We start from the raw sequence: 72,089 nt of genomic DNA on the forward strand, positions 1-72,089 counted from the left end.
TACACACTACACTATACACTACTATACACTACACTATACACTACTTTACAATACACTATTATACACTACACTATACACTACACTACTATACACTACTATACACTACACTATACACTAGTATACACTACTATACACTACAATATACACTACTATACACTACTACACACTACACTATACACTACACTATACACTACACTGCTATACACTACACTACACACTATACACTACACTACTATACACTACACTACTACACTACACTGTACACTACTACACACTAGTGCTGCACTAGTCCCCAAACTGCAAAGACAAAGGCTCCCCAATGTAGACTGACGCACCCACAGACCCACACATGGACCCACAGACTCGCACAGAAACCCACAGACTCATCGACTCCCACTGGGCGTGCGCTGTTAGCGAGCACCGGTGAGGGTCGCGATGGAACAACACCAGGGGCTGGTGTGGACAGAACCACGGCTGGCCGCTCGTCTCTCAAATTCTGATGTTAGCACCCCCACCCACCTCACCACCTCCTTAATTATGGCTGAGTCCACCTAAGTGACGCTCAGGACTGCTTCAGGTAAGGGGCCGACCTTAAATGACGTCACGCGATTTTAGAGGATTTTTGACCCCCCCCCCCATCACACGACGTCACAAAGCTCTGCCCCACACCCCCCCAAAAAATAAAACATGCTTCAAATCGCTTTAAACTATTGTCATTGTAGGGCGTTGTTAATGTGGCGCTGCACTCTGATGTAGGTAAAAAACATTACAAAGTCTAATTAAGTAGAACGTGTTTATATTTATTTAAAGTTGCGCAATTTGATGTGACGTCACTTTTCTAAACCCCCCCCCCTTGTCACACATCATCACAAACGTTTGACCCCGCCCCCCCCCCTCTAGGTGCGTGACGTCATTCACGGACGGCCCCTAATTGTCGCTGGTATTGGCCGTGAGCGAGAATGGCGCAGCGCCGCTAACCGCTACGCCGTGATGGTGCCCTTACCTGCATGAACGGAGACGCGGTCAGACGATGGGTGAGCAGCTGGTAAGGGCAGGACGAATGATCTCGGACGTACCTCCTGACGTGGAAGGCGAGGGAGGTCGGAGCGCGCGTGTGAAGAGAGACGACAAGGGGCGGGAGGAGAGGGGGGCGATCGGACGGAGCGGAAGCAGGAGGACGAGGGCAGGGGAGACAGCAGAGCCGTGGAGGAGTCTGGGCGCGCTTGATGGTGAAAGTTGATGTGGACGCACGATGCAGAAGAGGAGAAAATGTTCATGCTCGGCGCCACACACAGCCAGACGTAGCTCACCTCATCCATCTTGCTGACGATGTGAAGGACGACTAGACTCTGATTGTCTTGTAGCTCTGTGGAAAGGAGAGGTGTCAGGTACCACTAGTCAGTATACCTGCTGTAATCATAGCAGGTACCACCACAGCAATATGCACTGCTGTTATCATAGCATAAAAAAATATAACGATACTATCATAGAAGGTTAACTAAACGAGCATACATTTTTAACTAATTTAGGATAAACATTAAACTTAATGAGTATGGATAAATATACTGCATTAGCATACAGATTAAAATTAATTAGCATACCAAAATTAGCATATGACAACCGTTGACCAATCGCTGCGCACCATCGCCGGAGACGCTCCCAGGTTTGCCTCTCGACCAATCGGATCGGTGCCCCCCCCCCGTCCCCACTTTGGCACGCGGCGACCAATCAGATCGCGGGAGGACGCTACCATTTTTAATGCGCAGCACGCTGAACGTTGCGCGCCCATGTGCGTGTGAGTGTTTAGTTTTGTTTAATTATTTTAATCTTCAAAGTTCGCGAGTGTCAAGGTAAGCTACGTTGACTTTATTTTTTAAAGTATTTTCTCAAGAGAACCGTTGTTGCTGCTGCTGCTGCTGCTGTTGTGAAAGGCCCGGTACACCCTGAGGCCTTGCCTAGACTAGGACAGCCTTGATGTCACGTGGGTCCACACTCTTTGTTTCTTTCGGTAAAGTCACGGAGGTAGAAAATAAAATGTATTCATTATTTAATTTAATTAAGGTTTATTTTATACCTACGTTAAATTTAATTTAAATTTTTTATTAAGTTGATTGAAACTTATTTTATACCTACGTATTTTTTTATGAATGAACATTTTTTATAATTTTAATTAAATTTATTTTATGTTATACCTACGTTAAATTTAATTTAATTTTGTAATAAATTAAATTTTATTTAAATTTATTTTATTTCATACCTACGTAAAATTAAATTGAAATTTTTAATAAATTTAATTTATTTAAGTTAATTTTATTTTATAACTACGTTAAATTAAATTTTTAATAAATTAAATGTATTTTATTTAAATTACATTTATTTTATTTAATACCTACGTTTAATTTAATTTTTTAAATGAATTACATCATTTTATTTAAATTAATTTTATTTGATACCTACGTTAAATTAAATTTTTAATAAATTAAATTATTTTATTTAATACTTTTTAAATAAATTAATTACATTTATTTTATTTAAATTACATTTATTTTATACCTACGTTAAATTAAATTAAATGTTTTAATCAAATTTATTTTACATGTACAGTCATTTTAACTGCTCTGACCGCTACAAGCTAAGTGCGGCCTGGAAGCGTATTATTAAGTAATACATTTTACAATTACAATTCCTTATAGAGGAACCCCCTACTAATGAACTGACTACGTATCTAGATAATTAAAAGACCGCACGCAGATATCGCAAAAGCGGACCCCGTGGTCAATGATATAATTTGATGTACGTACACCAGTTGCTGTACGTACATCATTAAAATTACACCGATTGCAATACGTCACAAAAGACGACACAATTTTTATTTTACCCCCGGGTCTGATCGCGTTAACTGTGCAGGTGGTGGGGGTCGAGAGGTGACTTGCACGTGTGTGCAGCTTGTTGAATATTGACGTGCGATGACTTGTGGAGAGGAAGAATGATGATGGCGATGCAAGTCTTGAAGTCTGACGCCGTCCACCGAGTCGTGTAGCCTACCGCGTGCAACTTTGGGGATTGCGTAATGTCATTTTAGTTTCCTCTGTGGAACTTTTTATTTTGTTGATTCTAGCGATGTAACTAACGTAGGGCGGGCTTGGGAGCGGCGTTGACGATGTGTTTTGGCGTTGCACCAACCGAGCACCTTTGCATTCAGAAGTTGGAGGTGCTTTGATTGTTACAGCGAGAGGTGGAATCATCACCGCCATGGGTTTAAGTGGGCACGGAGCCCGTCAAGGGAATGGGTAGGTAGAGGAATGGAGTTGGAGAGTATACACAACTTGCATTTCTAGTCATTTCAACAATTTATGGGCATGCGCATCATTGATGAGCAAAACAAAATCGCAATTTAATCGTGAATCTATTGTCATAAATGAGTCTGAAATATCAAGTCATGCTCAAAACCGCATTCCTATTATAAAAAAATAATTGAACCCCCATTCATGATGACAATTCCAATATGGTCATTATGATGCTCAGAATTACACTTATATTCTCAGAATCATGAACATTTATTAAAACAGCAGTGTGCTCAAAATGCAAATTTACCAATTTCAACATGTACACAATCAATTCCAAGATTCTAATCAAAGTAAGTCCTATGTATCTTGGTGTTTTCATGCTTATCCATTATTGCGCACCCCCCAAAAAAATATACAAAAGTGTATTTTTATGTTTGCATGGTGTACAGTCTGGAAATTACCCACATGGCAAATTTCAAGCTTGGTGCGTGTCGGGAAGTACGCTAAACGTTTTGAACAGACACACACATTCACAACTTTGCCTTTGATATATATGGAGATTAGTAATAAATTGTTAATTTAACTACTTTCATGTTTACGGATTGGAACTACGAATAGCACTGGCTCACCACGGGGCTTATCGCGTGGTATCTGGGCACTTTATTTGAAACGTAAACCCCACAGTGTGTGAGTACAATTCCTCGCAAGTTGCGTCCACAGACACAGACAGACAATGACGTTTCTAGGTAAGAGTAAGAAATGAATCTACGTGTCGAGGAGAGACGAGAGAGCCAAGAGGTCACCTCGGGAGATGGGGCGGCGCGTCAACCTTAGTCACGTGACTGAAGGAGTGAGGGCGTGCCGTGCGTGTGTGTGTACCGTGTGTGTGTACTGTGCGCGTGTGTGTGTACTGTGCGTGTGTACTGTGCGTGTGTGTGTACCGCGTGTGTGTGTGTGTACCGTGCGTGTGTGTGTGTGTACCGTGCGTGTGTGTGTGTATTGTGTGTGTGTACCATGTGTGTGTACACTGTGTGTGTGTGTGTACACTGTGTGTGTGTAACGTGTGTGACGGTAGTCTAGCGGTTAGTGCGCTGCTCTACAAACATAACGACCCGAGTTTGATTCCCGCTCACAGCCAACACCCAGTGACGATTCTTTAGGATATGTTTTTCAAACGAACGGTTGTTTGGGTTGCGTTGTGTTCATTAAAGTTACTTGCAATTCAAATACAGGTGTGTTGTTGGTGGTTGTGATGCCAGACGATAACATTGTGAGGAGCAATGCCTGAATCCTTACCCTTGGGGTTCCTCTAGAAATGGCAAAATGTCACTGAGAGTGGCCACATGGAGGAGAGGCTGCTACTCTGTACAGAGCTGGACCGGTACCGCCTGGATCTCTGTGGCATTCAGGAGATCCAGTGGACCGGCTCTGACTCCAATCATCATGAGGGGTGCAGAGTCATCCACTCGGGGCAGGAGACTGCCAAACAACAAGGAGTGGCTCTTATTCTGAAAAAAAGAATGAAGGCGGCATGGGAAGGTGGCGGCGAGGTGTGGGAAGCTGTAAGCCCCAGGCTACTTTGGGCTCGCCTCCCCATCAACAGGAGGCAGAGAATGGTGGTGGTGGCTGCTTACGCCCCCACCGAAGACGATCATCAGTGGAGGGATGCAGGCAAGCCCGTGGATTCAGATTCCTTCTATGACCTCCTGTCACAGGTGTTAGCTAAAAGTGGCCCCTCGGGATAGAGTCATCCTGTTGGGTGACTTCAATGCCCGAGTTGGTAATGATGCTGGCACCTGGTCTGGAGCGATTGGAAGGCATGGGCCAGATCAACTCAATAACAACGGTAGGAGGCTGTTAGACTTCTGTGGAGCCTGTGGGCTTGTCATGGCCAACACGCTGTTCTGGCATCTGTGCATCCAGACAACATCTTGGATTCACGCCGGGTCCAAGCAAGAACATCCGCTGGACTATATAGCAGTGGACCAGCGAATGCAGGCCCATGTCCTTGACACCAGAACCTACAGTGCTGCTGACCTCACTGGCCGTTAGCTTTTCATATGTAAGATCTGTGGGCTGGGTAAATCTGTGAGCAGGAGTGAGAGATAATTAAGCTCCCAAGCATTCACTACGTTATAAACAACATATTTTCACTCATAAGTCGCTTGCCTAATTGCCTCCGCAACTCGGTGTTTCGTATCGAATCTCATCTCAAACAATCGAAGGCCGCCCCCTAGTGGCAGCTGCCCCTGTGTGGCACAAGGTGGCCCTCCACCGGCCTGCACGTGGCATGAGTCTGTCGGTAGGGGGCGATCATTGATGCGTCATCTACATTGTGGAGTTTCCGGATAATGTCTGGAATTAACCACAATTTTGACCGTGACACCAACATGCAATGACCTGTGCGTTGTGAGTGACACAATACTCTGTTTGACATCTGCCGTTAAGTAGAACAGCGCATATTGTGGTGAATGTTACTGGGGTAGGCAGGTGTGCCTTTTGGATTTGAACTTTGAACCTCTGCAACAAATAGAGAATACGCTACCATATTCCTGGTTCTTTCGGTAAATCACGTAGATAGAAAACAAAATAAAGATTAAAAAAAATGAATACAAATAACAAATAAAAATAAATTTTAAAAAATAAGTTGATGATAAGATGCCATGGGTCGACTGACTCAGATGACTGGCCAATGCACCGCCTTTGCCCCCCACTACACACACAGTGTGTGTACGTACGTGAACATTATTGTGTGTACAGTGTGTGTACGTACACACACTGTACACACAATAATGTCCACGTTGTTGTTGCTGAGTTCACGCACCCAAGGGAGGGGGCAATGAAAAATGAAGCTAAATCAACTTAAATTCCATCCCCGCTCTGTGACGTCACCACTCAGCATGACCTCATCGGCATGAAGTGCCAGGGGGAGGTGTACCTCGTTAGTGACGTCATGTCACCAAGGTATTCACACACCCCCAACCTGCTTCCGTGTAACAGGAGGCTGCCGATCCGCGCTTGCACAGAAATCCGAGGTGAGAAATTCTCATGGTGGTGGTGGTCGTGGTGGTTGTTGTTTACCAAGGTAGAGCCTCTCTCTCTCGTAGGGATGTCAGTTGAGTAGCAGCGAGCATGGGAATCGATGTCCAGGTTGGAACTGTTGTATATATAGGTGTTATGAAAATTGATGAAGATAATGAAAATTAAATGAAATTTGCGTAATTTATCTGAAATTATGTTAATTTGTGTAATTATGCGCATAAATTATGCTGATTCAAGAGATAATCGTATTAATTTATGCGAGTGGGCGTGGTTATGATAATGCAGGTCGTTATGGATTATAAGGTCGAGCCTCGGTGACGTGGATTGTGTTTTGAATTGGAATAACGCAATTAATCGTATGCAGTGACGCAGGCGTTGTGAGCGTGAATGAGAGAGAGTCGATTCGACTCTGCTCTTTAATTCCATATTATCGATAAGGATACGATTACTCTCGATTGAACATCATGAATTATGTGTGTTATGGATTATGTGTGTTGATAGTGTGCTTATGATAGGTCCCCAGGATTCAGATCTCATACGCAGAGCAATATTATGCAGAATTTCAGGAAGAATCACACAAACCTTCTGCTTTGATCAATTTCATTTTCTAGCTAACTTTAATTTTTGGATAATATGAAAACTCAATCTCGGGATGTTGGAATTTCAACACAGCGTTAACATGATACCATCACGATTGCGTTGTTTCACCTCGATAGCGGCACCTGTGGTTAATTCCCGACGCGTAACGCAATCGATCGGTTGTTGAGAGAGAGATTAAAAACAAGCGAACTATTCTATCAAAACCTTAAACTTATAATATGCAAACTCGTATTCTTGAATGATTACACAACACGGCACTCGGTCTTTGATTCGTATCCAATCCTTAACACATTCTGATATGCGAAATTATTATGCTTGATATCGTCAGCACAGTACCACGGCGATGTTCGTTCATTGATTCATCAACGATTATGCAATTAAAGCGTTCGACTGAAATAATTCTGACTGCCTCATCAACGTAACTCAATGGGTGGCGATGTTTTTCGTTATCAGCTAATAGTTGACGCAGTTATCATGAGTCTTGTATGTTTAATGGGAGGGTTGTTGATTTCTTGCGTTGAGCAAACGCCTAGGTTGATTTCCTTGTCAAAAAAATGTTTGTTCGTTGTGTAGCGGTGGGGGAGTGAGGAAGGAGTGTGGGGGAGGGGCATACGAATGACTGCCAGTTTCTGTCCACCGCTGGCTGGATGAGTCAGCACGACGCTCGCCGTCGTCGCGCCGATGGGTGTTGAGTGCGGGGCCGCTGCCCTCTCAGCGCTGGTGACGCGAAGTTGCGAGCTGTGGCACGCTGGTGGCACGCTGTTCGCGCGCTGGTGCTGATGCTGGTGCTGATGGCACGCTGGTGGCGCGCGCTCCCTCTCCTTGAAGATGCGCGAACGCGCCCGTGCTGGTTCGCTGACAGAAGTTTCCTCCACTGCTGGATGAGCTGCTGCACGCTCTTGCTTGGCATTGCTGGCCGCGCTCTTTCCGCTGCTGTAGTATCTGACGCTGCGCTCGCGGGCGACAGGTCAAGTTTTCTTCCGCTGAGTGAGCCGAGTCGCACGTGCTCTCTTTGTTGAAGTTGTTGGCGGCTCTCTGACAGCAGGTTTCCTCCACTGCTGTATGACTCAAGTCGCACGCGCTTGGTCGCTGGTTTGCTGAAGTTGTTGGCGGCTGTCCAAGCTTTTCCGCTGCTGGTTGAGCCACGTTGCACGCTCTCTCCCTGTGGAGATGCTCGAGCGCTCTCAGCGCTGATTCGCTGATAGCAGTTTCTCTCCACTGCTGTATGACTCAATTTCGTTGATACATGGCGACTCATGCGATCCTCGCTACTCAGCAAGGCTCGGAGCCAGCCGCTCCATGCGACTGCTCGTCCTGTGGACGTCTTGACTCGCTGATCTGTCTTGACTCTTGACTGTTGACTGACTTTTGAAAATGCGGCTGACCGTTATATTCAAAGACAATTCTCTCCGCGCTGTGGAAAAGGTGGGGGGGGGGGGGGCGTGGTCTGTTTGTGTGTGAGTTTGTGTGTGTACAGATGGCTCCTGCGATAACGATCTGTTTGCCCTGGCGTGAAATTCCTCTCTCGCGCTCTGCGGGAGAGACAAAGGTGGTTGGGAGCACCTATCTTTTTTTACTTTCGACTTTATATTTCTCAAATACCATTTGGTCCCATGTTCGCCAAGACTCGTGTTTGTAACTACGTCCTCCCGACACCTCTCTCGGGTTACCGAGGTTCGCATTGTTATGATGGAATTATTAAAAAGAGAAATAATTTTCATCCTGAGTTTAAGAGGTCCGTTTCTTGATTGTTGGAATTCATATCCCTTGGTTCTGTAAGGTCCTATAATGGAATATCGTTTAAGGTTAACACGTTATTATTAATGTTATATTGCAATTTCTTTAAAACTTTGTTTGCCTGGTTGCCGTGTGTGGGGTGGAGTGTGTCTCTTCATCAAACCCGGCTGGCTAGCTCCAGATGGCCCCTTGTGATAAGGTGTAATTCTTGCTTCTCCGTGCTGCGAGAGAGACAAAGGTGGTCGGGGTTGCTTGGGATATTGTTTAAACTCTTTCGCAAGTTTGCCCGTTGTCTCATTCCTTCTCGAAAACCTTTGATGTGACTCTGTATTTTGTCTCCAAGCTTTGTTTTAACAGTAAAAGTATTAAAGGTGAAAATCATTTGATAGCGAATTAATTATTGGATAATAATTCACTTCATGTATTCACTGATGTATCTGGTGGCCTGGTCTTAATTGGAGTGAGCGCGAGGACCGCTAACTTTAGCTTATTCTTGTTATTGCATTTTGAATTTTAACCGTTGTTTTAAAAAAAAAATGGTTTAACCCGTGGGCGTCCTCATTTCTGGCTTGCGGAGGAGGGCTTCCCTCTGCGTGACCTCCCTTAGGGCACATTAAACTCTTGTTCATCTGGAGATCTTCGCAGATAGCTGCTAACATCCTCGCCTCGAGAGTTTTATTATTTCTTTATTTATTAATGGCCTGCTTATGACCGACATCTGGTTTTTCGTGTGTCTGGCTTGCGGGTTTTAGTGATTATTTTTTTCGTTTGTTAAAAAAAATATGATATATATAATGGCAAATATTATTGTTAATATCAATTTTGGAAAAGGTTCATATACAACAACAGCGCTGGAGTGAAAAAAAGCCACGCGCAGATCACGACCTTTAAGCTGTGTGAGAAGAAACAAAGCGCCTTGACAAAGGAATTAGCATATAATTTAGCATTGAAATGGCTCATTGAAATAGCTAAGTTAAAGTATGCACATCCGCAGAGGCACCCCTTGACAAAGGAATTAGCATATAATTTAGCATTGAAATAGCTGAGTAATGTTCTGTTTGAGAGGAGACCTGATGGCTCATTGGGGCATTCTGTCTACAGGAAACCCACCCACACAGATTCCTACTTGAAACCTGATTCCCACCACCACCCAGCCCAAAATAATTCTCTCATCAAAACTTTATACCATAGTGCTCATTGCATTTCGGACCAACACCACCTGACCAGTGAATTAAAACATGTACACCTGGCCCTCAAAAGGAATGGTTACTCTGACCGTACCATCCGCCAAGCTTTTTCTCCCTCCATACAGAAACAACCACTTGATACTCCGGTCAAAACCATCACACTACCATATATAGCAGGCGTTACTAAAAAGATTTCCAAAATTCTAAAACAAACACAAGATCCAGGTCCGGTTCAATACAGTACACAAAATTCGTGATCTGATCCCATCCGTGAAGGATGTCATTCCTGACTTACAGCACCCCGGGGTTTACAAATTGAGTTGTACCTGCGGTGATTGCTATATCAGGGAGACAAAGCGACATGTATCTGACCGAATTCGCGAGCACAAATCAGATTTGAAACACGGCAAAACGAATTCTTCTGCCGTGGCTGATCACTGTTACAACGCTGTGGGTGATCACGATATAATTTTCTCCCGATACCAAGGTTCTTTGCAAACCCACGGGTTTTTATCAGAGATTTGTTCACGAGGCAATTCAGATCTACAAACACAGACACAATTTCAACCGAGAAGACGGTTTCAAATTAAGCAACCATTGGAAAGATGTTCTAAATCGAACTAAACATTAAACTCATTTCAATGGTACAGTTTATTTTTCAAGTAGTGGTACCCCAAACTTTCGCAGCTCTTATAAATTCCCTTTTCACACCATCAATAGGTAAACTCCCCCTCCCACCCTCCCCGCGCCAAACGGCAAGTCCACCGGCACGTGCACCACCTCTTTTCTAAAATCGGCCAATCAAATGCTAATTTTTATGCTAATTTCTTTGTCAGGACACCTTGTTTGCTCGCACACAGTTTAAAGGTCCGCGGTCTGAGCTTGGTTGTGTTCCGCTAAATTCTCCTGTTTGATTTGTACTAGGTGCCTCGGTGAATGTATATGCTCAGAATTTAACATAGCTAGTTCTGTGACCAGTTACAAGCTAATCACTCAGCTATTTCAATGCTAAATTCTATGCTAATTCCTTTGTCAAGGGGTGCCTCTGCGGATGTGTATACTTTAACTTAGCTATTTCAATGAGCCATTTCAATGCTAAATTATATGCTAATTCCTTTGTCAAGGCGCTTTGTTTCTTCTCACACAGCTTAAAGGTCGTGATCTGAGCGTGGCTTTTTTCACTCCAGCGCTGTCCTCCAGACAGTCTCGTCCCTTCACCTGATGAAGGCCGCTTGTGTTGTGGCCGAAGCGTCGTGATTTTTGTTATTTTTTTTTACCTACGTGACTTTACCCAATAGAACCAAAGAGTATGGATCCTAGCAGTCACGAAAGCTTTAAATCTAGAACTGTGATTCCATTTGCAAGTAAACTCACATTTCAACAACGAGGGTTGAAAGCATTAAGCATTAGCTCTGTCTGCATGTCTGCTCTGTTGTAAAGATGATCCAGTATGAACACAATTGTAGTACAACAGATCTGTTGCTGTTAGGGACCTAACAATGTTTAAAACTGGCCAAAATTTATTACACGGCCCACTCATGGTCTAGAGCAGAACTCGGTACCACCTAAGGTAGCAACACTTCAGTCGTACCCATTTATTTGGATGGAAAATGAAAGTAAATTACTTCATAGTCTCACTCATTGAAGTTGTTTATCACTGGCCACGTAGAGAAATTGAAACTGCTCAATTTAGGCCACCTCACGTGGTACCGACAAAGGAGACATCTCATGGGCTATGAAAAAATAAAAATAGGTTGTATCCTTTCTGGCAATAAAACAGATCTTACGATTCATTGAAGAAGGTTTCTGTTTGGTGTTTGAACATCTAAACACCCGTTTTATTGCCAAAAAAGGATCAAATCTATTCTTATTTTGTCATACTTTGATACCGGCAAAACGGTATTATTTTGAAGCGTCTCATGGACTATTGGATGGGGAGAAAAAAAACGGCGCTAAAAGTCAGCGCCGACCTCTTCTGTCGTGCCCAGTGACGTCATCACGGGCGAAGTTCACCGCGCGAAGTCAAACTCCGCCTCGTGAGCGCCGCTCAAAACGCAAAATCATCGCTCAGTGAACATTTCCGAGGACAAACAAACGCATGCCGGGAACCATGTGCGTTTGTGTTTCTTACTCTCTAGTTCTATTCGGTAAAGTCACCACGTAGGTAAAAAATAAAACAACAAAAATCACGACGTTTCGGCCACAACACAAACGGCCTTCATCAGGTGAAGGGACCAGGCTGTCTCGAGGACAGCGCTGGAGTGAAACACAGCCACGCTCAGACCGTGACCTTTAAGCTGTGTGCGAGGAAACAAGTTGCCTTGACAAAGCAATTAGCATAAAAAATTAGCTATTGAATGGCCGACTTAGCATAGAGGTGGTGTACATGCGGGTGCACATGCCGGTTGGCGCGGGGGGGAGGGGGAGTTTACCTATTGATGGTGTGAAAAGGGAATTTAAGAGCTGCGAAAGTTTGGAGTACTACTACTTGAAAAATATACTGTACCATTGAAAATTAATTTAATGTTTGGTTCGATTTAGAACATCTTTCCAATGGTTGCTTAATTTGAAACCATCTTCTCGGTTGAAATTGTGTCTGTGTTTGTAGATCTGAATTGCCTCGTGAACAAATCTCTGATAAAAACCCGTGGGTTTGCAAAGAACCTTGGTATCGGAGAAAATTATTTCGTGATCACCCACAGCGTTGTAACAATGATCAGCTATGGCAGAAGAATTCCTTTTGCCGTGTTTCAAATCTACCATTTGAAAGATGTTCTAAATCGAACCAAACATTAAACAAATTTTCAATGGTACCATATATTTTTCAAGTAGTGGTACCCCAAACTTTCGCAGCTCTTAAATTCCCTTTTCACACAATCAATAGGTAAACTCCCCCGCCAACCGACATGTGCACCCGCACGTACACCACCTCTATGCTAAGTCGGCCAATCAAATGCTAATTTTTTATGCTAATTCCTTTGTCAAGGCACCTTGCTTCCTCGCACACAGCTTAAAGGTCGCGGTCTGAGCGTGGCTGTGTTTCACTCCAGCACTGTCCTCGAGACAGCCTGGTCCCTTCACCTGATGAAGGCCACTTGTGTTGTGGCCGAAACGTCGTGATTTTTGTTTTATTTTTTACCTACGTGACTTTACCGAATAGAACCAAAGAGTATGGATCCTTGCAGTCACGAAAGCTTCAAATCTAGAACAGAATGGATGTCTCGCAAGTCTCTCGGCGGAGTCTGGCCACGTCCCTGCTGGATTCTTGTCCATTTATCATTTGACGCGTGCCAACTAAATGTAAGAAGCCACCTGACAACCAAATATAACCACGATAGAGGTTTAATTTTCGATTTAAAGCTTTCGTGACTGCAAGGATTCATCTTCTTTGGTTCTTTCGGTAAAGTCACCACCGCATAGAATGAGAATAAAATAATAAATTGATCAAATAAAATAACACAATAAAATTCTCACGACGTTTCAGCCACAACACAAGCGGCCTTCATCAGGTGAAGGGACGAGACTATCTCGAGGACCTGATGAAGGCCGCTTATGTTGTGGCCGAAACGTCGTGATTTTTGTTGTTTTATTTTTTACCTACGTGACTTTACCGAATAGAACCAAAAAGTATGGATCCTTGCAGTCACGAAAGCTTCAAATCTAGAATTTGTGTTTCTTGTTTCCTCTGCGCAATGTGGGGGAGGGCTTCATCCAACTTTTGGATTGACAAAAGCGCTGTATGCATACTGCACAGGCTACGCTAACGTCACATTTAGGCCCATGGACCGAACAAACGCGTCTCTCTTTCTCCATCCGTCTCCACTCTCTCTCTTCCTCTCTTCACTGCTGGTCTGTAGGTTTGGGCCGAGCGAGTTCCTGCCGGGGATTTGGCTTTTCAGGAGCTGATTCCCCCCGTGACTTTGTCGGCACGAGGCGACCGCGCGGAGTGTCAAGGGCTCCACCGGGCCCCAGGGCGCTGCCCCAGCACCACCGTAGTACCCAAACCACCGGTGCTCGGCATGGCCTATATGAAGGTCTTGCTGGACCGCATGTTGCGCACGGGGTACAACATCGTCCAGGAGAACGGACAGAGGAAGTTCGGACCGCCGCCCGACTGGCAGGGGCCCCCTCCCGCCCGTGGCTGCGAGGTGTTTCTGGTGAGGATCCCGCGCGACCTCTACGAGGATGAGCTGGTGCCCGTGCTGGAGACGGTGGGGAAGCTCTACCAGCTCCGCCTCATGATGGAGCATAGCGGAGAGACCCGCGGCTATGCGTTCGCTACCTACGCGACGCTCGCCCAAGCCACTGATGCCGTCAAGAAACTCGACAAATTCGAGATCCGTCCAGGACGCCGCATTGCAGTCTGCTTCAGCGTGGACAATCGCCGCCTCTTCATTGGGGGGCTGCCAGAGGACAAGAAGCGAGCGGAGGTGATGATGGCGATGAGCGGTGCCACAGAGGGCGTGGCGGATGTCAAGATGAGCGTCTGTCGCTGGGACAAAACCCTCAACCGAGGCTACGTGTTCATCGAGTACAGGAGCCATCGCGCGGCTGCCATGGCCAGGAAGAAGCTCCTTCGAATCAACTTCCGGCCATGGGGCCGGACCATCAAGGTGGACTGGGCCATCCCGGAGTGGGAAACGGTGGCTGCGGCCGCGGCAACGGAAGACGCGGAGGAGGAGGCGGCGGTGCCAGACCTGCCGGAGCCGGAGTGCACGGCCACCGGCAAAGCCGCACACAGCCTGTTTGAGGGCTGGGGGGCACGTACGTGGCTGTGGTGGGTACCTCTCCACCTGCGGCCTATGCCCATTGCTCTCGAGGCGCTGCCGGAGGCGGCCATGCTGTCGTGGGAGGTGCGGCTGCGGATGCTGTGCCGGACCGCCGGCGTCAGCTACGCAATCTTCGAGCTGCACGCTCACTCGGAGCCCGGGATACCCGTGGGCCTCCTCTATAAGGTGTCGATTCCCGGGATGGGAAAAGGCACCGGCATCTTCCCCGCATTTCTGAGCTCCAGCGAGGAGGGAGCACGGGAGGTGGCGTGTCAGCACGCCTACAACATCCTCACCAAGGCGAATCCTCTGAGAATGTGCCCAGCCCCTGCCGCGACACCGCCTCCCAGCCGCCTCTTCCAGGATCCTTGAAGAAAAAACTAATTCAGGTGTTCAGGTGTATATTGTTCACATCGCATTCTGTTTTGTCAATAATCTCTGTAACGTGCGCCTGCTCTGCAAGGCATGCATTAACCCCTTTCTGTCTCAATTTGATTCCCAGCATGCAATTCTCCAAGCCTCAGATTTTATAACATATTTCGCACAACTGTAATCCTGGTAAATATATTATTTTCTTTAAAAACACAAGCATTATATTTAGTCTATTGCATGGCTAAAGTATTCTAAGTAAAAATATAAATTGTATTAAACCAATATTAGATCATTGCTATGATAAATATATTTATACCCTACAATATACAAATCTACATTGTGCTAATGTTTCAATGCTACTTTTATTAACTTACAAATATATATAGTCTAGGACACATTTTCAAAGAAATATTTTCATGTACCCAGACAATATTTGCACGTGCCCACATAAAAAAAAACTTGCAGACTGCATACGTAGCTACGACAACAGAATCCTTGAAATAAAACAAATTCAGGTGTTTGACATGTCAACGCCATTTCGTTTTGAAAATGTAGGGGATAAAAATATATTTTGTTTACATCGCATTCTGATGTCAAAACATTTGATTCTTTATAAAATTGAAAAACCCTTGAACAACTTTGCTGCACACGGAGATGTCCGTGCACCGCCTCGTTTCCACAGCCTCTATCCCGGTGCCATTTGTATTTCATGCACATGCCGCTGATAAGAGTTTGATGTTTTATTGATTTTCAATTTACATGTGTTTTTTCCTGTAATGTTTTTTTGTTACTTTTTTAGTGGCAATAAAGTCCTGAAAAGTCTCTTCCTCTCTCTCTCTCCACTCTCTCGGCCGAGTCTCTGCCTATTTTGGTTCTGAGTGTCGCATGCTTGGGATCCTTCTTTCCCTCCTCTGTGGATTTAATTTGATTTGCTGATTTACACACCAACATATTTCAGACTTCCCTGTTTTGTTAGGGCATTTTCCTGATCATTACCAACGTTCCCATGGCCATGCACTTTAGAGTAACTTATTGCCCGATGATGCTGGATGTAATTACCAGCGAAACGTCACAGTACTACTCAAACTGTAAATGTTGTGGATTCACTCTTCAACACACCAGTGTGGGGCTAAAGTAGTGAACTATTTGTCTTTTGTCAACGTGACACTTTTTTTGCTGATTGGCCGTGTCGGGTGGTGGAGGGTTACGACACATTTATAAATAACGCGATCTAACCCAAAAACCTTTATTATGAATAATATTGGTCGCGAAAGCCTACGTGTTAAACATTTCTACCCTACAATATACAAATTTACATTGTGCTAATGTTTCAATTCTACTTTTATTAACTCACAAACTTTCAAATATACTGTCTAGGACACATTTTCAAAGAAATATTTTCATGTACCCAGACAATATTTGCACGTGCCCACATAAAAAAAAAACTTGCAGACTGCATACGTAGCTACGACAATGCAAAGCAGCACACACAGCCATGCATTCAATAGCTTTTTACGTTTCGCGGGTTTCTCTCTAAGTTTATTCGGTTTCTATTTCAGCTTATTGGGGTTTTCTGTCTCCTAGTGAATGGGCAGTGATGAGTCTATGGGCAGTGCTGAGTCTACGGGCATTGCTTATCAGTTCTACGGAATCTCAGCCTCGCTAAACAGGTGATCGCCTATCCGCGCTACGTTTTCTGAAAGCGTCAAGCTAAGGCCTCTGACGCGATCACAGGCACGCGCGCAAGTCACCCGTCCGTGGTAGTGACACGGAACGTCGGACATAAGCGACCTCCTCTTCCACCAGCGCACTAGGAAACAGTTTCGTGTGTAACCTCATCAAGACCCCTCCCCCAGACACCTACGGAGCTTTGCGCCGGTAAGTGCCGTAGTGAGGCCTGGTCCCCGGGAGTGTCGCCGGTCTCGGCTAGATTGCTCACCCGGCCCAGGGTGGCGATGTTGGCCGCCTGGGGCTCGCTGGGGAGACAAAGGCGGCCGCGCGCTCAGGCGCTTGGTCACCCCATCGTGCTCCACACGGCGGCAGCTGCTGCTGCTGGAGACTGAACAGCGGCTCGCCCCCCAAGGGTCTCGTTCCAGGGCTCGTACGGTGGGGGGGGGGGAGGGCATCTCTATAGTTTGTCGTTGATGGTGGTGGTGGTGGTGATGGTGTTGGTGGTGGTGATGTTGGTGGTGTTGGTGGTGATGTTGGTGGTGGTGGTGATGGTGGTGATGGTGGTGGTGATGTTGGTGGTGGTGTTGTTGGTGGTGGTGGTGATGGTGGTGATGGTGATGGTGGTGATTTTGGTGGTGGTGATGTTGGTGGTGGTGGTGATGTTGGTGGTGGTGTTGTTGGTGGTGGTGGTGATGGTGGTGATGGTGATGGTGGTGATGGTGGTGGTGATATTGGTGGTGGTGATGGTGGTGGTGGTGGTGATGGTGGTGATGTTGATGGTGGTGGTGGTGATGGTGGTGGTGATGGTGGTGGTGATGATGGTGGTGGTGATGGTGGTGGTGATGTTGGTGGTGGTGGGGATGTTGGTGGTGATGTTGGTGGTGGTGATGGTGGTGGTGATGTTGGTGGTGGTGGTGTTGGTGGTGGTGATGTTGTTGGTGGTGGTGGTGATGTTGGTGGTGATGTTGGTGGTGGTGATGTTGGTGGTGATGGTGGTGGTGGGGATGTTGGTGGTGATGTTGGTGGTGGTGATGGTGGTGGTGATGTTGGTGGTGGTGGTGATGTTGGTGGTGGTGATGGTGGTGGTGGTGATGGTGGTGGTGATGTTGGTGGTGGTGATGGTGGTGGTGATGTTGGTGGTGGTGATGGTGATGTTAGTGGTGGTGATGTTGGTGATGTTGGTGATGTTGGTGATGTTGGTGGTGGTGGTGGTGATGTTGGTGATGGTGGTGGTGTTGGTGGTGATGTTGGTGTTGGTGATGGTGGTGATGGTGGTGGTGATGGTGGTGGTGAGGTGGGTGGTGGTGGTGGTGGTGGTGGTGGTGGTGGTGGTGTGGTGGTGATGATGGTGGTGGTGGTGATGGTGGTGGTGGTTGGTGATGGTGGTGGGTGGTGGTGGTGGTGGTGGTGATGGTGGTGGTGGTGGTGGTGGTGGTGGTGGTGGTGGGGTGGTGGTGGTGGTGGTGATGGTGGTGGTGGTGATGATGGTGGTGGTGGTGATGGTGGTGGTGGTGGTGGTGGGTGGTGATGGTGGTGGTGGTGGTGGTGGTGGTGGTGGTGGTGGTGGTGGTGGTGGTGGTGGTGGTGGTGGTGGTGGTGGTGTGGTGGTGGTGGTGGTGGTGGTGTGGGTGGTGGTGATGGTGGTGATGGGTGGGTGGTGGGGGGTGTGTGGGGATGGTGGTGGATGATGGTGGTGGTGGTGGGGTGGTGGTGTTGGTGGTGGTGGTGGTGATGGGTGGTGGTGTGGTGGGGTGATGTTGGTGGTGGTGGTGGTGGTGGTGGTGGTGGTGGTGGTGGTGGTGGTGGTGGTTGGTGGTGGGGTGATGTTGTGGTGGTGATGTGGGGATAGGTATTGTTATGGTGTATTAGGATTGTTTTTGTGGTAATGTTGGTGGTGGTAATGTTGGTGGTGGTGATGTTGGTGGTGGTGGTGACGGTGGTGGTGGTGATGGTGGATGATGTTGGTGGGTGGTGATGATGTTGGTGGTGATGTGATGGTGGTGATGTTGGTGGTGGTGATGGTTGGTGGTGGTGGTGATGTTGGTGGTGGTGATGTTGGTGGTGGTGATGTTGGTGGTGATGTTGGTGGTGTGGTGATGTTGGTGGTGATGTTGGGTGTTGTGATGTTGGTGGTGATGTGGTGGTGGTGATGGTGATGTTGGTGGTGTGGTGATGTTGGTGATGTTGTGGTGGTGATGTGGTGGTGGTGATGTTGGTTGTGGTGATGTTGTGCTGATGGTGATGTTGGTGGTGGTGGTGATGGTGATGTTGGTGGTGATGGTGGTGATGTTGGTGGTGGTGGGGATGTTGGTGGTGGTGATGTTGGTGGTGGTGGTGGTGTGGTGGTGGTGATGTGGTGGTGGTGGTGATGTTGGTGGTGGTGGTGAGTTGGTGGTGGTGATGTTGGTGGTGGTGGTGATGATGTTGGTGGTGATGTTGGTGGTGGTAATGTTGTGGTGGTAATGTTGGTGGTGGTGATGTTGGTGGTGGTGGTGGTGATGTTGGTGGTGGTGGTGATGGTGATGATTGATGATGGTGGTGGTGATGATGATTGTGTGTGGTGATGTTGATGGTGGTAGGTGATGTTGGTGGTGGTGGTGTTGGTGGTGGTGGTGATGTTGGTGGTGGTGGTGATGGTGGTGATGGTGATGTTGGTGGTGATGTGGTGGTGGTGATGGTGATGTGGGATGTGGTGGTGGTGATGTGATGGTGATGTGGTGGTGGGTGATGTTGCGTGATGTTGGTGGTGGTGGTGATGTTGGTGGTGGTGATGTTGGTGGTGGTGATGTTGGTGGTGGTGATGTTGGTGGTGGTGATGTTGGTGCTGATGGTGATGTTGGTGGTGGTGGTGATGGTGATGTTGGTGGTGATGGTGGTGGTGTGATGATGGTGGTGGTGATGGTGGTGGTGGTGATGGTGGTGATGTTGGTGGTGGTGGTGATGTTGGTGGTGGTGGTGATGTTGGTGGTGGCGATGGTGGTGGTGATGTTGGTGGTGGTGATGTTGGTGGTGGTGATGGTGATGTTGGTGGTGGTGGTGATGTGGGGGTGTGTGGTGGTGGTGGTGATGTTGGTGGTGGTGGTGATGGTGATGTTGGTGGTGATGTTGGTGTGGTGGTGATGTTGGTGGTGATGATGTTGATGGTGGTGATGTGGTGGTGGTGATGTTGGTGGTGGTGATGGTGATGTTGGTGGTGGTGGTGATGTGGTGGTGGTGATGTTGGTGGTGTGATGTTGGTGGTGGTGGTGATGGTGATGTTGGTGGTGATGTGGTGGTGGTGGTGATGTTGGTGGTGGTGATGTTGGCGGTGGTGGAGATGTTGGTGGTGGTGATGTTGGTGGTGATGTTGGAGGTGATGATGGCGGTGGTGTGATGATGTTGGTGGTGGTCGTGAAGTTGATGTTGGTGGTGGTGTTGGGGATGTGGGTGGACAGAACAGGGCAAGTTCCTATGTAATTGGCCACTGATGTTATCCATTGTGGGAGTTAAACTCAGGTGGATGGGTCATGGCTCAGTGTTCTAACCACTGCACCGCTGCTTCATCCACGTTACAGACTTGAGTCTCAGCAGCTGCTGAAGAGGCCCACTGAGCTTAGTGCAGCTCTGTTGCAAAGATGACCGCAGCCCAAGGCTGCCGCCAGTTGCAGGACATTGCAAGGTGTAGAGATGCGCCTACTGACAAGAGCAAAAACAACTTACTTCCACGAAATAGTTTAAACGTTACAGTTTGATTTAAAGCTTTCGTGACTGCAGTAATTCATATTCTCAGCTCTTTCAGGTAAAGTCACATTGAAGAGAAACAATAAAATAATAAAAAAAATATAAAACATATAGGAATAGGTTTTACCCTTTTAACTGACACAAAAACTGACACCTTTATTCAAGGCATCATGTTTGCAATAACCACAACACAAGCAGTCAAAATGCAAACAAAAAAGACAACTCTGATAATAATATGCTGTGCCGGACCGCTGGCGTCAGCTACCCAATCTTCGAGCTGCACGCTCACTCGGAGCCCGGGATGCCCGTGGGCCTCCTCTATAAGGTGTCGGTTCCCGGGGTGGGAGAAGGCGCCATCATCTTCCCCAAATTTCTGAGCTCAAGCGTGGAGGGAGCATGGGAGGTGGCGTGCCAGCTCGCCTACAACAACCTCACCAAGGCGAATCCTCCTGGCGGTGGTGGTGATTGGCGGTGGTGGTGATGGTGGTGGTGGTGATGGCGGTGGTGCCGGGCTGCACTGCGGTCACCGGACAACGTCGAGCGGCGGCAGCATCAACGGCGTCATCGTCCCACGGCCGCTGCTGTCCCGTGAGCGACAGGGCGCTGCCGTGGCCGCTGGCGGTGGCGGCACCACAAAGGGCGAGGAGGAGGAGGTGGTGGTGATGGAGGAGGAGGGCGATGAAAAGGAGGAGGTGGATGAGAAGGAGGAGGTGGATGAGAAGATGGATGAGAAGGAGGCGGTGGATGAAAAGGAGGAGGTGGATGAGAAGGAGGAGGTTGATGAGAAGGTGGATGATAATGTGGATGAGGAGGCGGTGGATGAGAAGGATGAGGGGAAGGTGGTTGAGTAGAAGGACGAGGTGGAGGGTGACTTTGTGTGGTGGTTTATAACCACCACCCCCTGCTCCGATGCCATTCCCACACAGGAGGGGGGCAGCCGAGGCTCCCCCTCACACTTGGAACCAGGTACATACACAAATACATACACACATAAACATACACAATATACATACACACATATAAACACATACACAAATACATACATAAACACATACACAATATACATACACACATATAAACACATACACAAATACATACACACATAAACACATACACAATATACATACACACACATAAACACATACACAAATACATACACACATAAACACATACACAATATACATACACACATATAAACACACACAAATACATACACATATAAACATACACACATATACATACACATATATACATACACATATACATACGCACATATATACATACACACACATATACATACACACATATATACATACACATATATGCATACACACATATACATACACACACAAATACATACACACATAAACACATACACAATATACATACACACATAAACACACACATATACATACATACACATACACATATATACATACGCACATATATACATACACACATATATACATACACAACTACAACCGCCATTCGCCACTAAGTGGCGGTGACATCACCACGATGCTTTTGCCAGGCTATGTGCACCCTGAGGCCACGTGAAGTGTCGAACGCCCGCTGGCAGGAGGTCACGGGGCAGACCCAGGTGCCACGGGTCGACTGACTGAGATGACTGGCTGATGCACCACCTGTGCCCCCTACTGTGCCAACCTGCTGTGATTTAGCCACCCGGCGCTCCGCTCGTTGTTCTGAGCGTCGCTCCTCCGTCCTCCGTTGTTGTTGGAGGGAGACTGCCTCCAACTGCCCAGTAGCATCCTTCACGAGCCTCCTCCACAGAGGCCGATCTTGACACCGCTGGTACCAGTCATCGGCAAGTCCACTCAGCTCCACGTCCTCCTGTACCACATCACTCCGTCTCTTCTCTAGCCCGTGCCGCGCCCGCTTAGCCCCCTCAATCCGGCAAACAAAAGCTGTTTCGGCATGCGGTGGCTGGGCATGCAGGCTACATGACCCAGCCATCGCAGCCTTGCCTGCCGGAGGAGCTCACCGATGGGACCCTGCCCAGATCTTTCAAGGATTTGTGAGCTCCTCACACAATCCAGTCTGGTTAAACCCAGGATGGATCGTAGACAGGCCAGCCTAAATGTTTCTAACCGGCGAAGATGTTCCATTAGAGGGGTCCACGTTTCGCAAGCGTAGAGAAGGGAGGGAATGACAGTGGCCGAGAAGACCTGAAGCTTAGTGCAGAGCGACAGACCAGGTAACTTCCACACAGCGTTACGCAACAGATGAAAAGATATTTCCGCTCGACTGATTCGGAGTCAGACCTCTGCTGATAAACTGGAGCCAGTCATAAGCACACTGCCCAGGTATGGGAAACTCTCCACTCTCTCCACAACTGCCCCATCACCGATTGGGAGTTGTGGGGGTGGAGTGTTCGATGGTACAAAATACCCAGGCAGGTGCTTAGTTTTGGTGGGGCTGATGGTAAGGCCCCACCTCTTAGTGGCACGCTCCAGTCTCAGCAGCAGCGTCTCCAACTCCTCCTCTGACTGAGCAGCTATTACCAAATCATCAGCATACATAACGTGGTTGAGCAATAGGGAGCCATCCCTTGACCGCACCCGGGCATCGATTAGCCTCCAATTATATCTGTACCATATGGAGATTCGCCCGGTACAGCTATTGAAGGCTTCACGAACTACGTGGTCAAAATAGATGTTAAATAATGTGGGAGCCAGAGGACATCCCTGTCGCACCCCAAGGTGTACAGGGAATGGCTGTGACTCCCGGCCACGTAGTTTTACCCGGGCCCGCTCACCATCATGAAGGTCCTTAATGATCGTGAGCAGAGGGTCAGGTACTCCAAAAGCACGAAGAACGACCCAGAGCGCAGGCCTACTGATGGTATCATAGGCCTTGACCAGGTCAATAAAGCAGAGATGTGGGTCTTGTTGGAATTCCCTACACCTCTGCCATAGCAGACGGACAGAAAATATGGCATCCGTGCAGGACCGCCCTTTCCTGAAACCGCATTGGGGCTCCGCAAACCTCTCCTCAGCGTGCCTGGCAAGGCGATGCTGAATAATCCTTGCCAGGACCTTTCCCGGCACACTGAGGAGTGAGATGCCCCTGTAGTTGTTACAGTCTGTGCGGTCCCCCTTCTTAAAAAGAGACAGACACACACAGACACACAAACACGCAGAGACACATAGACACACACGCACACACCAATAGACACACACAGACCCACGCAGAGACACAGACACATACCGATACAGACACACACCGAAACAGACACAGACAGACACATAGACACACGCAGAGACACGGACACACAGACACACGCAGAGACACGCACACACCGATACAGACACACACAGACACAAACACGTAAACACACACAGACACACACATAGACACACGCAGAGACAGGCGTGTGTTTGTCGGGATGAGTAAAACAAAGCGTTGTTGTTGTTGTTGTGTTTGGTGTTGTTGGGGGAGTTTATGGTGTTTTGACTTTGGGAGCTCATTGATGAGAGATGTAAAAATCATTAATAAATACATCAGTCAGTGGGTTCATAATGGCCGTGTCAGAGACACTGACACCCTGGGTTCAAGCCCTGGGTCTGGGTGTCTCTCTCATTGGGTTCATAATGGCCGTGTCAGAGACACTGAGACCCTGGGTTCAAGCCCTGGGTCTGGGTGTCTCTCTCTCAGTGGGTTCATAATGGCCGTGTCAGAGACACTGAGACCCTGGGTTCAAGCCCTGGGTCTGGGTGTCTCTCTCAGTGGGTTCATAATGACTGTGTCAGAGACACTGAGACCCTGGGTTCAAGCCCTGGGTCTGGGTGTCTCTCTCTCAGTGGGTTCATAATGGCCGTGTCAGAGACACTGACACCCTGGGTTCAAGCCCTGGGTCTGGGTGTCTCTCTCTCTCAGTGGGTTCATAATGGCCATGTCAGAGACACTGAGACCCTGGGTTCAAGCCCTGGGTCTGGGTGTCTCTCTCTCAGTGGGTTCATAATGGCCGTGTCGGAGACACTGAGAGTCTGGGTTCTAGCCCTGGGTCTGGGTGTCTCTCTCTCAGTGGGTTCATAATGGCCGTGTCAGAGACACTGAGACCCTGGGTTCAAGCCCTGGGTCTGGGTGTCTCTCTCTCAGTGGGTTCATAACGGCCGTGTCAGAGACACTGAGACCCTGGGTTCAAGCCCTGGGTCTGGGTGTCTCTCTCTCAGTGGGTTCATAATGGCTGTGTCAGAGACACTGAGACCCTGGGTTAAAGCCCTGGGTCTGGGTGTCTCTCTCTCTCAGTGGGTTCATAATGGCCGTGTCAGAGACACTGAGACCCTGGGTTCAAGCCCTGGGTCTGGGTGTCTCTCTCTCTCAGTGGGTTCATAATGGCCATGTCAGAGGCACTGACACCCTGGGTTCAAGCCCTGGGTCTGGGTGTTTCTCTCTCTCAGTGGGTTCATAACGGCCGTGTCAGAGACACTGACACCCTGGGTTCAAGCCCTGGGTCTGGGTGTCTCTCTCTCTCAGTGGGTTCATAATGGCCGTGTCAGAGACACTGACACCCTGGGTTCAAGCCCTGGGTCTGGGTGTCTCTCTCTCAGTGGGTTCATAATGGCCGTGTCAGAGACACTGACACCCTGGGTTCAAGCCCTGGGTCTGGGTGTCTCTCTCAGTGGGTTGATAATGGCCGTGTCAGAGACACTGAGACCCTGGGTTCAAGCCCTGGGTCTGGGTCTCTCTCTCTCAGTGGGTTCATAATGGCCGTGTCAGAGACACTGAGACCGTGGGTTCAAGCCCTGGGTCTGGGTGTTGTGGGTTCCATGCCGACCCTAATGCCCGCTGCTGCTGCTGCTGTATAGACTTTGTCTCTGTCCCTTTTGTCGCGTGGATTTTTTTTCCGGGCCCTCTGGTTTTCCCCTCCACATTTGAGAAACGTGAGTTGTCGAGTATTTGTCAACTGCTCTAAAGGTCCACGTGATGATGACGACGACGATGATAATAAACCGAATTGCTAGAGCTATCATTTGTAACGGTCAGGTCAGGGCCTTCTGAAAGAGCTACGCCGCATCTCAACGAGGGCCTTACCCGGTAAAAAATAAAACGTTTCGTTTTTAGTTCAAGTCCCGTGCACAACATCACGCATCCACCTGTAAAGAGGAGGAGGAGGAGTTCCAGCCCAGGTAAGTGAACTCGCCACCTTTATTATCGTCACCACCAGCACCACCACCACCGCGATGTCTCCAGCAAACAACGAAACAGCTGCCAGGCCCCCTTCAGTCTGGAGGCAGGCAGGCAAGGAGAGAGGGGACGAGGCCACGACAGACCACGTGACCCACAACCAACGCTGGGGCACGTGGCGACGTCAAACAGAACCGTGACGCACAAAGCGCCCCCACCCCCCACCCCCCTGGGTGGGGGCGAGTCGAACGGACGACGATTCTCTGTCGACTCTCTCGGATCGTTCTGGAAGATTCATCGTGGACGCGCCCCAACAACGCACGCACAGCCTCACCACCACCACCCACCACCAACCACCGGGCCATCGATAAAGTTGTGCGAGTCTGGTGAGTCTTTGGGTCTCTGTGTGGTGAGTCTGTGGGTCTCTGTGTGATGAGTCTATGGGTCTCTGTGTGGTGAGTCTGTGGGTCTCTGTGTGGTGAGTCTGTGGGTCTCTGTGTGGTGAGTCTATGGGTCTCTGTGTGTGGTGAGTCTATGGGTCTCTGTGTGGTGAGTCTGGGTCTCTGTGTGGTGAGTCTATGGGTCTCTGTGTGGTGAGTCTATGGGTCTCTGTGTGATGAGTCTATGGGTCTCTGTGTGAGTCTATGGGTCTCCGTGTGATGAGTCTGTGGGTCTCTGTGTGGTGAGTCTATGGGTCTCTGTGTGATGAGTCTATGGGTCTCTGTGTGAGTCTATGGGTCTCTGTGTGGTGAGTCTGTGGGTCTCTGTGTGATGAGTCTATGGGTCTCTGTGTGATGAGTCTATGGGTCTCTGTGTGATGAGTCTATGGGTCTCTGTGTGATGAGTCTATGGGTCAAACTCAGAAATATACAGCGGCGGCAGGCATCGTCAGGGGTCGGGATGGAACCCACGACCTCCCGCGTGCCAGGCGAGGTGGTCGACATCTCCTAGCCACCGCGCGGTGTGATTGGTGTGGCGACGACTTGGGGAGCGGCTTTCATCCGGCGGTGTCAACCGGGGGCGGGGACGAGGTCCTAAAGTTCCGATTTCTGCTCCACCGCGGCGGTGGTGGCGGCGGCGGTGGCAGCGGTGGCAGCGGCGGTGGTGTCGGCGGTGGTGGCGGCGCTGGCGGCGGTGGCTACCTGCACTCGGCAGAGACAATATCAGGCTTGGGGACCAGGCCTGGGCGTTCCCCCCTCGCTCGTTCGCCGGGGAACGAGAAGATCACGCAGGGTGGGGAGAAAAACTCACAAGGCACGGAACTCGAAACAACAGCCAGCAGCAGCATCATCATCATCAGGCCCGATGATGATGATGATGTCGGTTGTGGTCGTTGTAATTACCGGTGAGGTGTCACCAGGTACCTGAATTGTGAACGTCGTGGGTTTACGCTCCAACGCACTACCGGTTAGTACTGAAAAAGTATACTACACTGTACACTACACTACACTGTACACTACACACAACACTGTACACTACACACCACACTGTATACTACACTGCACTGTACACTACACACCACACTGTACACTACACTTTACTGGACAGTACACTGCACTGTCCACTACACTATACACTGCACTGTACAGTACACTATAAACTAGTAACTAATTGGCACGTTTTGTTTACGTGACACTAAACCTGACTAATTGGCTGCGTCAGGTGGTGGCGGGTTTTACAACAGCAAACGCGACACGCAAACACGTCACGCACACATGTCACGCAGACACGTCACGCAGACACGTCACGCAGACACGTCACGCAGACACGTCACGCAGACATGTCACGCTAACACGTCACGCAGACACGTCACGCAGACACGTCACGCAGACACGTCACGCAGACACGTCACGCAGACACGTCACGCAAACACGTCACGCAGACACGACACGCAGACACGTCACGCAGACACGTCACGCTAACACGTCACGCAGACACGTCACGCAGACACGTCACGCATACACGTCACGCAAACTCGCGCCGTCGGCATATGCCAGGTATAGCAAAGGTTAACAAATCAATGAAAAAAAATATAGACAAATATTTTGTGTATCTTACCAGGTAAGCCCCCCGCTGTGCTACTACGTCACTTGTTTAGTAGAAGCTACACCGGCTACCACAAGTGACAGCTCAACTCAGTGGCTTATCGTCATCATCGTCATCATTATCGTCATCATCGTCATCATCGTCATTATCATCGTCGTCATCATCGTTATCATCGTCGTCGTCGTCATTGTCATCGTCATCATCGTCATCATCGTTGTCATCGTCATCATCATCGTCATCATCATCATCGTCATCATTATCATCATCGTTATCGTCATCGTTGTCATCATCATCATCGTTGTCATCGTCATCATCATCGTCATCATCATCGTCATCATTATCATCGTCGTCATCATCGTCATCATCGTCATCATCGTCATCATCATCGTTGTCGGGTGGCAAATATAGAGCAGCAGCCAAATGGCTCTGAACGCGTAGAGACGCAGGAAGTGTCAGGGTCGGGATAGGACCCACGACCTCCTGCGTACCAGGCGAGGTAATAATAATAGGGTTTTTCCCCTTTTTGGTACTGGCAAACGAGGTCTAATGATGTAGATGATCCAGGCGAGGTAGTTAACATCTCATAGCCACCGTGATGATGACGATGATGATGAGGGAGACACCGCAAACTCCAAATACACAGGTGTCAGGGGCGGGGAAGTAGCCCACGCCCTCCTGTGGACCAAGCGAGGCAGTCCGCATCTACGTAGCCACCGCAACGCCACCGCCGCTCACCGGGATGCTCGCCGGCGTTCCGTCTGCCCCGCACGTTGCACACCAGGAAGGGGAGCAGCACCAGCACCATCAGCACCGTCATGGCCACCGTCAAGCTGATGGGGTAGATAGTGCTGCTGCTGGCGGGGAGCGTCGCCTCGTCTCCCGTAGACACTGCGGACGAGGGTGGGGAGGTGGATGGGGTGGTGGTGGCGGTGGTGGTGGCGGCGGCGGTGGCATTGGTGGTGGTGGCGGTGGTGGTGGTGGCGGTGGTGGCGGCGGTGGTGGTGGTGGTGGTGGCGGCGGTGGTGGTGGCGGCGGTGGTGGTGGTGATGGTGGTGGCGGTGGTGGCTACGGGATTGGGGACACACGAGGAGATTCGGTGAGACGCAGGGAGATAACGGAGAGATACGGGTAGACATGGGGAGGCAGAAACACGGGGAAACAGAGAGACAGTGAGACAGATACAGACAGAGAGACAGATACAGACAGAGAAACAGATAGAGACTGACAGAGAGACAGAGAGACACAGACAGAGTGGGATGCTGAGCAGTGTTGTTGGATGAGGTTAGTGAGGAGGAGGTTTTGGTCTTAATCACTTCTCTGTGTATGTGTGTGTGTCTGTCTGTGTGTGTGTCTGTATGCTGGGCTGGCTGAGTCATGTAGCCCGCATGCCCAGCCACCGCATGCCGAAACAGCTTTTGTTCGGCCGGATCGAGGGGGCTAAACGGGCGTGGCATGGACTGGAGAAGAGATGGAGTGACGTGGTACAGAAGGACGTGGAGCTGAGTGGACTTGCCGATGACTGGTACCAGCAGTGTCAAGATCGGCCTCTGTGGAGGAGGCTCGTGAAGGATGCTACTGGGCAGTTGGAGGCAGTCGCCCTCCAACAACAACGGAGGGCGGAGGAGCGACGCTCAGAACAACGAGCGGAGCGCCGGGTGGCTAAAGCACAGCAGGTTGGCACAGTAGGGGGCACAGGTGGTGCATCAGCCAGTCATCTCAGTCAGTCGACCCGTGGCACCTGGGTCTGCCCAGTGACCTCCCGCCAGCGGGCGTTCGACACTCCACGTGGCCTCAAGGTGCACATGGGCTGGCACAAGCGTCGTGGTGACGTCACCGCCACTTAGTGGCGAATGGCGGTTGTTGTTGTTGTCTGTGTGTGGCTGTTTGTCTGTGTCTGTGTGTGTCTGTCTGTGTGTCTATTCAACACCGCCTTGCCAGGCATGCTGAGGAGAGGCTTGCGGAGCCCCAATGCGGTTTCAGGAAAGGGCGGTCCTGCACAGATGCCATATTTTCTGTCCGTCTGCTACAGCAGAGGTGTAGGGAATTCCAGCAAGACCTACATCTCTGCTTTATTGACCTCGTCAAGGCCTTTGATACCATCAGTTGGCATGGGCTTTGAGTCATTGTTCGTGCGTTTGCAGTCCCTGACCCTCTGCTCACGATCATTAAGGACCTTCATGATGGTGAGCAGGCCCGGGTAAAACTACGTTGGCCAGGAGTCGGAGCCATTCCCTGTACACCTTGGGGTGCGACAGGGACGTCCTCTGGCTCCCACATTATTTAACATCTATTTTGACCACGCAGTTCGTGAAGCCTTCGATGGCTGTACCAGACCAGAGGAATTTCCATCTGGTACAGATGTAGCGCCGTAGATGTGACGGTGGTGCCTCGTGCCGTCAGGGGAGGGGTTGCAGTGCCAGCCCAAGAGGGGAGGGGCTGCTGGGGGCTCAGAACCCCAGACAGCCCCACCCCTCGATGGGCAGGAGGCACCAGAGGGGACCTCCCCGGCCGATCTGGAGCCAGCCGCGGCCCAAGAACGAGGACCGGCGGCGGCTGGGTAGGACCCTGGACCCCTCACCCCGCCATCCTTGTGCAGGGCGGTAGTCGGTGACGTCACGTCGCGCTCAGCCCTCCGGTACGATGACGTCACGTGCGGTGACGTCACGGACAGGGGGCCGGGACGGTGACGTCATGTCCCCCCGGGGAATTTAGGTTGGGACCCGTGACGTGTTCGAGGTCGTTGGCGGGGAGCCAGGAACGTGTGAAGTTGGGAGTTGGGACCCAGGGTAGGGGGAGATTAGCACCGGGCTAGCGGAGCCTGTGGGTGTGCTAGGGACCTCCCCAGTACCCTACCCCTGGGGGAGCGATGGGACCTAGGGTAGGGGGAGATTGGCACCAGGCTAGGGTAGTCTGTGGGTGCGCTAGGGACCTCCCCAGTACCCTACCCCTGGGGGAGCGATGGGACCCAGGGTAGGGGGAGATTAACACCAGGCTAGGGTAGCCTGTGGGTGTGCTAAGGACCTCCCCAGTACCCTACCCCTGGGGTGTGGAGTGTAGGCAGTGAGCGTGCAGTACACGGAGTCATGGTGTGTGAAGAAAAGTCTTTAATAAAACAACTGGCGCAAGCCCCTACACGAAGATCTGCCTCCGAGTCGTCATTTACGCCTCAACACTTGTAAGGGCCGGGACGCCGTGCGGGCCGGTGGTGGGACTCTGGGCCGGTGGTGGGACTCTGGGCCAGTGGTGGGACTCTGGGCCAGTGGTGGGACTCTGGGCCGGTGGTGGGACTCTGGGCCAGTGGTGGGACTCTGGGCCAGTGGTGGTGAGACTCTGGGCCGGTGGTGGGAATCTGGGCCTGTGGTGGGACTCTGGGCCAGTGGTGGGACTCTGGGCCAGTGGTGGGACTCTGGGTCAGTGGTGGGACTCTGGGCCTGTGGTGGGACTCTGGGCCAGTGGTGGTGGGACTCTGGGCCAGTGGTGGGACTCTGGGCCTGTGGTGGGACTCTGGGCTTGTGGTGGGACTCTGGGCCGGTGGTGGGACTCTGGGCCAGTGGTGGGACTCTGGGCCAGTGGTGGTGTGACTCTGGGACTCCCGGCCCCACGCCCTTGTAAGGGCGAGGTCCGAGGAAGCCAGAGTGTGGACCTGCACCTTGGCTGGGTGGGGTCAGGGTAGCCTCCCCTAGGGTGGTCACAGCGGAGGAGCCCAGAGCGTAGGCAGTGTCACGGCACGCTAGGGGCAGGCCGTGTGCCTAGGCTGTAGCAGTGTATCAGGAGGACTGTTGGAGTGTTGCGTTGTAATAATGGAGTTACCTATGCAAAGTGTCTCCGAAACCCACTACACGGATACAATGGGAGGCTGATCGATGCCCAGGTGCGGTCAAGGGATGGCTCCCTATTGCTCAACCACGTTGCGTATGCCGATGATCTGGTAATCGCTGCTCACTCAGAGGAGTTGGAGGCGCTGCTGCTAAACCTGGAGCTTGCCACTAAGAGGTGGGGCCTTACCATCAGCCCCACCAACACTAAGGACCTGCCTGGGTATTTTGTAACATTGGACACTCTACCCCCACAACTCCCAATTGGTGATTGAGTTGTGGAGAGAGTGAAGAGTTTCCCATACCTGGGCAGTGTGCTCATGACCGGCTCCGGTTGGACAGCAAAGGTCTCACTCTGAATCAGTCGAGCGGCATTATCTATTCATCGGTTGCGTAACGCTGTGTGGAAGCTACCTGGTCTGTCACTCCGCACGAATCTTCAGGTTTTCTCGGCCACAGTCATTCCCTCCCTTCTCTACGCTTGCGAAAAGTGGACCCCCCTAATGGAACATATTCGCGGGTTAGAAACATTTAGGCTGGCCTGCCTACGATCCAATTTGGGTTTAAACAGGCTGGATTGTGTGAGCTCACAAATCCCAGAAAAATCTGGACAAAGTCCCATCGGTGAGCTCCTCCGGCAGGCAAGGCTCAGACTCCAGCCCCTCGCACCCATCCAGAGCCCCCGTTTAGCCCCTGTGGTGGTCACAGACGCCATGAGGGGAGGAACCAATCGGAATTGGCCCTCCCCCCACAGCACTGTCCACGACAGAGTTGCCCGTCCGGCACCGCGAGGAGGTAGGGGGTACACACACACACAGGTACATACACACAGGTGCACACACACACACAGGTAAACACACAGGTACACACACACACAGGTAAACACACAGGTACACACACACAGGTACACACACAGGTACATACACACACAGGTACACACACACAGGTACACACACACAGGTACACACACTCAGGTACACACACAGGTACACACACACACAGGTACACACAGGTACACACACAGGTACACACACACAGGTACACACACACAGGTACACACACAGGTACACACACACACAGTTACACACGCAGGTACACACACAGGTACACACACACATACAGGTACACACACAGGTACACACACAAACAGGTACACATGCAGGTACACACACAGGTACACACACACACAGGTACACACACACAGGTACACACACACAGGTTCACACACACAGGTACACACACACAGGTACATACACAGGTACACACCAAGGTACACACACAGGTACACACACACAGGTACACACACAGGTACACACCTAGGTACACACACAGGTACACATACAGGTACACACACACAGGTACACACACAGGTACACACACACAGGTACACACACAGGTACACACACAGGTACACACACACAGGTACACACACAGGTACACACACACACAGGTACACACACACACACACAGGTGCACACACACAGGTACACACACACAGGTACACACACACAGGTACACACACAGGTACACACACACAGGTACACACACAGGTACACACACACAGGTGCACACACACAGGTACACACACACAGGTACACACACACACAGGTACACACACACACAGGTACACACAGGTACACACACACAGGTACACACACACACAGGTACACACACAGGTGGGCATCACACCCACACACGATAGTCGATCATGTTCAATTCTCATGTAATCAAAGTAGGAATCGATTCATTAAGATTAATTTTCGACCGCTTAATTCTCATGTTATCCGAACGGAAATCGATTTAATTAGCTTAATCAACCGTATATCGATTCCCATGTTATCTCAAATGAAATCGACTCTATACATCCGTTACTCTACAATAATCGATTCCTAATGTTATCCCATTAAGAATCGATGCGAATATAGTTAATCGAACCGGGAATCGAATTTCTCTCCACGTGACTAAAGATCGCTCCATGGCGATGCGTCAACTCGTCTCTAGACTTGGCCTACTCTTCCTCCTCCTGCTGCTCCTCCTCCTCCACCTCGTCACGTGGTGCAGCAGCCACGGTGAGCCGAGCCGGTCGATACATCGGGTGCCAGGTTGTGGTGGACGTGGGGAGCGGTGGTGCAGTGGTTAGCCCACTGTGTGAGCGAGTGTGGGGAGCGGTGGTGCAGTGGTTAGCGCACTGTGTGTGTGTGTGGGGAGCGGTGGTGCAGTGGTTAGCGCACTGTGTGTGTGTGGGGAGCGGTGGTGCAGTGGTTAGCGCACTGTGTGTGTGAGTGTGGGGAGCGGTGGTGCAGTGGTAAGCGCACTGTGTGAGTGAGTGTGGGGAGCGGTGGTGCAGTGGTTAGCGCACTTTGTGTGAGTGGGGAGTGGTGGTGCAGTGGTTAGCGCACTGTGTGAGTGTGTGTGGGCAGCGGTGGTGCAGTGGTTAGCGCACTGTGTGTGAGTGTGGGGAGCGGTGGTGCAGTGGTTAGCGCACTGTGTGTGTGAGTTTGGGGAGCGGTGGTGCAGTGGTTAGCGCACTGTGTGAGCGAGTGTGGGGAGCGGTGGTGCAGTGGTTAGCGCACTGTGTGAGTGTGTGTGTGGGGAGCGGTGGTGCAGTGGTTAGCGCACTGTGTGAGTGTGTGTGTGTGGAGTGGTGGTGCAGTGGTTAGCGCACTTTGTGTGAGTGTGTGGGGAGCGGTGGTGCAGTGGTTAGCGCACACTGAGTGCCGTTTGCCCATCTCCCCAGCCCCGGCTTCCCCACTGAATGTGCGCGTGGAGTCTCGAGACCTGCTGACACAACTCCGCTGGGACCCAGCTGACGTGAACTCCGCCACCAGCAGCGTCACCTACAGAGTGGAGAGCAAACGGTGAGATGCTCGCTCACTCACTCACCCACTCACTCACTCACCCACTCACTCACTCAGTCACTCACCCACCCACTCACTCACTCACACACTCAACCACCCACTCACTCACTGACTCACCCACTCACTCACCCACCCACCTACTCACTCACCCACTCACTCACTGACTGACTCACTCGCCCACTCACCCACTCACCCACCTACCTACTCTCTCACCCACCCACTCACTCACTGACTCACTCACTCACCCAGCCACTCACTCACCAACTCACCCACTCACTCACTCATCCACCCACTCACTCACTGACTCACTCACTCGCCCACTCACCCACTCACGCATCCACTTACTCACCCACTCTCTCACTCGCCCACTCTCTCACTCACTCACCCACCCACTCACCCACTCACTCACCCACTCCTCACCACCTCCTCCCCGTGTCTCTGTCTGTACAGCTATGGACGAGCCCACTGGCGGACCGTCTGCGCTGCCACAACAAAGACTCGGTGCGACGTCTCCTCAGCTCTGCGGCATCCCGGTGACCGCTATCAGCTGCGCGTCAGAGCCACCGTTTCATCGTCGTCACCGGTGGCCGCACCAATCTCCTTGCCCTGGGTCGTGGTTGAGGTCTTACCCTTGAAGACAAGTCAGTGGCTTTGTCTCTGTGTGTCTGTGTGTGTGTCTGTGTCTCTGTCTCTGTCTGTGTGTGTGTTTGTGTGTATGAGTGTCTGTATGTGAGTGTCTCTGTGTGTGTCTCTGTGTGTGAGTGTCTGTATGTGTCTCTGTGTGTGTCTCTGTGTGAGTGTCTCTGTGTGTGAGTGTCTCTGTGTGTGAGTGTCTGTGTGTCTGTGTGTGTCTCTCTGTGTGAGTGTCTGTGTGTGAGTGTCTCTGTGTGTGTCTCTGTGTGTGAGTGTCTGTGTGTGTCTCTGTGTGAGTGTCTCTGTGTGTGAGTGTCTCTGTGTGTGTCTGTGTGTGAGTGTCTGTGTGTCTGTGTGTGAGTGTCTCTGTGTGAGTGTCTCTGTGTGAGTGTCTCTGTGTGTGTCTCTGTGTGTGAGTGTCTGTGTGTGTCTCTGTGTGAGTGTCTCTGTGTGTGAGTGTCTCTGTGTGTGTCTGTGTGTGAGTGTCTGTGTGTGTCTTTGTGTGTGTCTCTGTGTGAGTGTCTCTGTGTGTGAGTGTATCTGTGCTCTGTGTGTGTGTCTCTGTGTGTGAGTGTCTGTGTGTGTCTCTGTTTGTGTCTCTGTGTGAGTGTCTCTGTGTGTGAGTGTCTCTGTGTGTGTCTCTGTGTGTGAGTGTCTGTGTGTCTCTGTGTGTCTCTCTGTGTGAGTGTCTCTGTGTGTGTGTCTGTGTGTGAGTGTCTCTGTGTGTCTCTGTGTGAGTGTCTCTGTGTGTGAGTGTCTCTGTGTGTCTCTCTGTGTGTGAGTGTCTGTGTGTCTCTGTGTGAGTGTCTCTCTGTGTGAGTGTCTCTGTGTGTGTGTCTCTGTGTGTGACAACTCTGTCGTGGACAGTGCTGTGGGGGGAGGTCCAATTTTGATTGGCTCCTCCCCTCATGGCATATGTGTCCACCACAGGGGCTAAACGGGGGCTCTGGACGGGTGCGAGGGGCTGGTAACCCCTCCACCTTCAATTAATTACCACTAAACCACGAGTTAAACTGAAATATGTAACTAATAAGCTTGTGCCGGAGGCCCCGGGGGGCCAGGCGTCTATGACGTCTCCTGGCCAAACCCCAATTGGCGGAGCCAGGAGATTGAATATCTACCCTCGGGGCTCCTCCAGAAACAAAGAAAAGCCACTACGGGTGGCCACGTGGAATGTTCGAACGCTCACTGCGGAGGAGAGGCTGCCACTCCTCTTTCGGGAGTTGGACCGGTACCGCCTGGATCTATGTGGCATTCAGGAAGTCCGGTGGACCGGCTCTGGCTCCTGCCACCATGAAGGGTGGACAGTCCTCTACTCGGGGCAGCAGACTGCCAAACAACAGGGTGAGGCTCTTCTTTTGAACAAAAGAATGAAGGGGGCGTGGGAGCGTGGCGGTGAGGTGTGGGAAGCTGTAAGCCCCAGGCTACTTTGGGCTCGCCTTCCCATCAACCGGAGGCGAGGAATGGTGGTCGTGGTTACTTATGCCCCCACCGAAGAAGAACATCCGTGGAGGGATGCAAGTGTAGTGTTGTAAGGACGAGCAGACTTCTTTAGGAGGCACACTCTGTTTATTGTATTATTTCCTTATACAACGCTTAACACACACAGAGGGATATTCGGTCCCCTCACCCGATACCCTAGGGAGGTACAGCCTCCGGACCTGGCGGGACTCACACGTCTACCACTAACCTCCTTGATACCTAAGGAGGTACAACCTCCGGACTTGGCGGGACTCACACGTCTACCGCTATCCTAGTCCTCCGGCTAGGACCTAGGGGAGGCTATCTGACCCACCGCTGGCCCGGTGGGTCCTGACCACTGGGTATGCCGAGCCTTAGCCCTTAGAAGGGCTGGGAGGCTGGTCCAGGGTCCTAGCTAGGCTTCAGCCCAGTCTTCTGTCGTCGTGCAGGGAGAGAACTCCCCCAGGTCCGTTGGGTCACCCGTCTTATACCCCTTTGTGGCCAGGTAGAACCAATCATACATTCCCACGTGGAACTGTCTGATTGGTTCGCACCAAACCCTGGCCACGATCCGTTTCACCTCGACTGACCCCAACCGTTGTACCCAGGGGTAATGCTGCACCGCCCTGGTGGCAACGCAGGTTACGCAACAGCGCGTAGTTAACACCTCTACATCACCCCCTCCTTCGGAAGCTCCAGCCGTCCCGGCTGCAACAATGGGAAACTCCGAAATTACCAATGGTAGAAGAATTGTGAGTGTGCCTCACGAACAACAAGAACAATTAAACCCCTATAAATACCCCCCTTAACAACATAACGTATGTACAAGGCACTAGACATGCCAAAAATACATTATAACAACCGGCGAGATTTCGCGCGCGTGCGTTTCGCGGGACCATCGTAGGGGATGGCAGGCTTTGTCGGCGGCACAAGGGAAGGAAGAGGATGAGCTAGAGCATCCGGTGGGCCTTTATGCATCTCCACGGGGACACCTGCTGCTCCACGGTCCATTGAGGCCGAACGTGGCCTGCATGGAGCCGTCACTCCCGCGTCATCTGCAGGAGGAATGACACGCCTGTGCTGCGGGTTAGGCACCAACGGGGCAACATCCATCCGGCTCGTCGGACGCGTCGCACACTCGGCCCCCATCTCGCGTGTGTTGTGGAGGGACGCGTGGCGTGACGAAGGGTTTTAACCGAGAGGGGTGAACGCACCAGCGACGCCGTCCCCAGCTAATTTTAACACATTGGGGACGCAGGACTTCCACTACCTCAACCGGGCCTCGCCATGGTCTGAGGAGTTTGGCCGACGTGGACACCGGCACCTGGGGGCAGTGGAGCCATGCCCTGTCTCCCGGTGCCCACCGATGCGTGTACGACCGAGGGTCCCGCAGTCGCAAATTCGCCCTTTGGCGGGAAGCCAAATTTTCAATGGCGGCCTCCCGTGCCTCGGCCAACTTACGGAGGTTGAATCGCAAGTGGTCAACGAGCTTTGACTTTTGCGGTGGCTGTTCGATTTCCAGCCGAACGTCGGCGGGAGGAAAGGCATCCCTGCCGTACATTAGAAAGAACGGGGAAAATCCCGTCGCCGCGTGAGGTGCCATACAGTATGCGGCGAGGACCCCTGGAACCTGCAAGTCCCAATCGAGGTGGGATTCATCGACCTGATGGCATAACATAGCGGTGAGAGTTCTATGAAGGCGCTCCACCATGCCGTCGGTCTGGGGATGGTAGGGCGAAGTGCGCACTTTCTTAGTGCCCAACAGGCGGCACACATCAGTCAGCAAGGCTCCTGAAAAATTTCTTCCCTGATCGGTCAGCAACCGTTCTGGTGCGCCCTTGTCCAGGACGTAGCCTTGAACAAAGGCGTCCACAACAGCCGCCGCCGACTGGTTGGGGAGGGCCCAGGCCATAGGCCACCGTGTAAAATACTCTACCCCAACCAGAAGGTACTTATTACCCCGTGGCGTAGTAGGAAAAGGGCCCAAAATATCGAGAGCCACCAACTCATTTATACGAGAGACCGAAATGGGTTGCAGGGGTGGGCATGCCGGTTTAGCCGGCGGTTTACGTTGCGCACAATGGGTGCATCCCAGCAAAATGTCAGTGACGTCGCGCAGTATGCCCGGCCAGAAAAATTGCAACCGCAACAACCCAATGGTCTTATGAACACCCAAGTGCAATAAACGCTCATGCGCCGCCCATACGGCCTTGCATCGCAAGGCGGATGGCACGACGATTTTATGTTGACACGAGTCAGCATCCCAATGCATCAACAAGCCGCGCTTCATGACAAATGAATTAAATTTGCCCTGTCTTGGAACCGCATTATTCGTGTGGCGACGCAACCTCAATAACAACATGTCCTCGCCCTGGTCGATGGCAGGAACGTCCGCCGGCGGCTGACTCGGCCCGCCCGCAACCTCCAAGTTGATCTCTTCGAGAATGGAGGCCGCGGCGTGTAGGAGTTGAGCGAGACGGCCGTGTGCTGCCCTGAGTCCATCCCCCATGGCAGGGGGAGCAACCGGCTGCTCAACCGGTGGCTGGGCGGCCGTCAACGCAGCAGCGTTTTCAGCGGAGCTGGTGGTGCTTGCAGGTGAGACAGCGTTATCTTCGTTCTGGCTCCGCGCGTGGGCTGAACTTCTGGTTTCCATTTCCAACCACTTCTGACTCCAGTTGTAGTGTTGTAAGGACGAGCAGACTTCTTTAGGAGGCACACTCTGTTTATTGTATTATTTCCTTATACAACGCTTAACACACACAGAGGGATATTCGGTCCCTCACCCGATACCCTAGGAAGGTACAGCCTCCGGACCTGGCGGGACTCACACGTCTACCGCTAACCTCCTTGATACCTAAGGAGGTACAACCTCCGGACTTGGCGGGACTCACACGTCTACCGCTATCCTATTCCTCCGGCTAGGACCTAGGGGAGGCTATCTGACCCACCGCTGGCCCGGTGGGTCCTGACCACTGGGTATGCCGAGCCTTAGCCCTTAGAAGGGCTGGGAGGCTGGTCCAGGGTCCTAGCTAGGCTTCAGCCCAGTCTTCTGTCGTCGTGCAGGGAGAAAACTCCCCCAGGTCCGTTGGGTCACCCGTCTTATACCCCTTTGTGGCCAGGTAGAACCAATCATACATTCCCACGTGGAACCGTCTGATTGGTTCGCACCAAACCCTGGCCACGATCCGTTTCACCTCGACTGACCCCAACCGTTGTACCCAGGGGTAATGCTGCACCGCCCTGGTGGCAACGCAGGTTACGCAACAGTGCGTAGTTAACACCTCTACACAAGCAAAGCCGATGAGTCAGATGCCTTCTATGACCTCCTGTCACAGGTGCTGGCTAAAGTGGCCCCTCGGGATAGAGTCATCATGTTGGGTGACTTCAATGGATGCGTGCCGAGTCCAAGCAAGAACATCTGCTGGACTACATAGTGACGGACCAGTGGATGCGAGCCCATGTCCTTGATACCAGTACCTACCGTGGAGCTGATCTACCCTCTGACCATCGACTAGTCATCTGTAAGATGCGCCTGCCATTCTTCCACTCCGGTGGTGGGTGTACACCCAGGACCCCATTCCAACCAAAAGTGGCCTGGTCTCAGTTATCTGATGAAAGTTGCAAGCGAGAATTTCATCATCGCTTGCGGCTGGGATTGGCATCGTCCCCGACTCCTCCTGATGTCGAGGGTAAATGGGCGAGGTTTAGGACTGTGACTCATGCAGCTACAATGGCTGCTTTGGGTACGCGGTCCAGACCTCCCCAGAGACCCTGGCTGACAGAGGAGGTGTTCAGGATGGTTGAGAAAAAGCGACAGGTCCACTGTCATCGGCTACAGAATCCCACGTCAGAGAATGAGGAGGCTTACCGCAGCCTTCGCTCGGAGGTTCGGAGAGCCGTGAGGCGCTGCAAGGATGGGTGGTGGTCGCGGGTTGCTGAGGAGATGGAGTCTGCCTCAGTGGCCTGTGATCACAAATCTCTATTTAACTCCATCAAAAAAGTAACCTGCAGCGCCACACCTATTACCATCATTAGGGGAAAAAACGGTGATCCAATCTCCGACCCCCAGCAACAGGTTTGCAGATTTGCTGAGCATTTCTGTGAGATCCTGGGGGAGGAAAAATCCCTCAGCCAGGAAAACATCGTGGCACAAAGTGAGGATGACCCTGCTGAGGCTGCGGTGCCTCAAATATTGGAAGAAGTCACCCCCTGTGAGTGGCTGCCTGAGGTGCCATCTGTTGAGGAAGTACTGAAGGCGATCCGGAGTCTGAGACCAGGAAAGGCAACGGGCAGAGATGATCTCCCAAGCGAGGTGCTGAGGGAGGGTGGCGTTTGTGCACAGACTGCCCTATATGACATCATAACAACGGTCTGGACCACTGGATGGGTTCCGCAGGATTGGAAGGATGCTCTGGTGGTCCCCCTTTTTAAGAAGGGGGACCGCACAGACTGTAACAACTACAGGGGCATCTCACTCCTCAGTGTGCAGGGAAAGGTCCTGGCAAGGATTATTCAGCATCGCCTTGCCAGGCACGCTGAGGAGAGGCTTGCGGAGCCCCAATGCGGTTTCAGGAAAGGGCGGTCCTGCACAGATGCCATATTTTCTGTCCGTCTGCTACAGCAGAGGTGTAGGGAATTCCAACAAGACCTACATCTCTGCTTTATTGACCTGGTCAAGGCCTATGATACCATCAGTAGGCCTGGGCTCTGGGTTGTTCTTCGTGCTTTTGGAGTACCTGACCCTCTGCTCACGATCATTAAGGACCATCATGATGGTGAGCGGGCCCAGGTAAAACTACGTGGCCGGGAGTCAGAGCCATTCCCTGTACACCTTGGGGTGCGACAGGGATGTCCTCTGGCTCCCACATTATTTAACATCTATTTTGACCACGTAGTCCGTGAAGCCTTCAATCGCTGTACCGGGGGAATCTCCATATGGTACCGATATAATGGGAGGCTGATCGATGCCCGGGTGCGGTCAAGGGATGGCTCCCAATTGCTCAACCACGTTATGTATGCTGATGATTTGGTAATAGCTGCTCATTCAGAGGAGGAGTTGGAGCCGCTGCTGCTGAGACTGGAGCGTGCCACTAAGAGGTGGGACCTTACCATCAGCCCCACCAAAACTAAGCACCTGCCTGGGTATTTTGTACCATCGGACACTCCACCCCCACAACTCCCTATCGGTGATGGGGCAGTTGTGGAGAGAGTGGAGAGTTTCCCATACCTGGGCAGTGTGCTTATGACTGGCTCCAGTTTAACAGCAGAGGTCTCACTCCGAATCAGTCGAGCGGCAATATCTTTTCATCGGTTGCGTAACGCTGTGTGGAAGCTACCTGGTCTGTCGCTCCGCACTAAGCGTCAGGTCTTCTCGGCCACGGTCATTCCCTCCCTTCTCTACGCTTGCGAAACGTGGACCCCCCTAATGGAACATCTTCGCCGGTTAGAAACATTTAGGCTGGCCTGTCTACGATCCATCCTGGGTTTAACCAGACTGGATTGTGTGAGGAGCTCACAAATCCTTGAAAGATCTGGGCAAGGTCCCATCGGTGAGCTCCTCCGGTGGGGAAGGCTGCGATGGCTGGGTCATGTAGCCCGCATGCCCAGCCACCGCATGCCGAAATAGCTTTTGTTCGGCCGGATTGAGGGGGCTAAGCGGGCGCGGCACGGGCTAGAGAAGAGATGGAGTGTTGTGGTACAGGAGGACGTGGAGCTGAGTGGACTTGCCGATGACTGGTACCAGCGGTGTCAAGATCGGCCTCTGTGGGGGAGGCTCGTGAAGGACGCTACTGGGCAGTTGGAGGCAGTCGCCCTCCAACAACAACGGAGGGCGGAGGAGTGACGCTCACAACAACGAGCGGAGCGCCGGGTGGCTAAAGCAAAGCAGGTTGCCACAGTAGGGGGCACAGGTGGTGCATCAGCCAGTTATCTCAGTCAGTCGACCTGTGGCACCTGGGTCTGCCCTGTGACCTCCTGCCAGCGGGCGTTCGACACTTCACGTGGCCTCAGGGTGCACATAGCCTGGCACAAGCATCGTGGTGACGTCACCGCCACTTGGTGGCGAATGGCAGTTGTTGTTGTTGAGTGTCTGTGTGTGTCTCTTTGGGTGTCTCTGTGTGAGTGTCTCTCTCACCAGGTGAGTGAGATGTTACCTCCCTCACCGGGTGAGTGAGACGTCACCTCCCTCACCGGGTGAGTGAGACGTCACCTCCCTCACCGGGTGAGTGAGACGTCACCTCCCTCACCGGGTGAGTGAGACGTCACCTCCCTCACCGGGTGAGTGAGACGTCACCTCCCTCACCGGGTGAGTGAGACGTCACCTCCCTCACCGGGTGAGTGAGACGTCACCTCCCTCACCGGGTGAGTGAGATGTCACCTCCCTCACCGGGTGAGCGAGATGTCACTCACCCCTCCCCACCTGTGACTACCCCTCCCCCCCCGTGTCTCAGCTGTGCTCAGCGCTCCGACTGTCACAGTGATGCTTCACAAGAACGCGACGGTGGAGGAGGAGGGTGGTGATGGTGGTGAGGAGAAGGAGGAGTGTGGTAGTGAGGGTGAGGATGAGGTCTACAAAGATGACGACGATGGCTACGACAATGACGACTACGATGATGATGATGAGGGTGTTGGCGCCGACGGTGATGGGGCTGACGGCGATGGCGACGACGATGAGTACTATGACGACGATGACGACGATGACGACGATGACGAGGGAGAGCCGAAGGCGTGGGAGCTCTCCGTGGGGGTCTCCATGAGGAGTGGTTGGAGGAGGAGGATGGCGCAGTGTGACGTGCTGTACCACCTGCAGGCAGAGGTCTCCACAAGGAGGGGCGTGACGAGCACGGTGAGAGTGGGTGGGTGGGTGAGTGGGTGAGTGGGTGAGTGGGTGGGTGAGTGGGTGGGTGAGTGGGTGGGTGAGTGGGTGGGTGAGTGGGTGAGTGGGTGGGTGAGTGGGTGGGTGAGTGGGTGAGTGGGTGGGTGAGTGGGTGAGTGGGTGGGTGAGTGGGTGAGTGGGTGGGTGAGTGGGTGGGTGGGTGAGTGGGTGGGTGAGTGGGTGGGTGAGTGGGTGATTGAGCTGCTGAGTGAGCGGGTAGGTGGGTGGGCGGGTGGATGAGTGAGTGGTGGGTGAGTGGGTGGGTGATTGAGCGGGTGAGTGGGCGGGTGGGTGAGTGGTTGAGTGGGTGAGTGGGTGGTTGAGTGGGTGGGTGGTGATGCTACTACTACTGATGATGATGATGATGCTCAGGTTAACACGTAGTTGGCGTACGCGACCAATATCATCCATAAAAGGTTTTTGGGTTAGGTCGCGTAAATGTATAAATGTTGTGTCGTTAAAACCCGCCACCACCCGACACAGCCAACTAGTAAGGGTTCTCACGTAAACAGAACGTGCCAATTCGTCACTAGTACAACACTAGTGTGTAGTGTATAGTGTAGTGTATAGTGTAGTGTACTAGTACAGCACACCAGTTGTGTGTTGGAGAGCCAAGCCACAACATTTACAGTCTGAGTACCGTGACGTTTCACCAGTAATTACAACCAGCTTCATCAGGCGACAGACAGATTTGTGAAGTCTTCCTGTTTCGTTCCTTATATAGAGGCCTAGATGTGGTGACCACCCTTCTGCGCTCTTGCACAATCATGGGTGGGGGGGGTGGAGTGATTACTGAGGCAAGGCACATGAGGCATGTGCATTATGCGAGCCCTTTGCACTTGTCTTTCCTGTCTATTGTGTTGAATAAAATAGCCCGACCAACGATAATCCCTGTTGAAGTATGCCGCCCTTTGTAGGCATGCATTTAACTAATGCATTATTTGATGATTCGCTCACACGCAGCACTAAGGCGGTAGCTATCCGAACGGTTAAAGCTATTTCGATTTGGTTCTATTGGGTAAAGTCACGTAGGTGAAAATCAAATAAAAAATCACGACGTTTCGGCCACAACACAAGCGGCCTTCATCAGGTGAAGGGACGAGAGTATGGATCCTAGCAGTCACGAAAGCTTTAAATCTAGAATTATTTAGATTTCTTTCAATTTCGATAGATTCTCTAATTAGTCTTGGCCAGTAGGAGCTAGTTTTGCACGAAACTTCAACATCAAAATCAATGGAGTGTGTCATTGTTGGCACGCGTGTTCTGCTACTGCTGACAGTTGTGTTTGGGAGAATTTAATGTTTCTCTGGTGTTCTTTTAGTCTCGTGCTGATCATTCGTCCTGTTTGCCCAACATAACATTTACCACACGTGCAGTTAATCCTGTACCACACCTTCTGTTGATAGCTTCGGTAATACATGTTTTGTAGCAGATATTAAATTCTGTATTTTATGTACCGTGCCAAATCTGACTCGGATGTTTTGTTTTCCCAAACATGTGGCGGGTTCATCAGCTACTCCCGCAATGTACGGTATTTTGATCGTTTTAATTACTTGGGCGGTTTCAATGCTCTTGTTATTTGATGTGGTTTTGGTATTCAATGCCCTCTTTATTTGTGCATCATCGTAACCGTTCATTTGCAGCGCTTCTTTAACATGTTGAATTTCACTTCTCAGACTGTCACCATCTGACACTTTCTTAGCTCGATGAATGAGCGACTTGACAAGAGCAGATTTCTGTTGCGGGGTGAAGGTTGGTAAATACTGAGTGTTATTGTGTCACTTCTACCCCGTCTGAGCCGAATGTCCAGAAATGCCAACTCTTTGGTTCTTTGGGTAAAGAAATGTTGGAGTTCTGTCAGCCTCTGTCAACTTCATGGTGAGACGATTTAGAAATGCGTTCAGTGTATCGTTGCTGTGTGGCCAGATCACCAATGTGTCATCCACATAACCAGGCACACTAAAGCCTTCTGCTTGCTACTGCCAGGAGCGCTTTGTTGGGTGCCGCTACCGCCACGCGGTGCCTCCGCCTGGCGACAAAGATGAGTACTGCGTCCGCGTGAGAGTCGTAGCTCGCTACCCACGGTGGAAGACAGGGGAGTGGTCTCCACCGTCGTGTGTCTCCGTCCCTCCACCGCACAGCGCCGTAGGTGAGTGGGTGGGTGGGTGGGTGAGTGGCTGAGTGAGTGGGCGAGTAAGTGAGTGAGTGGGTGGGTGAGTGGGTGGGTGAGTAAGTGGGTGAGTGATTAGGTGGGTGAGTGATTGGGTGAGTAGTTGAGTGGGTCAGTGGGTGAGTGGGTGGGTAAGTGGTTGAGTGAGTGGGTGCGTGAGTGGTTGAGTGAGTGGGTGGGTGAGTGATTGGGTGGGCGATTGATTGGGTGGGTGAGTGAGTGGGTGGGTGAGTGATTGGGTGAGTAGTTGAGTGAGTTGGTGCGTTAGTGGGTGGGTGAGTAGTTGACTGATTGGGTGGACAAGTGGTTGAGTGGGTGGGTGCGTGAGTGGTTGAGTGGGTAGGAGGGTGAGTGAGTGGGTGGGCGAGTGCCGCACCCGTTTAGCCCCCTCTATCCGGCCTAACAAAAGCTGTTTAGGCATGCGGTGGCTGGGCATGCGGGCTACATGACCCAGCCAACGCAGCCTTGCCTGCCGGAGGAGCTCACCGATGGGACTTTGTCCAGATTTTTCTGGGATTTGTGAGCTCACACAATCCAGCCTGGTTAAACCCAGGATGGATTGTAGGCAGGCCAGCCTAAATGTTTCCAACCGGCGAAGATGTTCCATTAGGGGGGTCCACTTTTCGCAAGCGTAGAGAAGGGAGGGAATGACTGTGGCCGAGAAGACCTGAAGATTCGTGCAGAGTGACAGACCAGGTAGCTTCCACACAGCGTTACGCAACCGATGAATAGATAATGCCGCTCGACTGATTCAGAGTGAGACCTTTGCTGTCCAACCGGAGCCGGTCATGAGCACACTGCCCAGGTATGGGAAACTCTTCACTCTCTCCACAACTCAATCACCGATTGGGAGTTGTGGGAGTGGATTGTCCAATGGTACAAAATACCCAGGCAGGTGCTTAGTTTTGGTGGGACTGATGGTAAGGCCCCACCTCTTAGTGGCAAGCTCCAGGTTTAACAGCAGCGCCTCCAACTCCTCCTCTGAGTGCGCAGCGATTACCAGATCATCGGCATACGCAACGTGGTTGAGCAATAGGGAGCCATCCCTCGACCGCACCTGGGCATCGATCAGCCTCCCATTGTATCTGTGTAATGGGTTCCGGAGACACTTTGCATAGGTAACTCCTTTATTAAAACGCAGCACTCCAACAGTCCTCCTGAGGCGACCCCTGACCCCACCCAGCCAAGGTGCGGGTCCACACTCTGGCTTCCTCGGACCTCGCCCTTATAAGGGCGTGGGGCTGGTAGTCCCAGAGTCCCACCACTGACCCAGAGTCCCACCACTGGCCCAGAGTCCCACCACCAGTGGCCCAGAGTCCCACCACCACTAGCCCAGAGTCCCACCACCAGTGGCCCAGAGTCCCACCACCACTGGCCCAGAGTCCCACCACTGGCTCAGAGTCCCACCACTGGCCCAGAGTCCCACCACCGGCCCGCACGGCGTCCCGGCCCTTACAAGTGTTGAGGCGTAAATGACGACTCGGAGGCAGATCTTCATGTAGGGGCTTGCGCCAGTTGTTTTATTAAAGACTTTTCACACACCATGACTCCGTGTACTGCACGCTCACTGCCTACACTCCACACCCCAGGGGTAGGGTACTGGGGAGGTCCCTAGCACACCCACAGGCTACCCTAGCCTGGTGTTAATCTCCCCCTACCCTGGGTCCCATCGCTCCCCCAGGGGTAGGGTACTGGGGAGGTCCCTAGCGCACCCACAGACTACCTTAGCCTGGTGTTAATCTCCCCCTACCCTGGGTCCCATCGCTCCCCCAGGGGTAGGGTACTGGAGAGGTCCCTAGCGCACCCACAGACTACCCTAGCCCGGTGCCAATCTCCCCCTACCCTAGGTCCCATCGCTCCCCCAGGGGTAGGGTACTGGGGAGGTCCCTAGCACACCCACAGGCTCCGCTAGCCAGGTGCTAATCTCCCCCTACCCCGGGTCCCAACTCCCAACTTCACACGTTCCTGGCTCCCCGCCAACGACCTCGAACACGTCACGGGTCCCAACCTAAATTCCCCGGGGGGACATGACGTCACCGTCCCGGCCCCCTGTCCGTGACGTCACCGCACGTGACGTCATCGTACCGGAGGGTTGAGCGCGACGTGACGTCACCGACTACCGCCCTGCACAAGGACGGCGGGGCGAGGGGGTCCGGAGTCCTACCCGGCTGCTGCCGCCGCCGCCCTTCGTTCTTCGGCTGCGGCTGGCTCCAGATCGGCCGGGGAGGTCCCCTCTGGTGCCTCCTGCCCATCGAGGGGTGGGGCTGTCTGGGGTCCTAGAGCCGAGGGGTGGGGCTGTCTGGGGTCCTGAGCCCCCAGCAGCCCCTCCCCTCTAGGGCTGCCGCTGCAGCCCCTCCCCTGACGGTACGAGGCACCGCCGTTCCATCTATGGCGCTACATCTGTACCAGATGGAAATTCCTCTGGTCTGGTACGGCCATCGAAGGCTTCACGAACTACGCGGTCGAAATAGATGTTAAATAATGTGGGAGCCAGAGGACATCGCTATCGCACCCCAGTGTGTACAGGGAATGGCTCTGACTCCCGGCCACGTAGTTTTACCCGGGCCTGCTCACCATCATGAAGGTCCTTAATGATAGTGAGCAGAGGGTCAGGGACTGCAAAAGTATGAAGAACAACCCAGAGCCCAGGCCTACTGATGGTATCATAGGCCTTGACCAGGTCAATAAAGCAGAGATGTAGGTCTTGTTGGAATTCCCTACACCTGTGCTGTAGCAGACGGACAGAAAATATGGCATCTGTGCAGGAATGCCCTTTCCTGAAACCACATTGGGGCTCTGCAAGCTTCTCCTCAGCGTGCCTGGCAAGGCGATGTTGAATAGACACAGACAGACAGACACACACAGACACACAGACAGGCACACACAGACAACAACAACCGCCATTCGCCACTAAGTGGCGGTGACGTCACCACGACGCTTGTACCAGACACACACAGACACACACAGACACACACAGACACACAGACACAACAACAACCGCCATTCACCACTAAGTGGTGGTGACGTCACCACGACACTTGTGCCAGGACATGTGCACCTTGAGGCCACGTGGAGTGTCGAACGCCCGCTGGCAGGTCACAGGGCAGACCCAGGTGCCACGGGTCGACTGACTGAGATGACTGGCTGATGCACCACCTGTGCCCCCTACTGTGCCAACCTGCTGGGCTTTAGCCACCCGGCGCTCCGCTCGTTGTTGTGAGCGTCGCTCCTCTGCCCTCCGTTGTTGTTGGAGGGCGACTGCCTCCAACTGCCCAGTAGTGTCCTTCACGAGCCTCCTCCACAGAGGCCGATCTTGACACCGCTGGTACCAGTCATCGGCAAGTCCACTCAGCTCCACGTCCTTCTGTACCACATCACTCCATCTCTTCTCCAGTCCATGCCGCGCCCGTTCAACCCACTCGATCCGGCCGAACAAAAGCTGTTTCGGCATGCGGTGGCTGGGCATGCGGGCTACATGACCCAGCCAGCCCAGCATACAGACACACACACAGACAGACACACACATACACAGAGAAGTGATTAAGACCAAAACCTCCTCCTCACTAACCTCATCCAACAACACTGCTCAGCATCCCACTCTGTCTGTGTGTCTCTGTCTGTCTCTCTGTCAGTCTCTCTGTCTGTTTCTCTGTCTGTATCTGTCTGTCTGTCTGTATCTGTCTCACTGTGTCTCTCTGTTTCCTCGTGTCTCTGCTTCCCCATGTCTACCCGTATCTCCCCGTTATCTCCCCGCGTCTCACCGAATCTCCTCGTGTGTCCCCAATCCCGTAGCCACCACCACCACCACCGCCACCACCACCACCGCCGCCACCGCCGCCACCACCGCCACCACCACCAATGCCACCACCACCACCGCCGCCACCACCACCATCACCACCACCCCATCCACCTCCCGCTCCTCCCCACCCTCGTCCGCGGTGTCTACGGGAGACGAGGCGACGCTCCCCGCCAGCGGCAGCAGTATCTACCCCATCAGCTTGACGGTGGCCATGACGGTGCTGACGGTGCTGGTGCTGCTCCCCTTGCTGATGTGCACCGTGCGGGGCAGACGGAACGCCGGCGAGCGTCCCGGTGAGCGGCGGTGGCGTTGCGGTGGCTACGTAGATGTGGACTGCCTCGCTTGGTACACGGGAGGGCGTGGGTTGGATCCAGACCCTGACGACGCCTGCTGCTGCTGTATATTTAGAGTTTGCGGTGTCTCTCATAATCATCATCAGCATCACAATGGCTGAGATGTGGACTGCCTCGCTTGGTCCACAGGAGGGCGTGGGCTACTTCCCCGCCCCTGACACCTGTGTATTTGGAGTTTGCGGTGTCTCCCTCATCATCATCGTCGTCATCACGGTGGCTATGAGATGTTAACTACCTCGCCTGGATCATCTACATCATTAGACCTCCTTTGCCAGTACCAAAAAGGGGAAAAACCGTATTATTACCTCGCCTGGTACGCAGGAGGTCGTGGGCCCTTTCCCGACCCTGACACTTCCTGCATCTCTACGCATTCAGAGCCATTTGGCTGCTGCTCTATATTTGCCACCCGACGATGATGATGATGATGACGACGATGATAATGATGATGACGACGATGACAACGATGATGACGATGATGATGACGATGACAACGATGACGATGATGACGATGATGACGATAACGATGATGACGACGATGATAACGATGATGATGACGACGATGATAATGACTATGATGACGATGATGACGATAATGATGACGATGATGACGATAAGCCACTGAGTTGAGCTGTCACTTGTGGTAGCCGGTGTAGCTTCTACTAAACAAGTGACGTAGTAGCACAGCGGGGGGCTTACCCGGTAAGATACACAAAATATTTGTGTCTATATATTTATTTTTATTGATTTGTTAACCTTTGCTATACCTGGCATGTGCCGACGGCGCGTGTCGTGTTTGCGTGTCGTGTTTGCGTGACGTGTCTGCGTGTCGTGTCTGCGTGACGTGTTAGCGTGTCGTGTCTGCGTGTCGTGTCTGCGTGTCGTGTCTGCTTGTCATGTTTGCGTGACGTGTTAGCGTGTCGTGTCTGCGTGTCGTGTTTGCATGTCGTGTTTGCTGTTGTAACGTTCTGACCCCCGTACCCCCGACCGTACATTTGTGGATTCCTCCTCCTCCTGCTGCTACATGAACACAATATTCCCGTTGTGTCCAAAGTCGAATTTGTTTTTGTGTTAAGTGGCGTCAATATATAAACGCTGTGTCGTAAAACCCGCCACCACCTGACGCAGCCAATTAGTCAGGTTTAGTGTCACGTAAACAAAACGTGCCAATTAGTTACTAGTTTATAGTGTACTGTACAGTGTAGTGTATAGTGTAGTGGACAGTGCAGTGTACTGTACAGTGTTGTGTGTAGTGTAGTGTACAGTGTGGTGTGTAGTGTACAGTGTAGTATGCTTGTTCAGTACGAACCGGTAGTGTGTTGTAAAGTAAACCCACGACAACCTTCACAATTCAAGTACCTGGTGACACCTCACCCCTAATTACGACCACCACCGGCATCATCATCATCATCGGGCCTGATGATGATGATGCTGCTGCTGGCTGTTGTTTCGAGTTCTGTGCCTTGTGAGTTTTTCTCCCCACCCTGCGTGATCTTCTCGTTCCCCGGCGAACGAGCGAGGGGGGAACGCTCCAGGCCTGGTCCCCAAGCCTGATATTGTCTCTGCCGAGTGCAGGTAGCCACCGCCGCTGCCGCCACCACCACCGACACCACCGCCGCCACCGCCGCTGCCACCGCCGCCGCCACCACCGCGGTGGAGCAGAAATCGGAACTTTAGGACCTCGTCCCCGCCCCCGGTTGACACCGCCGGATGAAAGCCGCTCCCCAAGTCGTCGCCACACCAATCACACCGCGCGGTGGCTAGAAGATGCCGACCACCTCGCCTGGCACGCGGGAGATCGTGGGTTCCATCCCGACCCCTGACGATGCCTGCCGCCGCTGTATATTTCTGAGTTTGACCCATAGACTCATCACACAGAGACCCATAGACTCATCACACAGAGATCCATAGACTCATCACACAGAGACCCATAGACTCATCACACAGAGACCCACAGACTCACCACACAGAGACCCATAGACTCACACAGAGACCCATAGACTCATCACACAGAGACCCATAGACTCACCACACAGAGACCCACAAACTCATCACACGGAGACCCATAGACTCACACAGAGACCCATAGACTCATCACACAGAGACCCATAGACTCACCACACAGAGACCCACAGACTCATCACATGGAGACCCATATACTCACCACACAGAGACCCATAGACTCACCACACAGAGACCCAGACTCACCACGCAGAGACCCATAGACTCACCACACACAGAGACCCATAGACTCACCACACAGAGACCCACAGACTCACCACACAGAGACCCACAGACTCACCACACAGAGACCCATAGACTCATCACACAGAGACCCACAGACTCACCACTCAGAGACCCAAAGACTCACCAGACTCGCACAACTTTATCGATGGCCCGGTGGGTGGTGGTGGGTGGTGGTGGTGAGGCTGTGCGTGCATTGTTGGGGCGCATTCCACGATGAATCTTCCAGAACGATCCGAGAGAGTCGACAGAGAATCGTCGTCCGTTCGACTCGCCCCCACCCAGGGGGGTGGGGGGTGGGGGCGCTTTGTGCGTCACGGTTCTATTTGACGTCGCCACGTGCCCCAGCGTTGGTTGTGGGTCACGTGGGCTGTCGTGGCCTCGTCCCCTCTCTCCCTGCCTGCCTGCCCCCAGACTGAAGGGGGCCTGGCAGCTGTTTCGTTGTTTGCTGGAGACATCGCGGTAGTGGTGGTGCTGGTGGTGACGATAATAAAGGTGGCGAGTTCACTTACCTGGGCTGGAACTCCTCCTCCTCCTCTTTACAGGTGGATGCGTGATGTTGTGCACGGGACTTGAACTAAAAACGAAACGTTTTATTTTTTACCGGGTAAGGCCCTCGTTGAGATGCGGCGTAGCTCTTTCAGAAGGCCTTGACCTGACCGTTACAAATGATAGCTCTAGCAATTCGGTTTATTATCATCGTCGTCGTCATCATCACGTGGACGTTTAGAGCAGTTGACAAATACTCGACAACTCACGTTTCTCAAATGTGGAGGGGAAAACCAGAGGGCCCGGATAAAAATCCACGCGACAAAAGGGACAGAGACAAAGTCTATACAGCAGCAGCAGCAGCGGGCATTAGGGTCGGCATGGAACCCACAACACCCAGACCCAGGGCTTGAACCCAGGGTCTCAGTGTCTCTGACACGGCCATTATGACCCCACTGAGAGAGACACCCAGACCCAGGGCTTGAACCCAGGGTCTCAGTGTCTCTGACACGGCCATTATGAACCCACTGAGAGAGAGACACCCAGACCCAGGGCTTGAACCCAGGGTCTCAGTGTCTCTGACACGGCCATTATCAACCCACTGAGAGAGACACCCAGACCCAGGGCTTGAACCCAGGGTGTCAGTGTCTCTGACACGGCCATTATGAACCCACTGAGAGAGACACCCAGACCCAGGGCTTGAACCCAGGGTCTCAGTGTCTGACACGGCCATTATGACCCCACTGAGAGAGACACCCAGACCCAGGGCTTGAACCCAGGGTGTCATTGTCTCTGACACGGCCGTTATGAACCCACTGAGAGAGAGAGACACCCAGACCCAGGGCTTGAACCCAGGATGTCAGTGCCTCTGACACGGCCATTATGCACTCACTGAGAGAGAGAAACACCCAGACCCAGGGCTAGAACCCAGACTCTCAGTGTCTCCGACACGGCCATTATGAACCCACTGAGAGAGAGAGACACCCAGACCCAGGGCTTTAACCCAGGGTCTCAGTGTCTCTGACACAGCCATTCTGAACCCTACTGAGAGAGAGACACCCAGACCCAGGGCTTGAACCCAGGGTCTCAGTGTCTCTGATACGGCCGTTATGAACCCACTGAGAGAGAGAGACACCCAGACCCAGGGCTTGAACCCAGGGTCTCAGTGTCTCTGACACGGCCATTATGAACCCACTGAGAGAGAGACACCCAGACCCAGGGCTAGAACCCAGACTCTCAGTGTCTCCGACACGGCCATTATGAACCCACTGAGAGAGAGACACCCAGACCCAGGGCTTGAACCCAGGGTCTCAGTGTCTCTGACATGGCCATTATGAACCCACTGAGAGAGAGAGACACCCAGACCCAGGGCTTGAACCCAGGGTGTCAGTGTCTCTGACACGGCCGTTATGAACCCACTGAGAGAGAGACACCCAGACCCAGGGCTTGAACCCAGGGTGTCAGTGTCAATGACACGGCCGTTATGAACCCACTGAGAGAGAGACACCCAGACCCAGGGCTTGAACCCAGTGTGTCAGTGTCTCTGACACGGCCATTATGAACCCACTGAGAGAGAGAGACACCCAGACCCAGGGCTTGAACCCAGGGTCTCAGTGTCTCTGACACGGCCATTATGAACCCACTCAGAGAGACACCCAGACCCACGGCTTGAACCCAGGGTCTCAGTGTCTCTAACACGGCCATTATGAACCCACTGAGAGAGAGACACCCAGACCCAGGGCTTGAACCCACGGTCTCAGTGTCTCTGACACGGCCATATTGAACCCACTGAGAGAGAGAGACACCCAGAACCAGGGCTTGAACCCAGGGTCTCAGTGTCTCTGATACGGCCATTATGAACCCACATGAGAGAGTGACACCCAGACCCAGGGCTTGAACCCAGGGTGTCAGTGTCTCTGACACGGCCATTATGAACCCACTGAGAGAGACACCCAGACCCAGGACTTGAACCCAGGGTGTCAGTGTCTCTGACATGGCCATTATGAACCCACTGAGAGAGATCCACCCAGACCCAGGGCTTGAACCCAGGGTCTCAGTGTCTCTGACACGGCCATTATGAACCCACTGAGAGAGACACCCAGACCCAGGCTTGAACCCAGGGTCTCAGTGTCTCTGACACGGCCATTATGAACCCACTGAGAGAGAGACACCCAGACCCAGGGCTTGAACCCAGGGTGTCAGTGTCTCTGACACGGCCATTATGAACCCACTGAGAGACACCCAGACCCAGGGCTTGAACCCAGGGTGTCAGTGTCTTTGACACGGCCATTATGAACCCACTGAGAGAGACACCCAGACCCAGGGCTTGAACCCAGGGTGTCAGTGTCTCTGACACGGCCGTTATGAACCCACTGAGAGAGAGACACCCAGACCCAGGGCTTGAACCCAGGGTGTCAGTGTCAATGACACGGCCGTTATGAACCCACTGAGAGAGAGACACCCAGACCCAGGGCTTGAACCCAGTGTGTCAGTGTCTCTGACACGGCCATTATGAACCCACTGAGAGAGAGAGACACCCAGACCCAGGGCTTGAACCCAGGGTCTCAGTGTCTCTGACACGGCCATTATGAACCCACTCAGAGAGACACCCAGACCCACGGCTTGAACCCAGGGTCTCAGTGTCTCTGACACGGCCATTATGAACCCACTGAGAGAGAGACACCCAGACCCAGGGCTTGAACCCACGGTCTCAGTGTCTCTGACACGGCCATATTGAACCCACTGAGAGAGAGAGACACCCAGAACCAGGGCTTGAACCCAGGGTCTCAGTGTCTCTGATACGGCCATTATGAACCCACATGAGAGAGTGACACCCAGACCCAGGGCTTGAACCCAGGGTGTCAGTGTCTCTGACACGGCCATTATGAACCCACTGAGAGAGACACCCAGACCCAGGACTTGAACCCAGGGTGTCAGTGTCTCTGACATGGCCATTATGAACCCACTGAGAGAGATCCACCCAGACCCAGGGCTTGAACCCAGGGTCTCAGTGTCTCTGACACGGCCATTATGAACCCACTGAGAGAGACACCCAGACCCAGGCTTGAACCCAGGGTCTCAGTGTCTCTGACACGGCCATTATGAACCCACTGAGAGAGAGACACCCAGACCCAGGGCTTGAACCCAGGGTGTCAGTGTCTCTGACACGGCCATTATGAACCCACTGAGAGACACCCAGACCCAGGGCTTGAACCCAGGGTGTCAGTGTCTTTGACACGGCCATTATGAACCCACTGAGAGAGACACCCAGACCCAGGGCTTGAACCCAGGGTGTCAGTGTCTCTGACACGGCCATTATGAACCCACTGACTGATGTATTTATTAGAGATTTTTACATCTCTCATCAATGAGCTCCCAAAGTCAAAACACCAAAAACTCCCCCAACAACACCAAACACAACAACAACAACAACGCTTTGTTTTACTCATCCCGACAAACACACGCCTGTCTCTGCGTGTGTCTATGTGTGTGTCTGTGTGTGTTTACGTGTTTGTGTCTGTGTGTCTGTATCGGTGTGTGCGTGTCTCTGCGTGTGTCTTTGTGTCTGTGTCTCTGCGTGTGTCTATGTGTCTGTTTCGGTGTGTGTCTGTATCGGTATGTGTCTTTGTCTCTGCGTGGGTCTGTGTGTGTCTATTGGTGTGTGCGTGTATGTCTATGTGTCTCTGCGTGTTTGTGTGTCTGTGTGTGTCTGTCTCTTTTTAAGAAGGGGGACCGCACAGACTGTAACAACTACAGGGGCATCTCACTCCTCAGTGTGCCGGGAAAGGTCCTGGCAAGGATTATTCAGCATCGCATTGCCAGGCACGCTGAGGAGAGGCTTGCGGAGCCCCAATGCGGTTTCAGGATAGGGCGGTCCTGCACAGATGCCATATTTTCTGTCCGTCTGCTACAGCAGAGGTGTAGGGAATTCCAACAAGACCTACATCTCTGCTTTATTGGCCTGGTCAAGGCCTATGATACCATCAGTAGGCCTGGGCTCTGGGTCGTTCTTCGTGCTTTGGAGTACCTGACCCTCTGCTCACGATTATTAAGGACCTTCATGATGGTGCGCGGGCCCGGGTTCAACTACGTGACCGGGAGTCAGAGCCATTCCCTGTACACCTTGGGGTGCGACAGGGATGTCCTCTGGCTCCCACATTATTTAACATCTATTTTGACCACGTAGTTCGTGAAGCCTTCAATAGCTGTACCGGGGGAATCTCCATATGGTACAGATATAATGGGAGGCTGATCGATGCCCGGGTGCGGTCAAGGGATGGCTCCCTATTGCTCAACCACGTTATGTATGCTGATGATTTGGTAATAGCTGCTCAGTCAGAGGAGGAGTTGGAGACGCTGCTGCTGAGACTGGAGCGTGCCACTAAGAGGTGGGGCCTTACCATCAGCCCCACCAAAACTAAGCACCTGCCTGGGTATTTTGTACCATCGGACACTCCACCTCCACAACTCCCGATCGGTGATGGGGCAGTTGTGGAGAGAGTGGAGAGTTTCCCATACCTGGGCAGTGTGCTTATGACTGGCTCCAGTTTAACAGCAGAGGTCTCACTCCGAATCAGTTGAGCAGCAATATATTTTCATCGGTTGCGTAACGCTGTGTGGAAGCTACCTGGTCTGTCGCTCCGCACTAAGCTTCAGGTCTTCTCGGTCACGGTCATTCCCTCCCTTCTCTACGCTTGCGAAACATGGACACCCCTAATGGAACATCTTCGCCGGTTAAAAACATTTAGGCTGGCCTGCCTACGATCCATCCTGGGTTTAACCAGACTGGATTGTGTGAGGAGCTCACAAATCCTTGAAAGATCTGGGCAAGGTCCCATCGGTGAGCTCCTCCGGCGGGCAAGGCAGCGATGCCTGGGTCATGTAGCCCGCATGCCCAGCCACCGCATGCCGAAACAGCTTTTGTTCGGCCGGATTGAGGGGGCAAAGCGGGCGCGGCACGGGCTAGAGAAGAGATGGAGTGATGTGGTACAGGAGGACGTAGAGCTGAGTGGACTTCCCGATGACTGGTACCAGCGGTGTCAAGATCGGCCTCTGTGGAGGAGGCTCGTGAAGGATGCTACTGGGCAGTTGGAGGTAGTCGCCCTCCAACAACAACGGAGGGCGAAGGAGCGACGCTCACAACAACGAGCGGAGCGCCGGGTGGCTAAAGCACAGCAGGTTGGCACAGTAGGGGGCACAGGTGGTGCATCAGCCAGTCATCTCAGTCGACCCGTGGCACCTGGGTCTGCCCCGTGACCTCCTGCCAGCGGGCGTTCGACACTTCACGTGGCCTCAGGGTGCACATAGCCTGGCACAAGCGTCGTGGTGACGTCACTGCCACTTAGTGGCGAATGGCGGTTGTTGTTGTTGTCTGTCTCGAGCGGATCGCCGGGTGGCTAAAGCACAGCAGATTGGCACAGTAGGGGGCACAGGTGGTGCACCAGCCAGTCATCTCAGGCATCTTAGTCAGTCGACACGTGGCACCTGGGTCTGCCCCGTGACCTCCTGCCCACGGGCGTTTGACACTTCACGTGGCCTCAAGGTGCACATGGCCTGGCACAAGGGTCATGGTGACGTCACCGCCACTTAGTGGCGAATGGCGGTTGTTGTTGTTGTGTGTGACTGTGTGTCTGTATCGGTGTGTGTCTGTGTCTCTGCATGTGTCTGTGTGTGTGTCTGTATCGGTGTGTGCGTGTGTGTCTATGTGCCTCTGCGTGTTTTTGTGTCTCTGCGTGCGTGTCTATGTGTGTCTGTCTTTACGTGTGTGTCTGTGTGTCTGTGTGTGTCTGTGTGTCTGTTTCTGCATGTGTGTCTATGTGTCTGCGTGTGTGTGTCTATGTGTCTGCGTGTGTGTTTATGTGTCTGCGGGTGTCTGTGTCTCTGCGTGTGTGTCTGCGTGTGTCTGTCTCTGCGTGTGTGTGTCTGTCTCTGCGTGTGTGTGTCTATGTGTCTCTGTGTGTGTGTCTGTCTCTGCTTATGTATGTCTATGTGTCTCTGCATGTGTGTCTGTCTCTGCGTGTGTGTGTCTGTGTCTCTGCGTATGTGTCTGTCTCTGCGTGTGTATGTCTGTGTCTCTGCATGTGTGTCTGTCTCTGCGCGTGTGTGTCTATATGTCTCTGCATGTGTGTCTGTCTCTGCGTGTGTGTTTCTATGTGTCTCTGCGTATGTGTCTGTCTCTGCGTGTGTATGTCTGTGTCTCTGCATGTGTGTGTCTGTCTCTGCGTATGTGTGTCTGTCTCTGTGTGTGTATGTCTATGTGTCTCTGCATGTGTGTGTCTGTCTCTGCGTGTGTATGTCTATGTGTCTCTGTATGTGTGTGTGTGTCTCTGCGCGTGTGTGTCACTGTGTCTGTGTGACTACCAAGTTGTCATTATTTTCGTTGCCTTCTGATACGCCCAGCAGAGACACTCGCTACACACACTCACCGTGCCGCACACAGACAAAGATCCCCCGTGTAGCCTTAACAGACTGTAGGGGCAAGTGCGGTTAGCGAGCAGCACCTATGAAGGCCGGCATGGCACACGAGGGGGTGGGTGGCCAACGCCACGCCCGACCGCCTTTGTCTCCCCAGTGGCGATGTTTACACACCGCACCAGGTACTCATTTGAGGCGGAGTCGACCTAGGGGAGGCCCTGGACCGGTTCAGATAATCGTCACCGGTGTTGGACGTGAGTGGGAATCGAACTTGGGTCGCCAGGATCGTGGGGCAGCGTAGCGCTGACCGCTACCCTTCAGCTCTCCACACACGTCATCGGTCACACACAGAACCGCAGAGGAGGGCGAGAAGGATCCCAAGCGTGCGACACTCAGAACCACAAGTGGCAGAGACTCGGCCGAGAGAGTGGAGAGAGAGAGAGTAGAGAGAGAGTGGAGAGAGAGAGAGTGGAGAGCGAGTGGAGAGAGAGAGAGTGGAGAGAGAGAGAGAGAGTGGAGAGAGAGAGAGGTTGGAGAGAGAGAGTGGAGAGAGAGAGAGTGGAGAGAGAGAGAGAGAGTGTGGAGAGAGAGTGGAGAGAGAGAGTGGAGAGAGAGAGTGGAGAGAGAGAGGTTGGAGAGAGAGAGTGGAGAGAGAGTGGAGAGAGAGAGAGTGTGGAGAGAGAGAGTGGAGAGAGAGAGTGGAGAGAGAGAGAGTGGAGAGAGAGAGTGGAGAGAGAGTGGAGAGAGTGGAGAGAGAGAGTGGAGAGAGAGAGTGTGGAGAGAGAGAGAGTGGAGAGAGAGAGTGGAGAGAGAGAGTGGAGAGAGAGAGTGGAGAGAGTGGAGAGAGAGAGAGTGGAGAGAGTGGAGAGAGAGAGAGTGTGGAGAGAGAGAGTGGAGAGAGAGAGAGTGGAGAGAGAGAGAGTGGAGAGTGGAGAGAGAGTGGAGAGAGAGAGAGTGGAGAGAGAGAGTGGAGAGAGAGTGGAGAGAGAGAGTGGAGAGAGTGGAGAGAGAGGGATAGTGGAGAGAGAGTGGAGAGAGAGAGTAGAGAGTGGAGAGAGAGTGGAGAGAGAGAGTGGAGAGAGAGAGAGAGTGGAGAGAGACTTTTTAGGACTTTATTTCCACTGAAACATAAACAACAGAAACATTACCGGAAAAAAACATCTAAACTGAAAATCAATAAAACATCAAACTCTTAACAGCTCTATGTGTACTCTTTGGTTCTATTCGCTAAAGTCACCACGTAAGTAAAAAGATAAAACAACAAAAATCACGACGTTTCGGCCACAACGCAAGTAGCCTTCTTCAGGTGAAGGAACAGAACTGAAATACAGATGGCACCGGGATAGAGGCCGTGGAAACGAGGCGGTGCACGGACATCTCCGTGTGCAGCAAAGTTGTTCAGGGGTTTTTCAATTTGATAAACAATCAAATGTTCTGACATCAGAATGCGACGTGAACAAAATATATTTTTCTCCCGTACATTTTCAAAACGAAATGGCGTCGACATGTCAAACACCTGAATGAGTTTTTTTCTTCAAGGATTCTGTTGTCGGTTTTCATTGAAGTGTAATGACAGGGTGACACCTGCTGACATCACAGGGTGACACCTGCTGACATCACAGGGTGACACCTGCTGACATCACAGGGTGACACCTGCTGACATCACAGGGTGACACCTGCTGACATGACAGGGTGACACCTGCTGACATCACAGGGTGACACCTGCTGACTTGACAGGGTGACACCTGCTGACATGACAGGGTGACACCTGGTGACATGACAGGGTGACACCTGCTGACATCACAGGGTGACACCTGCTGACATGACAGGGTGACACCTGCTGACATCACAGGGTGACACCTGCTGACTTGACAGGGTGACACCTGCTGACATGACAGGGTGACACCTGCTGACATGACAGGGTGACACCTGCTGACATGACAGGGTGATACCTGCTGACATGACAAGGTGACACCTGCTGACATCACAGGGTGACACCTGCTGACATGACAGGGTGACACCTGCTGACATGACAGGGTGACACCCGCTGGCCTGGCAAGGGCTTCACGGGTACGGCCACAGAGGTAACAACCAATCAGGGAAGGAGGCGTATCTGGGGCAAAGGCAACAGGTGGGGCTAGCCGAGTTACTCCGGTCACCTGCTCGAAGGTTCCACGAGAGGGCGTGGCCGGAGGCGGGGCCTAGCCACGCCTGGGGGGGATATAAGGGGGAGCGGACCCGGAGCTCGGGCCTCGTGCGTGGGGTCCCGGGTCCTGGCGTGTCGCCGTTCGCCGGCATCTCTCTCCATCGCCGTCACGCCGCCAGCCGGAATCGTGGCCAAGAAGAGCCGGCACAGTGACGAGACGTAACGTGGAGAGTCATTTGGTGAGACGTGCATAGCGAGCGAGGTAGCGGCGCATGGTCCGGTGAGAAGGAGCGAATGAGGACGCGTACGGGGCGACGAGTCAAATGAAGTCAGGGGTGGTCCCCCCCCCCCCCCACGAGGGAAAAAGGAAAGGGGGTGGATGGCTGAGTGGAGAGCGTGCGGGAACGTGGAGAGTGAGCGGCCGGATAATTTGCAGTTTGAACGCCGCAACGGACGTGAGGTTCAGAGCGAAGGCTAAGTGAGGGCTCGTGGGTAGAACATCGTCAGCGGTCTGACGAACGCCGCTGCAATGGACGCATGTCGCTACGGGTACATGTCGTTTTTGGAGCAGGTACAGCACGTGGCGATCACCTGCTGGGTCACGGGGAAGGAGCCGGGTTACGCCGAGAGGTCCTGGGAGAGACGGCTGGGAGGCGGTGTCGCGGCGGGGGCTGGGCGCATTCTCAGAGGATTCGCATCGCTGAGGATGTTGTAGGCGAGCTGACACGCCACCTCCCGTGATCCCTCCTCGCTGGAGCTCAGAAATGCGGAGAAGATGCCGGCGCCTTCTCCCACCCCGGGAATCGACACCTTATAGAGGAGGCCCGTGGGTATCCCGGGCCCCGAGTGAGCGTGCAGCTCGAAGGTCGGGTAGCTGACGCCGGTGGTCCGGCACAGCATCCGCAGCCGCGCCTGCCACGACAGCATGGCCGCCTCCGGCAGCGCCTCGAGAGCAATGGGCATGGGCCGCGGGTGGAGAGGTACCCACCACAGCCACGTGCGTGCCCCCCAGCCCCCAAACAGGCTGTGGGCGGCCTTGCCGGTGGCCGTGCACTCCGGCTGCAGTAGGTCTGGCACCGCCGGCTCCGTCTCCTCCTCGTCTTCCGCCGCCGCCGCCGCGGCCGCGGCCGCCCGTTCCGGGATGGCCCAGTCCACCTTGATGGTCCGGCCCCACGGCAGGAAGTCAATTCGAAGGAGCTTCTTCCGGGCCATGGCGGCCGCGCGATGGCTCTCGTACTCGATGAACGTGTAGCCTCGGTTGAGGGTTTTGTCCCAGTAACAGACGCTCATCTTGACGTCCACCACGCCCTCCGTGGCACCGCTCATCGCCATCATCACCTCCGCTCGCTTCTTGTCCTTTGGCAGCCCCCCAATGAAGAGGCGGCGATTGTCCACGCTGATGCAGACTGCAAAATGCGGCGTCCGGGACGGATCTCTACCTTGTCGAGTTTCTTGACGGCATCCGTGGCTTGGGCGAGCGTCGCGTAGGTAGCGAACGCATAGCCGCGGGTCTCTCCGCTATAATCCATCATGAGGCGGAGCTGGTAGAGCTTCCCCACCGTCACCAGCACGGGCACCAGCTCGTCCTCGTAGAGGTCGCGCGGGATCCTCCCCAGAAACACCTCGCAGCCATGGGCGGGAGGGAGTCCCTGCCAGTCGGGCGGCGGTCCGAACTTCCTCTGTCCGTTCTCCTGGACGATGTTGTACCCCGTGCGCAACATGAGGTCCGGCAGGACCTTCATACAGGCCATGCCGAGCGCCGATGGTTTGGCTACTACGGTGGTGCTGGGGCAGCCCCTTGGGGCCGGGTGGAGCCCTTGACACTCCACGCGGTCGCCTCGTGCCGACAAAGCCACGGGGGGAATCAGCTCCTGAAAAGCCAAATCCCCGGCAGGAACTCGCTCGGCCCAAACCTACAGGCCAGCAGTAGAGAGAGGAAGAGAGAGAGTGGAGACGGATGGAGAAGGAGAGACGCGTTTGTTCGGTCCGTGGGCCTAAATGTGACGTTAGCGTAGCCTGTGCAGTATGCATACAGCACTTTTGTCAATCCACTGCTGGATGAAGCCCTCCCCCACATTGCGCAGAGGAAACAAGAAACACAAACTCACACGGTTCCCGGCATGCGTTTGTTTGTCCTCGGAAATGTTCACCGAGCGATGATTTTGCGTTTTGAGCGGCGTATGACTTCGCGCGGTGAACTTCGCCCGTGATGACGTCACTGGGCACGACAGGAGAGGTCGGCGCTGACTTTTAGCGCCGGTTTTTTTCTCCCCATCCAATAGTCCATGAGACGCTTCAAAATGAGACTGTTTTGCCGGTTTCAAAGTATGACAAAATAAGAATAGATTTGATCCTTTTTTGGCAATAAAACGGGTGTTTAGATGTTCAAACACCAAACAGAAACCTTCTTCAATGAATCTTAAGATCTGTTTTATTGCCAGAAAGGATACAACCTATTCTTATTTTTTCATAGCCCATGAGATGTCTCCTTTGTCGGTACCACGTGAGGTGGCCTACATTGAGCAGTTTCAATTTCTCTATGTGGCCAGTGATAAACAAATGCAATGAGTGAGACTATCAAGTAATTTACTTTCATTTTCCATCCAAATAAATGGGTGCGACTGAAGTTTTGCTACCTTAGGTGGTACCGAGTTCTGCTCTGGACCATGAGTGGGCCGTTTAATCAATTTTGGCCAGTTTTCAACATTGTTAGGTCCCTAATAGCAACGTGAGCTGTTGTACTACAATTGTGTTCATATTGGATCATCTTTACAACAGAGCAGACATGCAGACAGAGCTAATGCTTAATGCTTTCAACCCTCATTGTTAGAATGTAAGCTTACTTGCAAATAGAATCACAGTCCCAAATCATGACCACAGAATGGTTGGAGCGAGTTGTTGGGGAGGGTGGTGGGTCGGGGGTTGAATTGCCATCATCAAAGCAGCACACGCGCCACCTTATGAACCACACAGAGTAATCACGTGAGGCAGACGTTGTATAGAAATGAGTATTGTTGTTGTAGCGTTCACTAAAACGATCCAGGATATCTTCTTTGGTTCTTTCGGTAAAGTCACGTAGAATGAGAATAAAATAATAAATTGATAAAATAACACAAAAAATCCTCACGACGTTTCGGCCACAACACAAGCGGCCTTCATCAGGTGAAGGGACGAGACTGTCTGGAGGACAGCGCTGGAGCGAACAAAGCCAAGCTCAGATCGCGACCTTTAAGCTGTGTGAGAAGAAACAAAGCGCCTTGACAAAGGAATTAGCTTGGAATTTAGCATTGAAACGGCTGAGTGATTAGCTTGTGACTGGTCACAGAAATGGCTATGTTAAAGTCAGAGCATACACATTCACAGAGGCACCTATTACAAATCAAACAGGAGAATTTAACATTTAAATAACTAGGAGAATTTAGCATTGAAATAGCTGAGTGATTAGCTTGTGACTGGTCACAGAAATGGCTATCTTGAAGTCAAAGCCTACACATCTGAGCTATTCACAGTAACTGGGTATACACTACACTATATAATGAATATTATATAGTGAACCAATAAAAAACTAAAATATAAATTACCTCAATGTTATCAATAAACTCTATATATTCTCCAATCAGCTAAGCTACCAACAATAAGTCGTTATATATCACAATGCTATATGGCGAAAAAATGGGTGGATTCTTACCCTCAACTTTAGCACGTACACCAGGCTCTCAGCCTCTCAGGGCTAATGGTTACTCCGACTACACAATCCGCAAAGCCATCACTCCAGTCATGAAGGATCCTCTTGTGGATCCACTCAAAACCATCACCTTATCCTACATTGCAGGGGTCACTAAAAAGATCTCCAAAATCCTGAATAAACACAAGATCCAGGTCCGATGCAACACAGTACATAAAATAAGTGATCTGATTCCATCTGTAAAAGATGCTGTTCCAGACATACAGTACCCGGGCGTTTACAAACTAAAGTGCCTCTGTGGTAGTAGCTACATTGGAGAAACCAAACGACATATCTCGGACCGCATCCGCGAACATAAAGCAGACTTGAAACACGGTAGAACGAACTCCTCTGCCGTGGCAGATCACTGTTATAATTCAGTGGGCTCACATGACATTGACTTCTCCAAGACGGAGGTTCTTTGCAAACCAACCGGCCACCATGAGAGATTTGTTCATGAGGCCATTCACATATACAAGCACAGAGACAATTTCAACAAAGAAGATGGATTCTGGCTTAGTAACCATTGGAAAGATGTTTTAAACCATTTCCGTTCTTAATTTTGGTACCGCCAAAGGTGGTCTAATGATGTAGATGACTTCCCCACGCTCATATTTTAATCTGGCTGAAAGAAAAAAATCATGCAATCCAAATCGATGTTATATCTGCCGAGTTTCCAAATCCAGAGGAAGACCCAAAATCTGTTTGCAGTAGTGACCGCAAATATGATTCATGGACCATGCGGAAACCTTAATGTCAATGCAGCAGCATGTATGAAGGACATAGAGAGCAGCAAGAAATATTCGAGACAATTTATTAAAGACACACAAACTGGAGATGATGGATATCTTCGCTATAGAAGGTGAGCTCCAGCAGACGGTGGATACACAGCAAGACTGAAGATTAGAGGCAACACGGAAATCGAAATGGACAACAGGTGGGTTGTTCCGTGTTCTCCGCTTCTTTCTAAAATGTTTCAGGCGTAGATGTGTTGACCACGCTCCACCTCCTCCAGTCAGTGTGTGTATCATGGTGTGTCAGTGTGTGTGTCAGTGTGTGTCCGGCAAAACAACCCCCTACCTCCTCGCGGTGCCGGACGGGCAACTCTGTCGTGGACAGTGCTGTGGGGGGAGATCCAATTTTGATTGGCTTCTCCCCTCATGGCATATGTGTCCACCACAGGGGCTAAACGGGGGCTCTGGATGGGTGCGAGGGGCTGGTAACCCCTCCACCTTCCATTAATTACCACGAAACCACGAATTAAACTGAAATATGTAACTAATAAGCTTGTGCCGGAGGCCCCGGGGGGCCAGGCGTCTATGACGTCTCCTGGCCAAACCCCAATTGGCGGAGCCAGGAGATTGAATACCTACCCTCGGGGCTACTCCAGAAACAATGAAAAGCCACTACGGGTGGCCACGTGGAATGTTCGAACGCTCACTGCAGAGGAGAGGCTGCCACTCCTCTGTCGGGAGCTGGACCGGTACCGCCTGGATCTATGCGGCATTCAGGAGGTCCGGTGGACCGGCTCTGGCTCCTGCCACCATGAGGGGTGGACAGTCCTCTACTCGGGGCAGCAGACTGCCAAACAACAGGGTGTGGGTCTTCTTTTGAACAAAAGAATGAAGGCGGCGTGGGAGCATGGCGGTGAGGTGTGGGAAGCTGTAAGCCCCAGGCTACTTTGGGCTCGCCTTCCCATCAACCGGAGGCGAGGAATGGTGGTCGTGGTTACTTATGCCCCCACCGAAGATGAACATCCGTGGAGGGATGCAGGCAAAGCCGATGAGTCAGATGCCTTCTATGACCTCCTGTCACAGGTGCTGGCTAAAGTGGCCCCTCGGGATAGAGTCATCATGTTGGGTGACTTCAATGCCCGAGTTGGTCATAGATACTGGCACCTGGTCTGGAGTGATTGGAGGGCATGGGCCAGATCAGCTCAATAACAACGGTAGGAGGCTGCTAGATTTTTGTGCAGCCCATGGGCTTGTAATTACCAACACGCTGTTCCGGCATCGGCGCATCCACACAACATCATGGATGCATGCCGGGTCCAAGCAAGAACATCTGCTGGACTACATAGTGACGGACCAGCGAATGCGAGCCCATGTCCTTGACACCAGGACCTACCGTGGAGCTGATCTGCCCTCTGACCATCGACTAGTCATCTGTAAGATGCGCCTGCCATTCCTCCACTCCGGTGGTGGTGTACACCCAGGACCCCATTCCAACATAAAGTGGCCTGGTCTCAGTTATCTGATGAAAGTTGCAAGCGAGAATTTCATCATCGCTTGCGGCTGGGATTGGCATCGTCCCCGACTCCTCCTGATGTCGAGGGTAAATGGGCGAGGTTTAGGACTGTGACTCATGCAGCTGCAATGGCTGCTTTTGGTACGCAGTCCAGACCTCCCCAGAGACCCTGGCTGACAGAGGAGGTGTTCAGGATGGTTGAGAAAAAGCGACAGGCCCACTGTCATCGGCTACAGAATCCCACGTCAGAGAATGAGGAGGCTTACCGCAGCCTTCGCTCGGAGGTTCGGAGAGCCGTGAGGCGCTGCAAGGATGGGTGGTGGTCGCGGGTTGCTGAGGAGATGGAGTCTGCCTCAGTGGCCCGTGATCACAAATCTCTATTTAACTCCATCAAAAAAGTAACCTGCAGCGCCACACCTATTACCATCATTAGGGGAAAAAACGGTGATCCAATCTCCGACCCCCAGGAACAGGTTCACAGATTTGCTGAGCATTTCTGTGAGGTCCTGGGGGAGGGAAAATCCCTCAGCCAGGAAAACATCGTGGCACAAAGTGAGGATGACCCTGCTGAGGCTGCGGTGCCTCAAATATTGGAAGAAGTCACCCCCTGTGAGTGGCTGGCTGAGGTGCCATCTGCTGAGGAAGTATTGAAGGCGATCCGGAGTCTGAGACCAGGTAAGGCAGCTGGCAGAGATGATCTCCCAAGCGAAATGCTGAGGGAGAGTGGCGTTTGTGCACAGACTGCCCTATATGACATAACTACAGTCTGGACCACTGGACGGGTTCCGCAGGATTGGAAGGATGCCCTGGTGGTCCCCCTTTTTAAGAAGGGGGACCGCACAGACTGTAACAACTACAGGGGCATCTCACTCCTCAGTGTGCCGGGAAAGGTCCTGGCAAGGATTATTCAGCATCGCCTTGCCAGGCACGCTGAGGAGAGGCTTGCAGAGCCCCAATGCGGTTTCAGGAAAGGGCGGTCCTGCACAGATGCCATATTTTCTGTCCGTCTGCTACAGCAGAGGTGTAGGGAATTCCAACAAGACCTACATCTCTGCTTTATTGACCTGGTCAAGGCCTATGATACTATCAGTAGGCCTGGGCTCTGGGTCGTTCTTCGTGCTTTTGGAGTACCTGACCCTCTGCTCATGATCATTAAGGACCTTCATGATGGTGAGCGGGCCCGGGTAAAACTACGTGGCCGGGAGTCAGAGCCATTCCCTGTACACCTTGGGGTGCGACAGGGATGTCCTCTGGCTCCCACATTATTTAACATCTATTTTGACCACGTAGTTCGTGAAGCCTTCAATAGCTGTACCGGGGGAATCTCCATATGGTACAGATATAATGGGAGGCTAATTGATGCCCGGGTGCGGTCAAGGGATGGCTCCCTATTGCTCAACCACGTTATGTATGCTGATGATTTGGGAATAGCTGCTCAGTCAGAGGAGGAGTTGGAGATGCTGCTGCTGAGGCTGGAGCGTGCCACTAAGAGGTGGGGCCTTACCATCAGCCCCACCAAAACTAAGCACCTGCCTGGGTATTTTGTACCATCGGACACTCCACCCCCACAGCTCCCAATCGGTGATGGGGCAGTTGTGGAGAGAGTGGAGAGTTTCCCATACCTGGGCAGTGTGCTTATGACTGGCTCTAGTTTAACAGCAGAGGTCTCACTCCGAATCAGTCGAGCGGCAATATCTTTTCATCGGTTGAGTAACGCTGTGTGGAAGCTACCTGTTCTGTCGCTCCGCACTAAGCTTCAGGTCTTCTCGGCCATGGTCATTCCCTCCCTTCTCTACGCTTGCGAAACGTGGACCCCCCTAATGGAACATCTTCGCCGGTTAGAAACATTTAGGCTGGCCTGCCTACGATCCATCCTGGGTTTAACCAGACTGGATTGTGTGAGGAGCTCACAAATCCTTGAAAGATCTGGGCAGGGTCCCATCGGTGAGCTCCTCCGGCAGGCAAGGCTGCGATGGCTGGGTCATGTAGCCCGCATGCCCAGCCACCGCATGCCGAAACAGCTTTTGTTTGGCCGGATTGAGGGGGCTAAGCGGGCGCGGCACGGGCTAGAGAAGAGATGGAGTGATGTGGTACAGGAGGACGTGGAGCTGAGTGGACTTGCCGATGACTGGTACCAGCGGTGTCAAGATCGGCCTCTGTGGAGGAGGCTCGTGAAGGATGCTACTGGGCAGTTGGAGGCAGTCGCCCTCCAACAACAACGGAGGGCGGAGGAGCGACGCTCAGAACAACGAGCGGAGCGCCGGGTGGCTAAAGCACAGCAGGTTGCCACAGTAGGGGGCACAGGTGGTGCATCAGCCAGTCATCTCAGTCAGTCGACCTGTGGCACCTGGGTCTGCCCCGTGACCTCCTGCCAGCGGGCGTTCGACACTTCACGTGGCCTCAGGGTGCACATAGCCTGGCACAAGCGTCGTGGTGACATCACCGCCACGTAGTGGCGAATGGCGGTTGTTGTTGTCAGTGTGTGTAGGTGCTCGCTAACAGCACTTGCCCCTACTGTCTGTTAAGGCTATACGGGGGATCTTGGTTTTTTGCTTTGTCAGTGTGTGTGTCAGTGTGTGTCTGAGTGTGTGTGTGTTAGTGTGTGTGTCAGTGTGTGTGTGTCAGTGTGTCAGTGTGTGTCTGAGTGACTGATTGTCTGAGTGAGTGACTGAGTGACTGTCTGAGTGAGTGAGTGACTGAGTGAGTGACTGAGTGTCTGAGTGAGTGACTGAGTGTCTGAGTGAGTGACTGAGTGAGTGACTGTCTGAGTGTCTAAGTAAGTGTCTGAGTCAGTGACTGAGTGAGTGACTGAGTGAGTGTCTGAGTGAGTGACTGAGTGAGTGACTGAGTGAGTGACTGAGTGTCTGAGTGAGTGTCTGAGTGAGTGTCTGAGTGAGTGACTGAGTGAGTGACTGAGTGTCTGAGTGAGTGTCTGAGTGTCTGAGTGAGTGACTGAGTGAGTGATTGAGTGTCTGAGTACGTGTCTGAGTGACTGAGTGTCTGAGTGAGTGTCTGAGTGAGTGACTGAGTGAGTGACTGTCTGAGTAAGTGTCTGAGTGAGTGACTGAGTGAGTGACTGAGTGTCTGAGTGAGTGTCTGAGTGAGTGACTAAGTGAGTGACTGAGTGTCTGAGTGAGTGACTGAGTGTCTGAGTGAGTGACTGAGTGAGTGACTGAGTGTCTGAGTGAGTGACTGAGTGAGTGACTGTCTGAGTGAGTGTCTAAGTAAGTGTCTGAGTGAGTGACTGAGTGACTGAGTGAGTGTCTGAGTGAGTGACTGAGTGAGTGACTGAGTGAGTGACTGAGTGTTCGAGTGAGCGAGTGAGTGACTGCGTGAGTGTCTGAGTGAGTGACTGAGTGAGCGAGTGAGTGACTGAGTGAGTGACTGAGTGTCTGAGTGAGTGTCTGAGTGAGTGTCTGAGTGAGTGACTGAGTGAGTGACTGAGTGAGTGAGTGACTGAGTGGACCACTCCCAACGCCCTCACCCGCTGCCCTGGAGTCTCCTCACCCTCCTCCTCTCCACCCTACACCTCACCACCCAGCCCCTCCTCACCACCCTACACCTCACCACCCAGCCCCTCCTCACCACTCTACACCTCACCACCCAGCCCCTCCTCACCACCCTACATCTGACCACCCAGCCCCTCCTCACCACCCTACACCTCACCACCCAGCCCCTCCTCACCACCCTACACCTCATCTCCTCCTCCTCACCCTGCATCTCCCCTCCAGCTGGGGTATCTCAGCCATGATGTCGTCTATCTGCTTGAGAATCCGGCACTCCTCCACCCTCTTGAGACTCGCCACCCTCTCCTCCTCCACCTCGTCGCCCGACTTGCAGTCGCCATCATCGGCTGCACTGCGTGATCTCCGTAGTCCCCTCCTCCTCTTCTTCTTCCTCCTCCTCCTCGTCTTCCTCTCCTCCTCCTCGTTCTCCTCCTACTCGTTGTCCGCCACCTCCCCATCGTCTCCTGCGTTGTCGACGCTCGGCTGCAGGCGGCTGGCGCAAAACTTCAGCAGCAGCCTGCGGACGCCCCCCGTAGACTCCACCACCTCCTCCTCCTCGCCCCTCCGCTCCTTCGCCTCGTCACCCTCCACCACCACCTCCCCCTCCTCCTTGCCCCTCCGCTCCTTCACCTCGTCACCCACCACCACCTTCTCCTCGTCCCTCCGCTCCTTCACCTCGCCATCCTCCACCACCACCTCCCCCTCCTCATCGTCCCTCCGCTCCTTCACCTCGTCACCCTCCACCACCACCTCCTCCTCCTCGTCGTCCCTCCGCTCCTTCGCCTCGTCCCCCTCCACCACCTCCTCCGGCGATGACGATGATGAAGACGACGACGACGATGCGTGCGAGAACGACCAACAGCTGGACGACGACGGCGACGCTCTCTGCTGCCGGTATTGTTGCTGAATTTGTTTCCGTCGCTGCCGCTGCTTCTCCAGGGCGCGACCCCGGCGCCTCTCGGTGGGCGGCGGCGGCTCAGCCAGCGGCCGCGTCATCAGCGAGGAGAAGTGGAACGTCGCCCCACGCGGGGCCGAGCGCCGCTTGCCCGCGACCGCCGGCGCCGGTGGCGGCGGCAGCGGAAGAGGAGCCGGCGGCGACGGAGGAGACGGAGGAGGCGGAGGAGGCGGAGGAGCGCGGCAGGTAGAGGAGCCCGGGCAGGGATCGGGATTCGGTCCCGCCGGGCAATCCGCCGCCGCCGCCACCTCCCGCCGCTTGCTTAGCGGCGACCGCCCGGCCAAAACCTCCTCCTCTTCCTCTTCCTCCTCCGCCTTCATCACCGCCTCGGCCTCCTCTTCCCCTCCTCCTCCTCTCGCTCCGCCTCCTCCTCCTCCGCCCCTCCTGCTGCTCGCCCTCCTGCCCACGCCCTGCCACCAAAAGTCGAAGTGTCTCTTCCACGCCGCACGCGGTTCAACCGCGGCCTCCCTGCATCTCTCCGCCTCCTCCGCCTCCTCCTTGCCCGCCACCTCGTCGGCACCGAGCGCCGGCCCCGACTCTCCGCCGCCATCTCCGCGCTCCGGGGCGACCCTCGGGCCGATTCCCGGTGTCGGCGTCGTCCGGGCGCCGCCGCCGCCGCCGCCGCCGCCGCCGCCGTGGGAGCTCTCCTGGGGGGGCGCCGCCGCCGGAGTCTCCCGGCGGCGGCGCCCCCCCTCGAGAGCCCGGAGCGTCACGGGGCGACGAAGACGACGGTCGCGGCGGGGAGGCCCCGGCGCAGGCCCCGGCCCCCCGGCATCGTCGTCGTGGAGCGGGCGAGCGACCTTGAAGGGCGCCGCGTGGGACTCG

General features: G+C 52.8%; 1 protein-coding gene across 1 annotated transcript; it reads left to right on the forward strand.

Moving 5' to 3' along the window:
* Nucleotides 1-33,335: 33,335 nt before the first annotated feature.
* On the forward strand, nucleotides 33,336-52,294 carry LOC142915801 (uncharacterized). The gene is made up of 7 exons (XM_076061474.1): nucleotides 33,336-33,463; nucleotides 34,132-34,252; nucleotides 34,703-34,893; nucleotides 42,796-43,190; nucleotides 45,207-45,369; nucleotides 49,183-49,482; nucleotides 51,115-52,294. The coding sequence occupies exons 1-7, from the start codon at nucleotides 33,370-33,372 to the stop codon at nucleotides 51,360-51,362; spliced, it is 1,512 nt and encodes a 503-aa protein (XP_075917589.1). The 5' UTR covers nucleotides 33,336-33,369; the 3' UTR covers nucleotides 51,363-52,294.
* The last annotated feature ends 19,795 nt before the right edge of the window (nucleotides 52,295-72,089 follow it).

The sequence above is a fragment of the Petromyzon marinus genome, unplaced genomic scaffold (assembly GCF_048934315.1).
Source record: "Petromyzon marinus isolate PM22_M1 ecotype Great Lakes invasive population unplaced genomic scaffold, UKy_Petmar_22M1.pri1.0 PM_G_Scaffold_35, whole genome shotgun sequence".
NCBI lineage: Eukaryota > Metazoa > Chordata > Hyperoartia > Petromyzontiformes > Petromyzontidae > Petromyzon > Petromyzon marinus.

Coding starts and splice junctions, on each gene's coding strand:
- LOC142915801 (XM_076061474.1), top strand. CDS start 33,370: ATGGCGATGCGTCAACTCGTCTCTAGACTTGGCCTACTCTTCCTCCTC. Junction 33,464..34,131: donor CACGTGGTGCAGCAGCCACG/GTGAGCCGAGCC, acceptor CCATCTCCCCAG/CCCCGGCTTCCCCACTGAAT. Junction 45,370..49,182: donor TCCACCGCACAGCGCCGTAG/GTGAGTGGGTGG, acceptor CCAATCCCGTAG/CCACCACCACCACCACCGCC.